Source organism: Fundulus heteroclitus, unplaced genomic scaffold, assembly GCF_011125445.2.
Source record: "Fundulus heteroclitus isolate FHET01 unplaced genomic scaffold, MU-UCD_Fhet_4.1 scaffold_295, whole genome shotgun sequence".
NCBI lineage: Eukaryota > Metazoa > Chordata > Actinopteri > Cyprinodontiformes > Fundulidae > Fundulus > Fundulus heteroclitus.
In genome coordinates, this window is record NW_023396705.1 from 1 (window position 1) to 71,498 (window position 71,498).

Consider the following 71,498-nt stretch of genomic DNA (forward strand, 5'->3'; position numbering starts at 1 on the left):
CATGTTGCCATATTAATTTCAAGCTAAGTTAACCATGAACAATGATAGGAAAAAGATGCAGAGGGAACGTTTTAATCAAGATCACTGGGAGAATAGAAGGGGTTGGAGGTAACATTTATAAACGCCTACATACCCACCGGGAAGTGAATGGTTTTGTATAGACAATCTTTGATCTAATGGTTAAACTCACAGGGAGTTGTGTTGGTGGAGGTGATTATTAATATTAGACTTACCTAATTAGATCTGTCAAGGGGTGTTATCAGGGAAAACTCAATTAAAATATAAATTCATTGATGAAAGAATTGGATATCATTGATGTTTGGAGGGGCTTACACCGTATAATGAAGATATACCATACTTATTCCTCCGCACACAATGTCTATTCCAGAATAGATGTGTTTTTTTCATGTTTAGTAGGGATTATTTCAGAGTGGAAGGGTGCAAAATAAAAACTATTGATATTTCAGACCACAGTCCCCTGTCACTATCAGTGTCTTTAGATAAAAAGGCCAGGAAATGGCTGTGGAAATTAAACTCTAACTTACTACAAACGATACCAAACTAAAACAAAAACTAACAAGAAATTAAACAATTTATTCAGGAAAATTATACTGATGGAGGTCTCACAAATTATGATATGGGACGCTCTAAAAGCTGTAATGCATGGGAAGATAATTTCAATGAAGAAATTAAAAAGGGCAAAAACTAGCAGAATTACAAGGAAATTTAAAGAAATTACAACGATTGGATATTAGTAACTCAACTGTAAAAGAAGAACTTATAAAAAAATAAAAGCGAAAATTTATGAATTTATACACAACAACCCAGAAAAAGAAGGATTTTCTTGCGACAGAAATATCATGAAATTGGTAGCAAGCCAACTAAACTCTTAGCATACAAACTACATAAACAAAGAAAGGAAAACACAATTAATAAAATGAAACTGGGAATTGAGGCGGGAGTTGCTATTTCTAATGAGAACTAGGAGACAATTTGTAGTTTTCAGTGACTTCCACTAGTTCATTAACTTGGAGAGGGCATTGTTGAAAAACAAATAAAATTTTTTAGAACACCCCTTCAGAGTAAATATAATAATTTGACAACTGAAGGTTGGAGAAAATGGAGATTTCTGGAAGGCACTTTCGGCTCAGCTCTTCTATTACGTTGGGACAGCGGCAGGACTGGGTAATACTTCTCATTGTGGTAAACGCTTTTACTCCATCATGATACACTGAAATCAGGGACATTTCCGAGAACTACTTTTGCCAGGGGCAGGTCATCAGAACAGGGACGGTCCTGGTAATCGGGGACAACTGGTCACCCTATTTTAAGTGGTACAGGAGCAGGATGGTTTTCACAAGCCTAGAGTCCTCTTGTGGCTCTAGACGACAATGTTTACTCCTTGGTTCATGCTGGTCAAGATGAATCACCATTTAAATTTGATATACAAGTCGCAGGACCGGCCAAACTAATTATATGGTAAATCAGACAACGACATCTGTTGTGGCCAACGCTTGCTGAACTCTGAGGTGGAGGTGTACCTTCAGTCGAATGTAGAGGCCAGACAACCCAAGAGCCTTGTAGATGTGATCTGGGGTGTAGGACTCCAGATTGAGAGGAAAAAGTTTTTTAGAGAGGTTGCTCATTAAAAACTCAAACGGCCTGTCGCCAGCCAGCACAGGGAAGGTGGACCTCAGCAGCTTCATGAAGTCTGCTTCCTCCATGTCACAAGGACACTTCAGCGTTTTAAGCCTGTACCTCTTCAGCACTGAAACAGAGAAGACCTCAACGTTAGTAAGACCATTGGTGAAAAATAAAATACTTTTCTGAATTCTTTTTTGGGTACTGAATGACAAAAAACTGAGGTTTTTACCGTGGTGTTCAATTTGTCTATATCACGACTTATTGCTTCTTTGGCTGCAATTCTTTCAAAAGTAATCAGAGCATCCACAGACCCAAGAACATCCAACTAAGGCTTTGTCTTGCGTATGCTAACCTAACCTAACCACGACAGCTGACTTTGAAGTTGTGTTTCAGACACGATTCAATTTAAAGTGGGTTGTTATGGAAATATAATCACTTATATAGAATATAATATAATATAACTGTAGTTTAAAGTAATACAGATGTTAACTTTAACCCAATAACCTAAATAGATGAGGATGTATGCAGAACAAAGGATGAATTCAGACTTCAGTAGGCATGTACCAGGAACGGATGCAGAGAGGAGATATGACAGTCTTGTGAGCAGATAACGCTTTTAAAAGTGCTTGTCCCAAGGTTTTAATGTTGTTTCAGTTAACTCCCAGGAACCAAGCTAGGAAAATAGATTACATTTAACGGTCAAAGGTTAGGAAACAGATGTTCTCAGCAGACTCAATGTCTCAAGGAAACTTAGAAAAAAGGTTGGTCCGGCCCCCGCTTGGACTCTGTAGGTTTAAAAGGAAGGTACGAACGTGTAAGCTTTGAGACACACTTAGGACACAGGCAGAGAACTTGAGGTATCCGATGCTGTGATAAAACTTGTAAGTGTCTCCCACTTTGGAATTCCAAATTGTAATAAATACATGTTTAATTGTTCTTTTGCCTCTGAATTCACTGCCTCTTCTCTTTGTGCCAAATCCTCGACCGGGTGAAACGAGACGGGCCGTTAGGTGAACGGGCCCCACATGAGTCTCGTTAGGGTTTAAGACTAACATTTCGCTCCTCTAAAGTCGTCGGTCCATCAAATGCCTTTTTTCTCCCTTCTTTATCAGGTTTCTTGTTGTCAACCTACTTTTCTTTCCTATTTTACTGCTTCGGCAGCATTACCACCCTACTCGTGTTTGTCTCCATGTGGATGTAGCTTTAAAAGTTATATAGCCACGCTACATGCCTAAACCATTAAGACCAAAATCCAGTTGATCATGATAAAATAAGGTTATATACACCAAGCGTTCATCCAGATAATGTTTTGATAGTCCTTTTTGAGTCTAAATAGAACCAAAAAACACAAAATAATATATAAATCCAAGAGGAAAAAGACTGGAATAGCGCTGTAAATGCAGTATGAACGTAGGTGTCCACGTCTGTTTGTATAGATGCTCATCGCGCCCGGTGCTGGGTTCTACTAAGGCTCAAAAGGGACCGTCTTTTTTTTTTTTATAAGCATATAACCTGGCTATATAGCTTTAAAGATAAAGGTATAGCGATATAAAATGATCCAAAATGACAGACAGTAGCTAAACTACATAGTTGTATATCAGTGTCTCAGATCTGTGTTTCAATGGGGTACCGCGCACGTGACGTCACCGTCTCAAGAGCAACGCCCCTTTTGCCGCTTAGGTAGGGCATACAGGAGAGAACGCACGGATAACCCAGCTATTACAAGCGCAACAGAACCAGCGATATGACCGACTTTACAGCCGTTAAACTTTCCCAAGACGATGTCCCAGGCACACGGTTTACTGGTCGCACTGTCGAAGAACACACCAACCTTCAGCTCAAACGATGGCTTGAGGTTCGAGGGCTTAAAAAGACTGGAAAACTGGCCGAGTTGATGAACGGTAAGCTTTGTTTTTTTTTCCTGCGCGGCGATCATGGCAGCGTCGGCCGTTTTTTGTTGTTGTTTGCAAACACCGTCCAGGAATGGGTATATGTTTAATGTTTGTCTCATTTGAAATGTTTTTGAGTAAGCTATCCTGGTAGCAGGCTATCATGTTAGCGCCTGCTACCATGATAGCCTATATGCTGTCATGGTAGCAGGCGCTACTTTATTAACATGTCGGCCACCAAAATACTCTTACCTTGACTTGATGTCGCTGGAATTGGGTCAGGATGTTCTTCGGTTGTGCCCTTTCCTCTGACAAAATGCTTGCTACATATGTAAGTGAATTTGGTAACTTTTTCTGGGTTGAACTGTTGTGTAGGCCGACCGCACCGGTCCCAGCGCACACATTTCTCCTTGGCAGTCTTGAAGAAAACATCCTTCATATGCGGCCGATCAGCGTAACTCGAGTCGCTGTTGCACGTTCCATAGCAACAATGTTTAAAAACCATGGTCTTAGATTTGGAAAAAGCAGTCGTTTACCGAGTAAAACCTAGGCTAACGCACGTCTCTTTTACAGCAAAACAACGGCGGCTTTCCGGAGTTTGCCCCACTGCGTACCACGTGATGTGACGTCATCGTGACGTTGTGTTTCTAAAAATAGCTCGCTCGCGGTACCCCATTGTGTAGCCTGCAACGGCGTTTAAGATCCAGCAGGTGTAGAGCAACACAATGACGCAGTACCAACACAGTTTGGGAAATGTGCCACAAATCTGCCTTACTTAAGTGTATTCTGACTGCTACGGAAATCACACAGCCCCATTTCCTTTGGGATCGGATGCCAAATCAGTGTATCCATCTCTAGGAGGTGTGAGTAAATGGGGCTGGTGGGATACATGGAATAATCATCCTTAGAAACAAAAGAAAGAATCACCACAACAGACGCTGGGGATAGACGGGACGAATCATAGCTGTGGGTGAAGTCAGAAAATGTTTGAATTTACCTGGTTTTGACAGGCAAGTGATCCGAGGATCACCCAGAACCCGGATCCTCAATGGGATTTCTTCATTCCTGGTCTTATTCTCATCAGGAGGCTCATTTCTGGAGCTGAGGAACAGAAATTATGAGAATTTAAGAAGATTTGAAAGGTTTAACAAGCACAACCAGCAGCCTACAAAGGGTTTGTGTTCACTCACTTGGCGTCGGGTGGGGTTTGAAGTTGGATGAATGGAGGGCGTTCATCACAGTTGTCGTCTTCGTTAAAGTTGTCATCGCTAAGCTCATTAAGCTGCTGCTCACTTCCTGCTCCGTGCTCGCTTGGACACTAATAGAAAAGAAATCTTGCTTGAGTAATTTAACATATTGAAATCTGTACTTTAGCCATCATTGACCAATAAGGTTGAAAAAAAGAAAAATCTGGATATGATTACATTCAAAATGAGTCAGAGGGATTCCCCAGAGCTGAGTTTCAAGGATTTTTACTGTTAAGACAAGGTGCGGTACCTTCAGTCGGAGGTAAAGGGCGGAGTTCCCAGCTGCCACACAGATCTGCTCGGGTGTGAGGGACTCCACCTTCAAAGGCTGCAGCCTCCTGCTGTTGTCGGTTATAAAAGACTCAAACGGTGTGTTAGGAGCCAGCTGAGGGAAGGTGGACCTCAGCAGGTCCAGGAAGTCTGCTTCCTGCTGGCCTGAACGGCATGGCAGCTCATGAACCGGGTACTCCTCCTCGACTGAAGCAGAGATGGCAGTCCCGTGCCGGTGAGATTTGGAAGATTAACAGTGAAGAAAGAAACTGGAGAAAAACTCCCTCCCTACCTTGGTCAGTAACCACCTCAATAGTCCAGTCCTTCAGGATGCAGATGTTAAGGTCCACATAGTTTTCTAGACTCCCGATGTGGGAGAATTCCACATTTATATGGTCAGTCAGATCCGGTAAGGGAACCAACCTGAACAAAGAAAATCAGCAGGCAACTATGAAAACTTTCTGCTTGTCAACACGAATAACCGTCAGAGCCGAGAAGATCCGGACCCACGCTATTTTTTTTTAAAGGCAAAGATCAGTTTGACTAGGCTGAGCTGCTGACATGTTGATGCTGATCCACACTGTTCTGTTATTGTTTAACCATTTGGTTTAGCTGGATTCCTCATCGTGGTTTGTAAATGTAATTGTTTTTAACTAGAAACATCTGACTCAATGACTACACACAAACTGGTATTAACTATGTGTACTTTCTCAACAAAGACATGTGGATTGTATCTTTATCATAAAGGAAGAGAACACTACTCAGTAAAATAGAGAAAGATGCATCTTTGTCTTGGCAAATTTATTCAAAGGCATAGAGCGTTTGAATGTCTCTGAACGCTGTCAGAAAGGCAGAGCAAGAACAAAACGGCACAATACACTTTTATACATGCTGGCTATCATAGGGAATACATTTCATCTGAGCAACATTCTTCCAACAGGACATAGGAGTTGAATATAGCTGGTACAATCTAGTTCTTATCTAAATTCTTCTGCATGTTCTTGGGTGAACAGAACACAATATTAAATCACTAACCATGTGAGCTCTTTCATTAGGGAAAAATGCTACTGCTCCTTTACGAGATGCATTTTCCTACCATAAAAGGTTGATCTTGCTCAGGGTTTCCTGGTTTAGCTGAGTCCTTTTCCAGGACGGAGCTACTTGTTAGGGTTAGGCCCTTGCTGGCTGCCAATACTTTTATGTACCTTCTCTATTATTATTTTTCTATTGCACCCATCAATATATATTAACTGGACTGAATTGGACATCACCAAATGACATGCAGGGACCATTGCTATGCACTGAGTGAGGGCTGCTGTGAAAGCCTCAGCAACAGATAGGACGGAGTTTCTGTCTTCAGTCTGGGAGCTTCAGTGAGGCAGAAACCCAAACTGGGCAGACAGAAAATCAAGAGTCTGCCTGCCCAAAACAAATGCTGCTATCCAAACTGGCTCCCCTGCAATCTTAATTGCTCCTGGATGTTACGTTAACAAGACACTCTGTGACATCTGTGACCTTGAACTGAGCGCTCTGGACCACCTGATAACGTTTCATTAGTATCAAAGACTATGACTGCAAGTGCTATCTGGGACATTTCACAGACAAACTCGCACATGGGACATGATTACACTAAAACACACATACGGCCTCTACTGTGCTTTCTTACGCTACTATGATGATCAGAGACCTCATGCTTTATGAATATAAATAATTGAGCTTTGAAATTTTTAGTGATGAAGCTCCTTCTAGTGAAACAATGAAACAAAATAAGTTATTTTATTTATAGTTTTGGAAAGGTTGGACAAAATTACTTTACATCAGAAATCCCCAAGATTATACTTAGATTATTTCTTATTATTATTTGAAAAAATTAAGTCTTTTTGTATGTTTATTAATGTATGAAAGAAGTCTAGTCAAGATTTTTACTTGGCTTATTACTTATTATTGTTTTTCCTATGTCTGTAAAGCATTTTCCTTTGTGTAATGTTTTTCTGTTCATGTAAATTTAAATGGTAAATGGGCTAAACTTATATAGCGCTTTTCCAGTCATGCCGACCACCCAAAGCGCTGTGTACATGTACAGCACTTTGAATCGTCTTGTTACTGAAAATTGCTATATAAATAAACTTACCTCACTAAATAGAAGTGGATTAAAAATCACACCTTGTGGAACCCCACTGGATTCTTATTCAGTGAGACATATACTGTAATTGCCTAATGATTGTACTCCTGTTCTACCAAGAAAGATTTAAACAAACATCTCTTCTAACCTTGAGGTAATTTCAGGACCTTCTTTGTCAACTTCTTGATCCTTATTTAGTCCCCGAGTGAAGGAGAGGCCCTCCTGGCTCTGGTTCTCTGGATAAAGACCAACGACAACAATCAAATAATTAAAACCAATTACTCAGTTCTGCAACAAAACAATGAACAGAAAGATAACATGTAGTATTCACCTTATTCAGCCCCGCCTATGTTTTCAACAGTGCCACTTCCGCTTTGTCTTTGCACCTCTGGTGAGCCATGAATTCGCATTGTCAGTATCAGAAAATTACGTAGAAACTAATACGCCGTTAAAAAGCTCCAAGGAAACATGTCTGCCTCTTAAAAGGGTTCTCAACTGTCTTTACGACCACGAGACCCGCATTTCCCTGACTTCATACAAATTGCATTCCTCATACAGAAAAATAAAGCCCATAATTAATGGATCAGTTCACAGCACTGTCCGTTCAGTAACATCAGAATAATAATACTTTAATAATCCCAGAGGAAATTTACTGTTTCAGTACAACATTCCTCTCAATTAGCAGTAGCATGAGCTCTAATCCTTGTGTTGTGGTTTGCGATGGTTAGCAGTGAAAGTTAGAGCACTTTGAAGCCCAGGTTGTTTCAGCACACTACTGTAAAAAATTGTCATGTTATGCTGCTTTCTAAAAGCTTAAATCCTACATTCCAGGCACTTAATTGACATTGAAAGTTAATACTTTACTTCACAGCAAGAGAGAGATGCAACCAAAGCTAGAACTATTAAAACAGGAAAACTGCGCCGCCTATCCTAACCTACTGATTAAGGTGAATAATTTGCCTAATTTTAACGCAGTTTATAAATTAAAGTGAATCACAGGGCGCTTTTTGTCCTGTTATTGTTCATTAGATAATTTTATTCCCCACGTTTTCTTGAAGAAAGAAACTCAGAAGTTCCCACCAAGAAAAAGATTACAAGCAGCAACTGCTTTCATCTTTGACATAATTCAACATACTGCATATACATATATTTAGTTCACAAGCATCGTTGCCAAATTGTTTGCAGCACCAACTACATTTGTGTTTGTTGAAGCCGTACTTGTTTCTTGTGTCTGCTGGACCTGTTGCTGGAATCTTTGACCTCCACGGACTTCACAGCGAGAAATGAGCAGCTCATCGTCTGGATCACAAGGAAATAATCAATGTCATTATTTACATCGGATCCACGTATTGATTTGCTGATAAATAGAATAAAAGAAGCCCCTTTTTTTACCCCACAGTGGGTAAATTCACATGTATCAGCAGCAAAATAACAGGCAAACTGAACCATACACAAACATTAACAATAAGCACCATTAATAAAAACATCTAACAGAAACAGATTAATTTCACAGCTCAGGCTGTGAGGTGTTCGTCTCGATCATCACAGAGAGACAGTCTGAGGAGAGAGACTGTCTCTGTGGCGCCACCTGGAGGTAAAGGTCTAAACAGACTGTGCGTGGGATCTGCAGAGATGCTAGCTGACCTGTTCCTAGATGGAGGAACAGTCAGCCATGAGGATACGATCTGCAGACAACTGTTAATTTTATCTAAAAAAAAGTGCAATATTTTTGCCAGAACTTGAAACTCAAATATGATATAGAATCATTACACAGTGATCTAGTCCAAGCCGTTTTTTGTCATTTTAAAAAAAATCTGAGATTTTATTATAAAAAATCTGATTAATCAATTTTACTTTTTTCATTTCACAAAAAAAATATTAAAGAAATTATTTTAAAAACTTGATTTTATGTCACATTTCGTCTGGGAGTTTTCCTGAATTCAATAAACAAGGTTGTAATCAATAAAAATATAACAAAATGAGCGAAGAACAGGCTTCACTTCACTTATGTAATTTCAAACCAACTTAAAAAAGTAAATTAATTAAATTGTCTCATAAAATGGTAAAAAGTTTCTTCTTTACAAACTTTTGACAATTTATTTTTCTAACCTATATTCACCATTGCTGCTACTCTCTTCATGGAAGCCCAATGAGTGCACAGGCAAAATAAAATCCAGATTTTCCAACAAAAAAAATTAAAAATGTGTAAGTTCTGATTAATTGACTAAATTGATTTATCGCAAAGCCCTCTTATGGCTACAGATGATGAAAACGTGACACAGTGTCTCAGAAAATTAGAATATTGTGAAAAGGTTAATTATTTTAAACTTCTGGTGTCACATCCTAATCAGCTAATCAACTCAGAACACCTGCAAAAGCTTCCTGAGCCTTGAAAACATGTCAGGAGGCGACACCCTCATGGGGACGACTGCTGACTGGACAGATGTCCCTAAGACGGTCATCGACTCCCTTCACAGGGGAGAGGAAGCAGCTTTTTCACAGAGTTCTGTATCCAAGAACAATTACAGAAAATTGAGTGGAAGGAAGACGTGTGGTAGGATAAAGGTGCCCCAGCAACAGGGAGAACCACTTCAGACGGAGGGGACTGAGGCTGGAGTCGGTGCATCGAGAGCCAACACACACAGATACGAGCTACTAGACATCACCGCTGGCTCAGAGCTCAACTACTGCTGACACTCGGCCTTGAGTATGGCTGGTGGAGACAAAACATGAGCCACAATCATAAGATACGTCCAGCGCAGCCGAGAGATTTTACATAGAAACTAAATCTTCCATCAGAATGCACACATATGTACAAACTGTTGCCTTTTGTCCTTATTTTCTTTCCCTAAACTTTCCGTATATTCATAAGTAGTGTAGACAGCACCAGAAACCAAAGTCACATTCCTTGTTGTACGACCGACCTGACCCTGAAGACAGCAGGCTGGGAGCTCAGCAGCCTGCCTGATAACACCCCCCCTCCCCCACAAATACACACACATCCTTGTTTTAAATACTTACTGAGGACCGTGTCTTGACTTCCGTCCATGTCGAACCCTCTCTAAGGCCTAACCCTGACCAATATATACCTAGACCTTGCTGGCACCTTAGTCCAAAACATCAACCCTAGTCAAGAAAAAAAGTGAGGACCAAAAAAAAGGTCCCCGTGTTACATCAAGGTCCTCATGAATAAAATGTGCAAAAATGCTCTCACTAAGCTGCAAATACAAGTACACACACACACACACACACACACAGCAGCAGCAATATCAGTTTCACCAGACCCCTGCATACCATTTTCTTTCTACGATTATTAATGACTGTAATGTTAGCTCTGATAACAGGACACTAGAGGAGAGTCCTAGAAAGGTCCAGGCTGAGGCTAGAACGGTGCAGGAAAATGGAAGAGGTTTACGAAGGAAAGGAACGGGATTAACGGATCAGTTTTATTCAAATGTCTTGAAAGTCCATCCGTCCGTCTTCTTCCACTTATCCGGGGTCGGGTCGCGGGGGTAGCAGCTTCAGTAGGGAGGCCCAGACGTCCCTCTCCCCGGCCACTTGGGCCAGCTCCTCAGGAGGAATCCCAAGGCGTTCCCAGGCCAGCCGGGAGACATAGTCCCTCCAGCGTGTCCTGGGTCTTCCCCTGGGTCTCCTCCCGGTGGGACGTGCCCGGAACACCTCACCAGGGAGGCGTCCAGGAGGCATCCTGACCAGATGCCCGAGCCACCTCAACTGGCTCCTCTCGACGTGGAGGAGCAGCGGCTCTACTCTGAGTCCTCCCCGGATGACTGAGCTCCTCACCCTATCTCTAAGGGAGAGCCCAGACACACTACGGAGAAAACTCATTTCAGCCGCTTGTATCCGGGATCTCGTTCTTTTGGTCACTCTCCCTGGGCTGCCACCTTACCGTGGTACAGGGGTTTGAGTGTCCCAATGATCCTAGGAGCTATGCTGTCAGAGGCTTTAAGCCCCTAGTAGGGTCACCCAAGGCAGACAGGTCCTAGGTCAGGTACCAGACAAAGAGCAGCCCAAACCCCTCTTATGACGAGTAACATTAATGGATCTTGTGTTCCCTCGTCCGGACGCGGGTCACCGGGGCCCCACTCTGGAGCCAGGCATGGAGGTGGGGCACGTTGGCAAGCGTCTGGTGGCCGGGCTTTTGCCCATGGAGCCCGGCCGGCTCAGCCCGAAGAGGCGACATGGGTCCCCCTTCCGATGGGCTCACCACCTGTCGGAGGGGCCAAAGGGGTCGGGTGCATTGTGCAATGGGTGGCAGTAGAGGGCGGGGACCTCCTGCTGGTGAAGCAGAGCTACGAGCCGATTTCACCCAACCTGGCACACTGCGCATGCTTAAAAAAGGGAATTCTTCTTCTTCTCAGACAAAAGCATAGGAGTGGAGGGAAGCATGGCGGCGGTACGTGTGACATGGAGTCAAACTACGGAGGAGCAACTCGTAGAATTACCAAGGCAGCGCGTTTGGTTCTAGTGAGCCTCATATTTAACAGAGAGCATTGACACTTCCATCTTTTTCTTCTTCTACTGTTTTCAACAGCAACAATCCATGAGACATGTGGAGAGGCATCAGAACTAGGGCTGGACGATAATTCAATAACAACACATAAATCAATCGATTGACATATCGATGTTACAAAAAAGGTAAAAAAAAGTTAAATAGAAGAACAGTTTTCCTTCCTTATGCATTTTAGCCATGTGGGTTAATATTACAGTCATTACACCAACCAATCACAAACGCAGACCCAGGAAAGCTCCGCCCCCTTCAAAGAGTTCAGAGAGCACACTTTATTTTACTTTTTTAAAACTTGTAGTTCTGGTAAAAAGTTGATTGAATAAAGGGTTGAGTTTGAATTCCGTGTTTGTGTGTCTGTATCTAAAAAATAGGTCGCTAAGCAACAGCGTAAAGGGTCCAGGGCCGCACTTGGGATCTATGTTTTGAATTTGTTGATAATTACCGATATTGATTAATATGATTTCTATTTTATCGATATGATTTTTTTTCTACCTCGTCCAGCCCTACTCAGAACCATCTCACACTGCAAAAACTGATCTAAAAATAAGTAAAATGTTCTTAAAATTAGTGTTTTTGTCCTTGATTTGAGCAGGTAAATAAGATTATCTGCCAATGGAATTAGTATTTTGACCCCTAAAATAAGATAATTAGATATACTGCACTTAAAATAAGATGATGGAGATGAATTGTTTTCTATTTTAAGTGCAAAAACCTTATTCTATTGGCAGATCATCTTATTTACCTGCTCAAATCAAGGAAAAATACACAAATTTTAAGAACATTTTACTTATATTTAGTTCCGTTTTTGCAGTGCAGACTACAGGCACTCTTGTCTTTCTTCACCAGAACGTCTCAGTCTGGTCAGACGATGAGGACTATTCTCAGGAGGCCATAAACATTAAACCTCACGACTTCGTCATTATTTCATCTTGATGGGAATCCCAAACTTTCTCTCCATCCTTCACTTTAAGTACAAATAGAAAAAAATTAAACCAAGTAAAATTACTGTAAACAGTATTTGTTTCACTCACAGGTGTTGACATCCAACCAGAAACTGGTTCAAGTCCCTTTAAATTATTTAGAAGCTGGGTCAGATTAAAGCCGCCTGGTTCTGGGTCAGGGGCCCCAGGTTTCAGGGCCCTTTAGCCTCCCCTGGGTCCTGGGACTGTTTTGGGGGGGGTAGGACCGGAGAGGGGGCTGACTGATTAAAAACATGTGGACATTTATCAGGCCCTTCTCCTGCCCCACGGTCTAAAGCACCTTTCTACCGGACCGGGTTACAGACTGTCCCGCTCATCGGGTGTTGTAGGGTGGGGGGACCGACCTGTTGGCTCCTCCTTAACCCGAGGCTGGAACTGCTCCGGCCGCCTTATCTGCTCCAGCTCCAGCCGCAGCACGGTGGCCTCCGCTTCGTACTCGGTCAGCGTCCTTTCCACGGCGGCCAGGATCTCCGAGGCGACCGTGCTCAGCTTCTCCGTGATTATTTCACGCAGAGGACGCCTCCTGGACACGCTGGGCTTCATCTTGGAATCGGGAGAGCGGCTTCCGCGCTGGGAATCCTCCAAACCGGAAGTAGCACGGGCCATTATAAAGAGCGCACACCGCTTCCATCGATGCCGCCTGTGGGCGCCGACGGGATCTGGGGCCGCCATCTTGGAGAGGGCGCCAGCTTTGCTCAGTGTGATGTGATTAGCAGGAGCCGAGAAGTGTCAGCGCTGTTATTCAAGAGAAACTCACCAAATACTTCATAGGGTTTTCACATGTTTTTTCTTGTTGTAAACCTTAAACATACTGATAACATATACATATAAATGTATAAGAGACATTGTTTCAAGAGAAGTTAATCTTAGTAAATCTTATGTAAAATCTTTAGAATTTGTAAGAACAAAAAGGGCTGGTAATGTTCTTTGTTTTGTGAAATTTAATCTGCTGTTAATGCCCTGTTCTTGAATCTATGCATAATCTAATCTTGCCTCTTTATTATTATTTTATTATTATTATTATTATTGTTCCTTCTTCTTTTATGTTTGGTTTTATTCTATATTAAGATCTTTTTTATACACTTTTTATGAATTCTGGCTATGCAGTTCTGTACTGGTACTTGATGTAATGTACAATGGTTAAATAAAGTTATTTTTTGGGGGGGACTCTATGAAGCGAGGGACTTAGTTGACCCGGAAGTAGAAAAGCCAGAGCAGAATGCAGAGGAAGTGGGCTCGGTGTGGGAGTAAGTAAACATGCCTCCAGCTGTAGACCTCGGAGGAATCATCACTGAGAAGCTGAGCGCCGCCACCAGGGAGGTCCTGGCGGCGGTGGAGAGGACCGTGGCCGGCTACGAGGAGGAGGCTGCGGGCTTCAGGCGGGAGATCGAGCGGCAGAGGAGGCAGCTGGAGGTGCTGCAGGTCAAAGAGCCCAGAGGAGGTCAGTGGTAGCCTGAGAGCTAAAACTTCAGATAAATTATACATAATTTGCCATCTTGTTAAGCTTCAGTTATTTATGTTAAACCAGGTGCGTCGTTAAGACTTGTAAACATGGGGGCTCAGCCCTAGGGGCCCCATGGGGCCCTTTATACATCTGTTGGAGGGCTGTTAGCCACATTCTCTGTTTCGTCATGTTTATTTTCTCCTCATTTTGATATCATTCAGATTTTATTATTATTATTATTGTTTTTAAGTCGTTTTGTGTTCAGGTCTAATATGATCCCAGATATTTCTCCTCTGTTACCTGTTTAGTGAAGAAACCACCAGTTTTCTGAGTGTTTAGCCTCAAAGTGTCGAGCCGCGCTGAAACTTTCTCTGAAGAAGAAGAGAAACACGCATCTCTAGTTTTCCCGGAACCAGACGTTCATGTCGTTAAGTGTAGGTCTGCAGGCCAACATCTGGACATGCGTCTAGAGCAGGGGTGTCAAACATACGGCCCGCGGGCCGGTTCCGGACCGCCGAACAATTTAGTCTGGCCCGGTGGCTAAATGCATTATCATTATTCAAAAAAATTTATAGTGTCCTGTCTGGCAATGTGACAATAAGAATTGTTGTCTTAATGCCAAAAAGAGCTCATCAGATTTGACTTTCACAAGTGGAGCAGTACGGTTTGTGCCATAGTGCTCCGCTTGATTTATGAATGTGAATAGTTTTATTATGATTCATGCGGGGATTATCTCAAATGATATGGACACTACAATGGGAAAGTAGGAGAGGAAAGGAAGAACAAGAAGAAAAAAGAAAACGTGAAAGAAAGAGGAGATAAAAGGAAGAGAATGATAAAACAATTATTGAAAAAAACATGAACTTTGTTTAATTGAAAATCTACAGTTCCTATATTGTCCACAAGGGGCGCTGTGTTTTAATCAGCAGATGGTAGCACTGAGCTTCAGATGTGGAAAATTGATTTTAAATCATAAGAACCACTGAGCTATATAATACACTGGAGTGCTGATTTAGCCTAAAAACTGAAGTCACTGGCCGCCATCTTGCTCCTCCCTACTCTCACAGAATCCCACAGGATTTGGTTGCAACAACAAGCAGTTTTCTGGCTGAGTGAAAACGTTTCATAGGTAATTCTACAGTCAGTGGATGTACTAACACTATCAACTACTAGGAAATTAGGTGCTGAAATATTTTACATGTTATTCATATTAACTATATATATATATATATGTATATATAAGTATGTGTATATGTATATATGTATATATATGTATACACATATGTAAATATATGTTTTTGTATATTGTTATTTATATATTTATAAATGTTAAACATATATATTTAAATGAATAAAATGCAAAATATTTCAGCACATGACTTTCTCAGTACTTGATAGTTTTAGAACATAACATAAAACTATATGGCATTTGACATTTTAAAAGTCTTAAGCCCCCCCTGAACTTGAGAAAATCCTCGTTATTCGATGCTGTAGCGCACATATTCCCTAGTTACTAAGGGGGGAAATAGGGAGTACCAATATGGCGGCTGGTGGCTTCAAAGCGACTCGTTCAAACAGACGGTGATTAGCACTCCAGTGTATAATATAGCTCAGTGATAAGAACAGGTGCTCTCTGAACTCTTTGAAGGGGCGGAGCCTGGTACCTGGGTCTGCATTTTGATTGGTTGGGAGGATGTAATATTAACCTACATGATGGGCTCAAATGCAAAAGAAAGTAAAACTTTTATTCTATTGAACTTTTGATTGACCCTTTATTTTTATCGATCAATATACATCTATAGATCGATATATATTGTTATTGAATTATCGTCCAGCCGTAATATATTTTATGCTATGGATCAACACAAGCTGACGTATTTTAGATGAATTGACGTAAAACGCGCTGCAGGTATTTATGTTTAGCCCGTTTACGCTGACACTTTACATACTATCCCATTTTCAGATGAAGTTGGACTTTAAACAGACGTTCCTCTGCGATTCTTCTGACCTCATTCTGTTTAAGATGAAATCACCCAGAATATGATATAAATCTGTGGCCGATGCCTCACTTTGGCCCGTTTGTTCTGTTTAATGCTGGAAATGCACCGATCCAATACCTGTATCGGAAATCGGCTCCGATATTGACTGGTTAACAGGATCGGATATCGGATGAATGACGCCAATCCAGCATTCCGATCCCGTCATTTGATTTATTTTTATTTTTTTTATATCATACACAGTGATACAGTAGTGCCGATTTAGTCACTTCTGTTCTACATTTGTAACACCTTGGGATTGGGAACACATCATCACTCAGAGCGACTCAGAGCGATGAGCAAACACAGAGCAACGTGTAGCAAACTTGATAGTCTGACTGCAACATCGGCAACGTAAAACGGCGAGGGGTGGTGATAAAGTTGGTAAATTCAACACCACAAACTTACCCACAAACAACCTGCTAAAGAGACGCATTGTTTTTTTTTTTTTTAAAAAGCCTGATGCCTTCAGTCACATGGCAAGGTATACGGTTCGTTCGTTCGTTCAGCAGTAGTATCGGATCGGGTATCGGCGATATGCTCAGGCCAGGTATCGATATCGATATCGTATTGAAAAAACTGGATCGTTGCATCTCTACCTAATGTACCTGTAGCTCTCTTCTCCTTGTGTTTAGTTTGTTGGTTCCATGAACCGATATTTTAGCCGTTTACGGCAGTGTTTTTTTTTTGGTAAAGTCACAGCAGAGATGTTGATCAGATGTTGTTTTGATGTGACTGAACTAGAGCTGCTCCCAGATCTGCAGAGCCACGAGGAGGTGGTGGTTGGTGAGGAGCAAGAGGAGCAGCAGCTCACACAGAGCACAGGTAGGACTCACCTGGAGACACAACCAGAACCCAGACAGGAGATGCTGGTTCTGACCAGAGATCAGAAACAGACTCTGTGGGATGTGTTCAGGTGTGGAGGCAGCTGAGAGTCACAGTCTACCCTGGAATCTCTCTAATAAAGGGGCGGAGCCAACAACCACCTCCAAGCTAAACCAAGAAGACCCGAAGGATCCACATCATGAAGTTTCACCAGGGTAAGACAGTCTGATGGATAAATAAAGACTAGAGGAGTCTCTGCACAGGCTACTGGTTCTGAGGTGTGATGACGGGTTCTAATAAAGCGACGTCTTCACGTTTAAACAGATTTTTACCAGAAATAACAACTCCGTCTTTTAAAGCTTTTATGCCCGTCTTTTTTTTTTTTTTTTTAAATAGTGTCCTGTCTGGCAATGTGGCAATAAGAATTGTTGCCTTAATGCCAAAAAGAACAGATTTTACCTTCACAAGCGAAGCCTTACAGCATTTGCCATATTGTTCCGCTTGATTTATACGTGCAAGAAGCTTTATTAATGCAGGGAATATCAAACACATTTTTTCAAAAGAACAAGTAAAAAGAGATTGATGCGCTCATCAGTAGCTCTGTGGTATGGAGCAGAAGCTGTATGTGTGTTTCCACTGGAGGAAACTCTTCCAGGAACTAGCCAGGACCGTTTTCTGGCAGCTAATTATAAAGTTAAACTAACAAGGAAATGAAAATCTCTTCATTATTTTTATTTGCACAGGAGACAGGACATTACTACATACTATATCATAAAATATGTTGCATCTCGCCTCTCAGTCAAAATAGACAGAATTATTATTGTTGCACCTTTTATTCCATTTTCTATTTTTGCCTCCTAGAGTTTATTTAATAGATTTCTGAGGTTTTTGTGTCTAAACCAGCAGCTCATCGCCTGGCTGTTTTCAGCCGGGAGCCGTTTGATTAATGTCGTCATTTGAGGCCTTTTTGTCATATATTTGAGGTTCAGCCAAACTGCTGCGTCAGTAAACCTTTCAATCTATAGAAAGTACTCCTGGTTCAGTGCTTCGCCTTGTGTAAGAAGTAGGGCTGGGTGTCAATTCGATTCTGATTCTCAGGATTTAGAATCCATTCTTTTTGATATGATTTAAGATTGAATTGCTGGTGTTATTTTATCTGTTACCTGAATTTCATGACATATTCCTACTTGTATCATATTAACATTTAACAGCTAATTAATAAAGTAATGGTGGCTGAAAGGACCAAACCCACTTCCTGCATGTTGAGACCATCGTTTTCACCGACATGCTGTGGGGCAGAAAACCCAAACAGATCCAGGTTAAAAAACAGAGACACCAGAGAGATCTACAGCTGCTATTTCTATTTAATTAAAAAATACTTTATTAACCAAACTGGACTCTAAATTTGGACACTGACCTGGTTCATTATTAAAAATATGACATTAAATATTTACATCTCGGAGTGAAGCATGAGCCGGAAATGCCGGATCACACATTTAAGTTCATAGTGAAAAACCAAATTTTTAAACAAAATTGATATTTAGGAATTAATATGAGAATGAAAATATTTTTTTTAACAAGGCCCCAGTAAGAAGTCATTAATTGGAACTGCTTCCATTAAAAGCTTTGTTTTTGTTGTAGAAAGTACTCCTGACCCAGTGTGCGCTTAGCATTTGTTTTCTGGAACCTCCAGACTCTGTTTTTTCTTTCTGAAGAAAGTACTTGTGGCTCCAGTTGAATTTGTGTTATAATCAAAGTTCTTTCTTCTTCTTTTTTTCTTCTTGTGACGTTTGAGTAATTTGCTGTGAAATGGCACCAAATAACCCAAACTGAATCCACTGCAGGGCTGCTAAAGTCGTAGCTCAACCTTTTCCTTGAACTCTTGTTACAGCAAGAGACTCGACGTGTCCAAAAGCGGCATCCTGAGAGGAATCATCACCGAGAAGCTGAGCGCCGCCACCACAGAGGTCCTGGAGGTGGTGGAGAGGACCGTAGCCGACTACGAGGAGGAGGCTTCAGGCTTCAGACGGGAGATCGAGCAGCAGAGGAGGCAGCTGGAGGTGCTGCAGCCTCGGGTCCAGGACCATAAAACGGGTCAGTGTTAGCCTGGAGATACTCGTTAAATGCAAAGCTTTTACAAATTTAAGGTCCAAACAACAGATAAGGACATTCACATTGGTGTTTATAACATCTTTAGGGCAGATCGACCCAGGCAGGATGGAGGTGTTGCAATTTTTATCAAAAATAGATTCCCTGTGAATGTACTGGTCTCAGAATATGTAATAAAACAGCATGAATTTTTAGCTCTGGACACTGAGGTCTCTAAAAACATGCATCCAGCTGTTCTTGGTGCTATGATGCATTAAATCAGTCCCACAAGACGAAACCCCAAAAACCCATAAAAATCAACCTTAATTGACTTAGTTCTGATCATGGTTCCATACAAATATACGCCTGCTTCAATATCTGCAAATTACGTGAGCGTTCACTGTGTCGTTGCAACTGCAAGAGATATAAAAATACCCAAAACAAAGCCTCGTGTTATCTCAAAGCATGACAGGAAACATTTTTCAGAGTTTTTACCACATGTACAGTTTTGACTGGGATAGGATTTATTTGATCGCTAACGTTGAAAATGCCTGGACGTATTGTTAAGATGGTTTTAACAGTATTGTCAATAAGCATGCTCCTTTTAGAAGATTTAGAGCGAAAGAACAAAACGATCCTTGATTCACATCCAATTATTCCACTTTGTTAGACGATTGTAGCCAAAAGCCAGAAAAACAAACACTGAGAAGGACCGGCTCAAGTTTATACTACTTACAAATTTACATACAGTTACGATTAGAGATGCTAAAGCGGATCACTTCCTCATTCAAACCACACAAAATCTTAATAACCCAATGAAGTTTTGGAAGACACTTAAATCCATAAATCACACTAACAACAGCCCTATTTCCTTAAGACTCTATAGCCTCACCTTTGACTCACCCTTTTCAACCTTATTCTGGCCACAAATGAAATTCCACCAATTTGGAAATCGGCTTTTGTTCTACCACTGTTAAAAGGTGGCGACCCAACACTCTTGAACAATTATAGACCAATATCTAAATTATCCGCCCTGGCCAAACTTCTGGAATCAGCATTCAACTTAAGGAATTTCTTTCTGAGGATAAGATCTGATTTTCAGTCTGGTTTTAGGAAGTAACAGAACAACCACTGCAGTAATAAAAGTACTCAATGACATCTTTACCACCCTAGACAAGTAAAAACACTGTGAAGTCCTGTTCATGGACCTCACACAAGCGTTTGATACAGTCGTCCGTACACTACTGGAACATAGACTCACTGCAAATCAAACAGTAAAATGTTTTCATAATTTTCTCTCAGACCGGCCTCAATGTGTGAAGGCAGACGGACTCTCCTCACAAACACTCACCATCACTAGAGGAGTACCACAAGGCTCATTACTAGGGCCTCTACTATTCATTCTTTACATTAACATTAATCAATAAATGCACATACTCATTTCTATGCTGATGACACAACTATCTACAGCTCAGCACCCCTCACCATCAAGCCATCACTCAGTTACAGTCAGCTTTAGACATTTTTACACCATTTAAAATAATCTCTTTAATCTAAAACTAATCCTAAAATCAGACAACTCTCAACTCTCAAATCACCACCTGTCAGGGAACTAAAATAAAATCTATTAACCAATACAAATATCTCAGAATCTGGATTAATAGCACACTTTTATTTTTACACCGTATTAAACTGCTTGTTAATCGACTTAAGAGTCAGGCTGGGTTTCTTTTTTCAAATTCGGGCATATCGGTCCTTTGAGACCTGGAGGAAGCTTGTTGCTGCCACATTTATACCAATGTTGGACTATGGAGACGTTTTGTACTCAGTACTTATTTATAAATGTTTACTTGGTCAGCCTCTTTGTTACTTACAAATGTGTATTTCTCAGAAATCTACTGGTTCCTATTGTCTTTGTTCCACCGTCCTAATTTATTGTGAGAATGTCAGATATATCAAACGTCAGATATATCACTATAATTAACTACATGTTAATGTGACGACATCTCTGTCATCTAAAAGTCTTTTTAACAGATTCTAAGGAGACCAGCTCCCTCAGTTTTAAGTTGTTTTGTAGAAGTTCCCATGCAGGAGAAGCAGCAAACTGAAAACCCTTCTTTATCAGCTCAGATCGGACCATTGCACTGCAAAAACGGAACTAGAAATAAGTAAAATCTTCTTAAAATGAGTGTATTTGCCATTGATTTGAGCAGGTAAATAAGATGATTTGCCAATAGAATAAGATTTTTGCACTTAAAATAGGAACAGTTCATCTCCATCATCTTATTTCAAGTGCAGCATGTCTAATTATCTTATTTCAGGGGTCAAAATACTTATTCCACTATATTCCACTTCTACAAAACAACTTAAAACTGAGGGAGCTGGTCTCCTTAGAATCTGTTAAAAAGACTTTTAAATGACAGAGATGCCGTCACATTAACATGTAGTTAATTATATTGATATATCTGACGTTTGATACTTTGGTTTGTAATTGTTTTGTAGGTGTGACATGTAACCCTGCTGCCTCTCTTGGCATGGACGCTCTTATAAAAGAGACTTTTTTTCCTGGTTAAATAAAGGTTAAAATAAATGCAGCATTAATCAGATGTTGTTTGGATGTGACTGAACTAGAGCTGCTCCCAGATCTGCAGAGCCACGAGGAGGTGGTGGTTGGTGAGGAGCAAGAGGAGCAGCAGCTCACACAGAGCACAGGTAGGACTCACCTGGAGACACAACCAGAACCCAGACTGGACCCAGAACATCAGATCCCAGACGTGGGGGTAACCGTTGTTGTGTTCAGGGGTGGATGGAATTGACGCGCACTGTCTGCCGCTGACCGACGACGAAGGCGCCGCTGACGATGATGAGGAGCAGCCGACTAAAGAGTCTAGACTGAAGCAGGAAGACCCGACGGACCCAGACTATGAAATACCGTCAAGGTAACGGACCTTAGGATCTAAAAAGAGCAGACGGTGTCTCAGTTCACGTCACTGGTTCTGAGGTTGTCTGGTGCTTCTTTCTTCTCTCCTCCGTTCTTTAGTGGCTTCAATGTCAAATTTATTTATATAGCACTTTAAAACAGGCATAGAACTGCACCAAAGTGCTGTACAAGAGTGACAACAACACAAGTGAATAAAAACAAAGTATCAAACACTAGTTTAATTAAATGCCAAAGAATAAAAATAAGTTTTAAGAAGCAATTTAAAATGATCCAGGCTGTGGGCAGATCTAATTTGGAAAGGTAGATTGTTCCATAGAGAAGGAGCAACGGCAGAAAAAGCCCGATCTCCTTTCCTCTTAAGTCTGGTCCGAGGAACTGTTAGTAAAAGCTGATTATTAGAACGTAGGGTTCTGGACACGGGCTGAGATTTTAAAAGTTCCAGAAGATAAGGGGGAGCTAATCCATTTAAAGCTTTATAAGTTAATAAGAGAATCTTAAAATCTATTCGATAAAAAACAGGCAGCCAATGTAAAGAGGCCAGTATGGGCCTTATATGGTCACGCTTCCTGGTTCCTGTAAGAAGCCGAGCCGCAGCATTCTGGATCATTTGAAGTCGCTGCATCTGTGATTTGTCCAGAGATCAGTTTCTGTAGATATCTTGGCTTTGTCTTGATGAAGACTGTCCTTATTTTATATGATTGAAGCGTCATCTCTGTAGTAATGTTCTGTGACGCGGCGCTGAACGCTGAGTGGGACTCCAGCCCGTCTTCCGACAGCAGGACGGTCTCAGTTTGCAGCTTTTTTTTCCCACGTTCTGCAACAATAAAAGGGATTTTTATCCACTTCAGTTCCAAATAAAGCTGCAGTTTCTGCTGCTAATGTCCAAACTGAGGCATAAATGTGCAAAAAGCCCGATGTGAGACAAATATCAATCCCTTTGATCGATTTGCTGAACAGTGACGAGTCACTAAAAGCCCGCGTTGGTCCGACATCACGGCTTAGATGAGCGGTTCTGATGGACGTCTACAGAACCCAGACGGATCAGGTAACGGCTCGTTAGACGCTTAACGACAGGAAGACGTCAGAACGTCCATTAAATCCTGACAGCAACAGAAGAAAAGTTTCCTGCCTTGTGTGATTCTGCCTTGTTTTCATGTCTGGTTCAGTTTTGTTATCCAGAGGTCCGTTTGGATCCACACGGTCTCACTTGGTTCTGGTCCCTAAAGCGTTTTCTGCCATTTTTGTAGTTTTTGCCGTCTGTGAAACATCCGACCAATCAGAGCTCACCTGTTGTCCTCCTGCTGCAGGTCGCTGCCCTCTAGAGCTCGGTCTGGTGGGAGAAGGTCCGGCAGAACCCGGACCGGCGAGCCGCCGAACCATCTGACCCTCAGGATCCGAATCCTGGAGGACTCTGAGACCAGGGTGCTCTCCAGGGCGGGTAAGATCCAAACAGTAGCTCTGCTGCCGATCCTGGGTTCAAATCCCAGCCTGGGGTCTTTCTGCGTGTTCTCCCTGTGTAAATTCTAGTAGCATCAGTTTAGCATTTCATCCCATTATGCACAGCACTGCAAAAAGGAAACTAGAATTAAGTGACATTTTCTTGAAATATGTGTATTTTTCCTTGATTAGAGCAGGTAAATAAGTCTAGTTGCCAGTGGAATAAGATTTTTACACTTAAAATAGGAGCAACTCATCTCCATCATCTTATTTCAAGTGCAGGGTATCTAATTATCTTATTTTAGGGGTAAAAACACTCATTCCATTGGCAAATATTCTTATTTAGCTGCTCAAATCAAAGAAAAATATACTAATTTCAAGAAATTTTTACTTACTTTTAGTTCCCTTTTTTGCAGTGAGCCAGCAAGGCAGCCGCTCTTCTTGACCTGCTATCACGCTTTTATTTGTATCTATTGGATTTTCAATTGAATTTTATTTATATAGCGCCAATTCATGAAACATGTCATCTCAAGGCACTTTACAAAGTCAAGTTCATATTATACAGATTGGTAAAAAATGTCCTATATAAGGGAACCAGTTGATTGCATCAAAGTCCCGACAAGCAGCATTCACTCCTATCTGCCAGTATCTACCTTCCCCTACTAATTGTTTTTTTTTCAGTAAGTGAATAAATCTACACCTTATTGCTAATATAATTACACAATAAAAAGGAATTCTTGTTCAACTCAAAATGTTAAACGTACCGTTATTGGTCTATGTACATTTGATCATTAGTAACATTAAAAATCAAACAACAAACCAAGCTTTCTTGGGATTTTTCTTAGCTATATCTTTCTAAAAATAACCAGTGTTAGCTGACCTGCAAAGAAACCAACAATCTCTAATTTAAATGGTAGTTTTACATTAAGATGGAAAGATTATATCACCCAGACCAGAAAACAAGCTTACACTATGTGTTTATTTAAGTCTTTTTGATAGTTTTCCACAGGCAGCTTTACTATAACCTGACAACAGCCAGCTGCATGTATCGCTCCGCCTAGCTCCACTCGCATACATCTGGGACATCGCCCATTGAAAGTGATTTCCCCAACCAAATTTATGGTCTGGCCAATCAGGACGCAGGGCGGGTGTTTCCTGGATGTGACGTAGCGGAGAAGCGACCGTGAGATTCCAACAACAATAGCGGCTCGCATCGAGGAAGCAAGCGTTAACATTGATGCTGCTATTTCTTCCATGTTGTCCAATCTACCTAATATTGTTTCATTAAAAGAACATCAGAGAACGCCTCTGAAGGCTTTTGTTGGTGGAAACGATGTTTTCGCCCTTCTCCCGACTGAATTTGGCAAGCGGTTAGCCGCTAACGAGCGGTTAGCGGCTAACCGTTAGCGCAAACCATATTAGGAGGCCTTTAGTCCTCAACGCGGTCGGCCCGGGATCGACTCCGACCCGCGGCGCTTTGCCGCCTGTCTTCCACCCTCTTCCTGTCAGCTCACTGTCAATAAAACGCCACTAGAGCCGCAAACACATAAAAAAAAAAAGTTTTGTTTTTTCCTGCGTCGCTCTCATCAGCGTCACGGGTTAGCTTCGGTGTGAGTGGTTGAAATAGCACGTCGATAAAGATGACAGACAAGTGGCTTATCCAATCATATGCAAGAATTTTTGATAAGCCCCAGCCTTCAATAAAGGCAATTCCTATGGAGAGGTCCCAGATGTATGTGAGTGGAGCTAGGCGGAGCGACATGCGTCTGGCTATTGTCAGGTTAGCTTTACTACAACAGTAGAATAAAATCCTGAAATTATGGCTTTTAGTTTCAGTGCCACCCCAAGAGTTTAAATGGCTCCATCTGGCCCCTATGAAACATTTCTGGAGGCGCCACTGAGAAGCGTGGCTGTCGGGTTAATTGGGTTAGGTGTTAGGTGCAGACAGGAGCGGGTTAGAGGCGACGGACAGACGGAGGGTCCATTATTCCATCCAAAGACTCTGAATCACCCAGAAACAACAAAGACTGGCCGTCTAACCGTCTGATCTCCTCCTCAGTGTTTCAGAAAAGCTCGGTGTCGGACCTGGAGTGTCCTCGCGGCCTGCAGGAGCTGGACTTCATGGACCTGCTGAGGTCCACCTTCCCGCAGCTGGCTGCCGGTCAGCCGTTCGACATCTTCGTCGCCTCTAGGAACCGGCAGCTGCTGCCGCTGGCGGTGAAGACGCTGACCCCGGAGGAGATCTGCTCCGGCCACAGGTCCGGCGGGAACCCGACGCTCTACATCCGCCTGAAGGTCCGACTCCGACTCAGAACCTTTTGCTATTTAATGCACCGAGGGTCAGAGAACCTGGAGCTCCCATTAACACCAACATGTTTCATGATCTTTTACGATTTCAGCGTGGTCCAAACTGCATCTGTTCATATTAAATCATTTTTTATTATTTTATCTCTTTTTTTTAAAACCTATTGTTGGATTGAGCTGCTTTTTCAGCCTTTTCTGTGACCATTATGTGGATTTTCTGCAGGAATCTGTCAGTTTTATTATTCTTGGTGTCGACAATAATTTTTTTGTTAATTCTTTTAAGCTTTTTAACAGAAAAATATATATTTCAGAGGAAACTTCTACAACTCGTAGCTGATTTAAAGGTAGTTAATTTATTCTAGTGAAACGATCTCAGTCCTGATTAGTTAGATTTGGTTTATTTTCTGCACCGTCAATTAAAATGTCTCCAACTCTGCTCCATGTTTTAGTTTCCTTTTAAGTAACAAAGTGTTACCTGAAGCTAAATCTTGGGCTGCGTTAACATCAGCCTCTGTAGATTTTGCTAAATTTTAACATGTCAGTATCGGCCTGATAACTAAATCTGGGCCGATGATAATAATCAATGTTTATTTCTATCTTGCTGTCGTTTTTGTTCCTGCGGGGTGCTTATGTGTTTGTTTGGTCATGTGACGCTGATGCAGTGCAGGATTGGTGGGCGTTTAACCAAAGCAGAGAAGTTACATCAGCGGGACGGTCAATTTTCCACGATGTTGAAAGAGTTGGGGAATATATTCGTATCAGTAGCAGTGCCTCCCTAATTCTCATTTTGCATCAGATTTGTTGGTGTTGAATTCATCCGAAGTGCCAGATAGAGAAAATTGTGCCTGTTTACATCAGTTCTAGACTTAAATTGTCTCGTTTTAGAAGAACCCTGAATTTTCAAAGTTTATTTTCTGCTCTAACACGACAACGCATGACGTGAAGCTTTGTTTATTTTGTGAATATATTTTCTTTTAGAAAACAGACGACCCTCCTCCAGCCGACCCTGTCGTCACGAAGCGCGATCAGACCGGGCGTCATGCGAGGTAAACTACAAGCAGGACGATGATATAGCAGATATATCTGCTCACTTTCTTTTTCCGTTGTTTTAACAGAAAACAAGCTCAGACTTCAGCAATCTACACATAAAAATAGTCAGAAGATGCTGGTTTTGATGAACATTTACATGCTTGTCTGTCTCGACCTCTAATAAATGTCTAACAGTTGATTTAAACTTTTATTTGAAGAAACAAATAGCTTTTAGCAAGGATGCACAAAACATTACAATTTGTTTTATCGTCACTGTTGGCTCAATTAAATTTTTATTTATATAGAACCAATTCACAACACATGTCATCTCAAGGCTCTTTCCAAAGTCAGACTCCATCAAATCCTCCAGGTTGGTGAGAAAGTTTCCTCTCTAAGGAAACCCAGCAGGTTGCATCAAGTCTCTCCAAGCAGCATTCACTCCTCCTGAAAGAGCGTAGAGCCACAGTGGACAGTCGTCTGCATTGTTGATGGCTTTGCAGCAATCCCTCATACTGAGCATGCATGAAGCGACAGTGGAGAGGAAAACTCCCCTTTAACAGGGAGGAGAACCTCCAGCAGAACCAGGCTCAGTGTGAACACTCCTCCAGTAGCCTAAGCCTATAGCAGCATAACTATAGAGGTAGCTCAGGGTAACATGAGCCACTCTAGCTATAAGCTTTGTCAAAAAGGAAAGTTTTAAGATTAGTCTTAAAAGTAGACGGGGTGTCTGCCTCACGGACCAAAACTGGGATTTGGTTCCACAGGAGAGGAGCCTGATAGCTAAAGGATCTGCCTCCCATTCTACTTTTAGAGACTCTAGGAACCACCAGCAGACCTGCAGTCTGAGAGCGAAGTGCTCTGTTAGGAACATACGGGGTAATCAGAGGTCTGATATATGATGGAGCTTGATAGCCTCAATATTCCACACAACTCCTTGGACTGCAATGAATATTGACAATTTAAACCACACAGTCCTGCTCTCTGTTGGTTATATATCTAGTTATGCCTGTTGGTTCCCCAACCCAGAACCTTGGGGTCTAGGGTGTTCTGGCAGGTCAGGGCGTTGTCGTCTCCTGTTTTCTTCATGTGGTGCAGCGATCTGTAGCCATCAGTGTTTGAAACGTGTTTTTATGTCGACGCATCGGTAGGTTAATATTTCCTCTCCCTCTGCAGCCCTGACCAAAGTATGGAGGAACCAGAGACGGGCGAAAATGACGCAGACCCAGGCGACGATGCCGAAGACGGCAACTGGAACCCCGATCCTGAACCCCGGGCCGCCAAAAGAACGAGGAAAAGGAGAGAGAAAGGCGCCGCGAGGAGGACAGTGGAAAGTAAAATGTCCTGCAAAGTGTGTGGAGCCTGGTACAGACAGCTGGGGAGTCTGATCAGCCACGTCTGGAATCACGTGGGCGATGCCCAGGCGGTCTGCGGCGCCTGCGGACAGAAGTTTGAGTCCGTGGACGAGTTAAAGGAGCATCTTCGAAACCACCAGAAGGTGCACGGCTGTCAGCACTGCGGGAAGACGTTCGTCTCCGCCCAGAGTCTCAGCCTCCACGTGGCCAAGCACACGGGCGAGAGCCAGTTCAAATGCAGGGTCTGCAGTAAGAGCTTCACCAACATGGCCTCCCTGAATTATCACAGCTGGCTCCACGTGGAGGACAAGCCACACAAGTGTGACGTGTGCCTCAAATCCTTCGGCCTGGAGTCCCATCTGCTGTCCCACAAGAAGCTGCACACCAACGAGGAGAAGCACGTCTGCGACGTCTGCAACCGGTCCTTCCGCCTCCGCCGGGCCATGACCCAGCACCGGCTCACCCACTCCGAAGACAAGCAGTACGCCTGTGAGGTTTGCGGGAAGCGCTTCAAGCTGGAGGGCTCGCTGAAGGTGCACAGCAAGACCCACGCGGAGAGGGACCGCACGTTCCTCTGCCACATCTGCTGCCGGACGTTCCTGTGGAAAGGAACGCTGATGGTCCACCTCAAGACGCACAGCAACGTGAAGCCGTTCGTCTGCGCCGTCTGCAGCAAGGGCTTCTGGGTCAAGTGTGACCTGAAGAAACACATGAGGATTCACTCCGACGACGCGCCCTACGAGTGCTCGGAGTGTGGCCGCCGCTTCAAGCAGAAGGCCAACCTGGACAGCCACGTCAGGCTGCACCTGGGCATCAAACAGTTCGTCTGCGAAGTCTGCGGCAAGGAGTGCTCCCGGCGGGAACACCTAAAGGTCCACATGAGGACCCACAACGGAGACAAGCCCTACAAGTGCGCCGTCTGTGACAGAGCCTTCACCCAGAGCCACTGTCTGAAAACGCACATGAAGAGTCACCAGATGGAGGAAATCTCCGTCCTGGAGCCTCCTCAGACTCAAACAGAGGAAAACCCTGTCCTGGATCCGTCAGAGTCCCAACAAATGGAGGAGAGCCCCGCCCCGGATCTGCCTCAGACTCAGAACATGGAGGAGAGCCCAGTCCTGGAGCCGCCCCAGTCTCACCAAACACAGGAGAACTCTGTCCTGGATCCATCCGAAGCCTGAACGACAGTTTTCTCAGACAAGATGAACAGGAACTTACTTTGCTATCATTTTTATCTGAAACTGACAAGCTTGCTTCGATAAAATTCACATAAAAACACTTTTTACATGTGATGCTTAACATGTAATGTCAGTTTAGAAAGAGGAAATAAAACCGTTAAACATTACCACAATCATTTAAGTAATTAATGGTATGCTAATTTTCCCATTTCTTCCTGTTGAATCCTGGAGATGAAGACCTGGGGTAAGTGGCTGTTTTTCCTGTGGACAATATTCAGTTATTTTACCAATAGGGCTTAAATGAACTTAATTAAAGGTAGAGTTGCCGACGGACCACTTGGTTGTGATACGTAAGCTAGGAAACTACATGCATTGCCCATTTTCTTTCAAACTGCAATCAAAAGCATTTAAAAGTGTGATTTATGTATTATTGGCCTAATCCTGCTTCGCTACTAAAGGCCCATTTTTACCCCGGTTTAAGATTTGACAATAAAATAAGGAATCATTGATCAGAGGTAGAACGGTTTAAATACATATTTAATTCATAGAAATTAAATATGGAGACAGACTTACATTACCAATCGAGATCTTTCACCGCGCGGTCGAGAAGTCTGTCTGTCTGAAGTAAGTTTTACCAAGACATTCCTTTTATCAACTTTAAACTCCTCCTGCATGGCTCAGAGGGAGGATGACTGATCTCCTCTCCTTCTGACCACCCCCCTCAGGGCAATAAAACTCCATGTTTATCTTACGCTGGAGCAGGAAGGGCAGACCCCCCTCTGCTTTCCTCAGTAACCCCAACTAAGATATATTTTTAATTCTCAACAACCCCTTCTGTTTTGATCTCTCATAGATCAAACCAATAACTAGGTTAAACTAAGTCTATGTCTTGAAACCCTTAAACAAAATGTAAATAGTAAGATGTAATATGGTAACCCACTGTCCCCTCTGTTGGCGACTTATGAAATCAAATGAAGTTCAAATGTTCCTCTTAAATGTAAAATAACCCAAGTATAAGCTAAAAAGCTACTAAACCTATCTGAATCTCTAACCTACTAGAATTAAGAAAAGTAAGCACCTTTATCCGAGAGGTGCAAGGCTAAGGTAAATGTGCAACTACCAGAGACTATTATATGATCTAAATATGACTTTAAGAGTCCTAACCTAGATTAACAAAATGTCTTCTTAGAAATAAAGATAACCCATGAAAGCACTACACTTAGATCAAACCACAGAATAAAAAGATTATCATGCAATGCAGAACCAAGAGACTAACAATACTAATATTGAACACCTTATGAATATAGAACTTATAAGACATATGCAGTGATTACAAACTCCTTTTATTCTTTTTCTTTTTTTTACAAAATGCATTCAATTGTGGTCATGATGTCTTGCGTCTCGGAGATGTCTTCTTCTCGCCTTTAAGGAAGATGGTTTAAAGAGTCAGTGTTCCAACCGCGGTCTCCACACATCTGTATGTTAATCTTTATTAAAAATAAAAAACGAAAACAAAATAAACTTCCAGCTGCCCCTCCGTGGGTGGCTATCGGCGCATCGAGCTGCCCCGTTGCCGGATGGCACGGGTGGGTGGCAGTTGAAAACCCTTCCAGTCAGCCAGTCTGACCCGAAGGTTGGCCTGGTATTGTTCCCTTAAACCCTCTGTTTGGCTGGTACACACGGCTCTGGTATCAGATGGGCCCCTGACCCTTTGGCCCACCACATCTGTCTGTCATGACCTCAGCGCGCATCCTTCGAGGTCGGAGGTCGGTGGACTCCCTTCACATTTCTCCTACTTTTATGTCTCCTGAAACTTACATGACAACCGTTTAGATATCAAATGTTGTGTGCTACCTGTAATTCCGGAGGTTGACTTCGGTCCCGAAAAGCTCCTTTCAGTCATATGGAATCATATCCTGTAATGAAATTAACTGAACACTCCCACAAGAAACACACTTCACATCTTTTTCACCCTAATTTCAATGTAGTCTGTGCACAGAATTATAGTCAATTGTGTTTAGAATTCTCCCCATTAATCTGAACCAACCTTCTTGTTGTTTCCCCTCCAGCCTATGAGAAACCTATTTTAGAAATGTAATAGTTAATGAGACATTTTATTGCAATTCCTCTTTCCTGACGCTGGGCCTCTGATTGTCCTGCAAAAGAATGCCTGCACAAAAACTTTATACCTCCGGTGGGAATCGCCATGTCTGTGGAATCCAAAATTAGTTAATTTAATTAGAAATCAAAGTACATTTTCCTGTAAGAATGTCAGAATGCCCTCTGGATTAAAGATTAAAGATTACCATTCAGCACACCACTCCACACAAAACCTTTCAGCAGTCACCACACCTAACTTCTGTACCCTTTACTCCATACTCAGATGTCTATGCTGCGAAAAAGTTCCTATTTTTAATCTGAGAGGAAAAGCAAACCCTAATCTTGTTCATCTATCGTTTTATCCAGTTGTTACAAATCCTGATCCAGTTTACTGCAACAGATATACGTGGCTTTGAATCCTTAACTAACCTACCTGACACACCAATGATTTTAAAGTAAACTAAATATGCAATAAGTTACCCTCTGTTTATCTCAGTTTTATCCATTTTTTTGTAGTTTATGTAGTTTTTCTGTTTAATTTAACATTCACTTTATTGTCCTGCTTAAACTGTTTAAGCCTTTATCCAAGAACCCCCTCATATAATCTATCTGTAGCAGATACGTGGTGTCTGACCCTCTGCCCATTAAATCTAATTTATAGTTCTGTTTTGGGAGTCACTTAACAAACCTTCCAGAGAGCCATGGGTAAGGTCTTTTGTGGGGGTTTCTTTTTGTTTAAACAACCGTTATCTGATTTACAATGCAGTTACATACCTCCGTGGTGTCCTGCACAAGAATCCTTCCTCCGAATTACTTGTGCCTAAGGTTGATATAAAGTTTAAGATCTATATAACTTTAAGATACAGTGTTATCATATAAATGTTTATGTCATATCCCTCTGCTTGGAACAAAATTAATTTTGTTACAAAACATTAACAAAGAATAGTATTAGTCATCACAGGGAATCAATTAACTGCAAATAATTATCTGAATTGAAGTATGAAAAACACTGCCCCTACATCCTGGATTCAGATCAAAACTTAATGCAATTTCATAATCCCACAGATCTACAAGAAGTCCTCCAAAAGTTGTGTAAGATCAGTGTACCCATTGAAATAATGATTGTAAACTAATGTGCTCACAGCAAGTTGATGGTATGAAAATGCTGAACGTTCCAATGTACTTACATACTGATAAAATATTGGATTTTGCCTGAATAAAACACCTGGTAACGGCAAATTCTGGTGGAAATCTGATAAGTTTTAGCATGCAACAGTTATATTGTACAATAGAAAAATCTCAATACTTATGAGTTATCAAGAGATAGCCTAACAGATCCGTTTAACCTAAAAAGTGTATCTCTGTAATGAATAGGAAACAAGACGTCTCACCCAGATCACCGCTGTGCCTGCTAGTGAGAGGCCCCCTGCATCATAGAAGCTGATAAGAACTTCCAGTCTGTAAATTTATGGCATGCAGCTGTGAGCATGCAGCATCACAGAACCCTAAATGTGAAAAATATCCCCACCCCAGTGGATTTTCTGCTAATAATTGTGATGGTAAAATACACCTTCTGCTGTCAATTATGAGCAATACGGTCCTGGACATAATAGAATTAAAACTCATGTTTAAAAGGAACATATCAGTTATATAGTAAAAAATTTAAGAATTTTTCAAAACCGCAAACCTGTACTGCTGGTATCTGCCCAATCGGCTGCCTTAAGAAGTTATTACCTGCACCAATCCATTTGCCTAGAAGCTCAAGAGTTGGAGACACAGAATAAATATTAGAAATCACATTCCATTAAATTTGGTCAGAAGAATATTGGTAGAAATAACAGTCTGAATTACCTTAACAAAAAGTCTGTTATCAGTCTGTGGTCCTTGAGATGGACTGGACTGACATGTACAGCAGATCAGGCAGAAAAGAGATTGGAGTTTAGACGTCGCACTCACAGCTTCCATGTGTGGAACTCCACACTTCGTCCCCCACGTGTTGCAGTGATTCGCTGTCGTGCACCTCAGTGACAAAGTTCTGGTCCACGACTCAGAAACTGGATGAGACATTCAACTCCAGTGTATGCAGACAGTCATTTTCCCTTGACAGCTTAGGATCTGTGCTGTTCATAGGCGTTGGCCATTGTTCCAGGGTGAGGAAACCTTGTTCATGGGAGCGTTATCCCCTAGATGGGGCACTGACCTTCTTAAAGGTGAGGTGGTATTGGGACTTCTTGCCAGGATTTAGTGATGTGAAACAGTCCCTGGTCCAGTGTCCAGCGTAAGCAACTGTCCCAGATGTGATGGGTGCCCCACGACACACATATCGGCTGTGAAAGCTCAGTTTTATTCTTCCAACCCCAAATCGGCACCGATCTGCGTCTCATGTCAGACGTGTCCATACTCCAGAATGAACAGACCTGTAACTAAATTAAGATAGAAAAAGAAAAACAGGGGGGAACGGAACTCCCCCACCTTAAATTAAAATAGAGACAGTTCTCAATGGAATTAGCTGCTTACTGTCACTCCTTCCTATGTTGTTTTCCAATAACTGTAATTTTACCAACTTTTAGTAATTAACAAACTCAAGCATTGTGTATCACCCTTCCTCTGAGTCACAGGCAAATGGTGTATCAAATATTGTCTGAGCGAGCGTATCAAGATTGAAAATCATCAGCTGAGATATTGAAGAGGGCACGTTGTTTTTGTTGTTGTAACACTATTACTCTAAATAATTCCCCTAAATTGGACTGATTTATTTAGGATCCACACCTGTGTGTTAGATCCAGCCTACTGATTTTTTTTCAGAAGATATCAAAAGTCCCAGTCAAACTCAGGAACCTTCTGCTAAAGTGTATAAAGAAAATGCTGTGTAACTCCATCTATCAAGGAAAAAAATATAAAAAACACCAAAGGTACATTTTAAAACAGCTCTAAAATCAGTTATGCGTCTGTGTTTAGTAAATTTTGAAGTCAAATTCTGCCGGCCACAAACAATCACCAGCAACTGATGTTGAGAAGTTTATTCACCAGAATTTGCACATTACCAAATGAACAAAGAAAAAAGATTCCTCGGGTTCTAAATTACTGTGTAACAAGGGCATCTGCAGTTTTGTGGGACTATGAAAATGTGATTACATATAATGAATAATTTGGGGACCTGTCCTGTGATGATCCCGTAATATCTTCTATTTCCTACTAGGTTTCTGGCCGTTCTGCAATATCAGTATCTATAATAAAAATGATACACGTCCATTAACATTGGTCACTAGATTCCTCAATTTTAGCTGCTTCATTTGAGGATAACTTCAAAACTGACTCATGACTAAATGCAGGGTTAACAAAATCTGTCAAATCAGCCGCAATATCCGTTTGCCCACACTATTAAGGTACAGTGTAACCTCAACTTTTAACTCTGTTTAGTTCTGCATACTGTGTTTTTCCCAGGCCTGCAAATGAGCAAAAGCTGATAGGGTTTTACTACTCTCTATTAATCAGCTAGATTGAAGTCTGACAGATTATATTATTTATTTATTTATTATAACTAGGGACTATCAAACAATGAAAACCTTTTAATCACTATTTTAATCGCAAATTATATTTAATGTCTGAAAGTATATACATTCATTAGGCATTTTGAAATGCTATTTTGCAATAGATAACACTAGTTAAAATTACACTCTAACAGAAGGTGTTAGAAAAATATAAATGTCATCATTTTATTTTATCAAGCTACAGGCATTTGGTTTGTTTTAAGAGTTTGCTTTCAGGAAGGTACCATTGTTTTTAACCTTAGATAAAATGATTTCCCCAGATAAGGAATGTCTCCTTTATCTAACTGCACATGAAGCTGGTGATTTGATCATCACCCACAATGAAACTTGCTCCCTTCTGTGTTTACCCCCATGTTGTAAACTCAAGACCGTGATTAAATCCTCCTGACCTCATGTGATGTGTGACAAGAAAGACAAGGGGACAGAGGCAGCCCCGTGTCCGTGTTGGTTTTCCCTCCAGGACAAAGAGGCCATTCATCACAACCCTAACATAAGGCATCTTCCCTTTTTTGTTTTTTCCCAATTTATAATGCCTCAAACAGATGTTTAATGTTCTCCAAAATGTTCAACAACTTTACCAAACGTCTAACCTCTTTCTAACTTTTAGGCTACAGTTCAAAATAAAAAGTTTTCTCCAAAACTCACCAAAATGCAGGCCGTGGTCTCTCTCCAATGCAACTCACCCAATCAGCTTGCAGCCAATACCTCAAATGCTTTACTGCATTGAAAGTTCTCCTGCACTTCAACAGACATCATTAATGCATCAACCTTTTTTCTAATGATTTCCAAATTCCCCTTTAGTTTTTATTTACACCCATATTGTTACTTATTACTTTTTCTTAACAAAATTAAACTGCCCCCCAGTCACTGCTCTAATCTTGGGGTCCATGCACGTGGAGAAATTCACACCATCCTGAAGACACGCACACACCGCAGCAGAAATACACACACACAGACAGACTCACATCGGAGCCGCGGACTCCGCTTTCAGTTTGCTCACACAATGGATCCAGTTTTCACCGAGACAAAACATTGGACAGGACGTAACAAAACAACATTTAAGACAGACAGCCTGGCGCATCACAGAGAGACCCTCGTCCCTTCCGTAGTCGACGAAACGTTTCCTTATTTTAAAATCTCCTCGTCTGATCGTCGTGCTCAGAGCCCAGTTCTGTCGCTAGAGAACAATTTAAATGTTCTCCTGGGGCCCCTTTTGTTAATCTCTTACCTTCTATAACAGCTCACTCTTAAGGTCTTGCTGCTCTTAGCCTCAACTTAAAGATGTTACGTATTCTTGGCCGTCCTATCGCTGTGCTGCATTAGGGTGTCCCCTTCCCCAAAGAAAGCACTCTATCTTAGTCCTAAATTCACCAGTTTGTCAGTCTGGTGCAGAGGTGACCAAATCTCGGGACTCTTTTTATTCTTTGTATTTTATCTTTTTTATTTGATTTTAAATAAGTTTTTTGCAATCTCAACATTTAAGTTTCTCAATTGTTATTCTTATGTTATTTTATTTATTTTTGTAAAGTCTCAACAGTTAAGTTTCTTGGCTGTTATTTCTATTTTCCTTCCCATACAGCCTCACCATCTAAGATTACTTGCCATTTAATTTTCTATCTAATTTTACGTTTTTCTGACGCAAACAAACACATAAATTCAATCATTTCTCGGTTTCAACATAAATTCCATTCAAACCTCTCACACTAGTTGCTCTGTTCAACCTCTGATATTTTGAGAAGAAAGCGTCTCACTTACAGCAACACTTGATTTAGCCTACATCTAATCTTTAGCCAATAGGAGAATCAAAATCTACTTACTTTTTTTCGGGTCGACCCTGTTTTGCTGTAAGTGATTACTTCTTCGTGCCCAAATTCAAAAGGTTCCTCCACTTTAATGTGAAATCCGGGTCACGGCTAACCAAATTGTGATTTATGTATTATTGGCCTAATCCTGCTTCGCTACTAAAGGCCCATTTTTACCCCGGTTTAAGATTTGACAATAAAATAAGGAATCATTGATCAGAGGTAGAACGGTTTAAATACATATTTAATTCATAGAAATTAAATATGGAGACAGAGTTACATTACCAATCGAGATCTTTCACTGCGCGGTCGAGAAGTCTGTCTGTCTGAAGTAAGTTTTACCAAGACATTCCTTTTATCAACTTTAAACTCCTCCTGCATGGCTCAGAGGGAGGATGACTGATCTCCTCTCCTTCTGACCACCCCCCTCAGGGCAATAAAACTCCATGTTTATCTTACGCTGGAGCAGGAAGGGCAGACCCCCCTCTGCTGTCCTCAGTAACCCCAACTAAGATATATTTTTAATTCTCAACAAAAGTTAGAGTTGGTGATTTTTCCAGAAGTTTCCCAAGTCCCTTTTCGAATAACTGCGGATGTAGAAGACCGTCTTACCTGCTCTATCTCTCAAGGGGATCCTGTGAAAAAAAATCTCCCAATTTTTTTTATTTTGTTTTATTTATTTCTACTGAGGCCTTCCTCTTCTTCTCATAAACATGAATGAGGTTCGCTTCTCGTGACTCTCCATCATGTTCAAAGCGTTCAGTGAGAGCAGCGGAGCTACAATGAACGGCTAACACCAAAGCTAACCGCTAAGCTAACTGCTAAGCTAGCTAAACAGCTAGCTTAGCGGCTAGCAAGTGGAAAATAACAAGGAAAGAGCACGGACACTTGCGTACGTAAGCGCAGGGGGGTGAGAGCAGGAACAAAACTGATCAATTAATGTTTTGGTCAGAGTTTTTATTGGCCTGCAGCTCCCACAGAGTGATTTTTTTTTTTACCTCCTTTTTCTGAATATATAATGTATTACTTTCAGGATGGAAGGACCATTTACCAAGTATAACAAAAAGTGTTTCTGAACAGGATTACCATCTATAGCTTTAAGCCCTATAAATTCTGGATGACTTAGATTCTAGCTGGTCAATCATCAGGGGAAAGAACATGTTTATTTCCTATTCCTTGTAAAAACATCTTGGTCTGCCTCATTAGGTGAATTAAAACCATCCATAGTTAACCGCTCAGAGGAGTCCTGGCCAAAACTGAAAATAGATTCACACAATTCTGCGTAGAAACCCTAAAATAGTAGCTGTCTGGATAATAAATTGCAAAATTCCAGTGAAGGAGCTGTGGTGGTAGAAAGGAGGATGAAATGGCTGAAGATCAAGTGACCAAATCTGAGCCTTTTACTTATCCTGCAAAACAGGGAGAGGACGTAAACAGCAATGAGCGCATTAGCTCTGATAGATCTATAGTTACAGTCATTAAAAGGACTGAGAGGCTCTCAGACTCCTTAAATCTGCCTTTGTTCAATATTTCTGACTGAATTTCCTCTATGAGGGACAGATACTCATGTTTCTATGCATTTGCCTTGGAAAACCAAACTAGGAGCAGGAAATGGGCTAAACCTGAATTAAAAGCGTTCCAGTTAACGCAGTCGGAGAAGTCGGCATTTGTTCATAGTACCTCTCATAAACATCCTTTAAAACTGTACTTTTTTAATTTGTTTGGTTCAGAGTTGCAGCCGTTACACGTCACGTTGATTTTAGACGCCCTCTTTCAACTGGTTCTTGTAAAATAATAAACGTTTAATCACAGCTTTACTGCTGTTGATGCCAGGAGCTGCCATGTTGGATCCGACAATCGGCCTTCAAAATGTTTCCGACTTTCGGAGGGGAAAGTCCGACCACAGCGGTCGTTACCGTTGATTTGTCCGATCGTAAGCAGAGATTTCAGAGTTCTGATTGCGAATGCAACGCAACATTTCAACATTACTAAATACCTGAGTGAAAACCCCCAACATGCTGCTTAAAGTTACTCCTGAAAGGTTAAAGAAGGTCAAGCTGCTCTGCCACACCAGCCATATAAAGGAGTCTTTAAAAGAAGCTGTTCTCTATCACTTCATATGACCCGACAAAAGTATTCACTCCAAATCAGCAATAAAAGTGCTGATTTGGTTAAAATCACTGATCTTGTTACACTAAGAGTACAAGATTCCCGGTTTCTGCCGTCATCAGTTCTGCTACGTTTGTGCAGCAAACATTTTGCCGTTATTTCAAAGATATTAAAGGTTTCCAGAGGTCATCAAACATGGCCGCGTGTCTGAGAGAGCAGCAGCGTCCAGATGTTTCCTTCCTGAGGAACCACCTTGGTTCCTGCTTCCTACTTCCTAACGCTAGCTGCAGCCTCCTGCTCTGATCATCAGCAGCTTTAATTCAGGTTTCTGCTGCTCAAGGTGGTCACACACTAATAGGATATACCTTCTGTCACTTTTTAATTGACGGATGATTTATGACCCTAATCATTTCCGGTCCCCCTTTGATTTCCGGCCCCTCCCCATTTCCGGTCCCCTCCCCCACTTCCGGTCCCCTCCCCCACTTCCGGAATCCATACCCCTCCCCCATTTCCGGTCCCTTCCCCCACTTCCGGAATCCATACCCCTCCCCCCATTTCCGGTCCCCTCCCCCACTTTAGGAATTCGAAACTGACACAGATTCAACAAATAGGATCTTCTCACCAACATGACAATCAAAAACGGGGCTTACCGGTCGATGGTTTCTTCCGCGCAACTCCGAGACAGGCTCAAGATAAAACAACTCCGGTTATTTTTCTGCTTAACGCATGGTGTGACAAGATGATAGCAGACCGGATGTCAACGCTGTTCTGCAACTGTTGCGACTGGAGAGATGTTTTGAGGATCAAGAAAGTGGTAGCTTTTTAGACCCGCCCTCCTCACAACAGCCAATACCTCCCCCCTTCAACGTTAACCACACCCCTTCTCAGTATAAGAAAAAACAACCAGGCAGACCGATCGGGACCTCCATGCAACTTCACTGACCAGACTTCTAACATCTGAAACCATGAGGAACTACGCGGGCAGCGGTTTGACGGTCTATGGGCTGGATAGCGAACCTACTCCACCACCGTCTCCTTCAACCGCTTAGCCGCTAAACCGCAAGACTCTACGTAAGCTTTGCTGAATACGAATCCTACGTGAAAAAACCTCCGTCCCACATCTCTATACGGTGAAATAGAGGATCCTTAATCTTTAATCCTGATATAAAGATTAATTCAGTTTGGCGGGACAACATAAAGCGTCTTAATAGTGCAGCCGCTCACTCTCTTACTGATCACGACCCCAAGTTTCACGAGATCTGTTAAGGAGGGGAGGAGTTGTGTCAAACACATGTGTAGCACTGCAGGAAGGGGGACAATATCGATCTTTGCTGACTTGCAGTCAGCAAATTCGTGCAGGGCGTTATCTTATCATTTCATACATCTAACAGCAAAACCGTCGCTTTCAACAAGCATGACATCCTTTCATTGTTAGTTAATAAACAAAAACACTGAGCCTCTCTGTTATCTTAATCAACAGACTGACTGGTCAGCGTAGACATCATACTTCCTGGTCAGCTAGGGAGTCGAACAGGAAACCTCCCCCTTATCTCAATAAACCACTGACCACCGCAGCTCAGTAAAAATCAAAACGGTCAGTAAAAGTCATTACGCTGGTGGAAGTCACGCCTTTCTTATCCTACAACTCTCTTAGTTAAAATATAGTTGTTGTTTTTGTTTTTTACCAACTCTGAAGGCAGCCATCTCTCTACAGATTGTACTAATATTTGTCTTGTCACCTGTACATGTCCTAACTATGGCTCTTATAAACTAATGATTGTTCAGACAATTAATCGTGTAATCGTTAAAAATGTACAAATTCTGCTGATTCTTAACATAATTACTTAAGCTAATTCTATGAGTAATAGAAATGAAAAAAAAAGCTAAATCTGTGAATATTTCACTCTGAATAACAAGGCTAAATCTTCAACTAAAAAAGTTCTAGCATCAAAATGTTAAAAGTTCAGCCCTTTCTGGTGGACTTGCAAATGCAGTGCAAATGCACCTGTAGTGAAAATAGTCACAAAAAAGTATCAAGTTACACCTGTACATTACATTCTGGAGTTTTTCTTTTTTAGAATAGAATAGATTTTATTCTATTTATATAAAACAGATCCTTCTAGTGTACTGCAGGGACAATGTTAAACTAGGTTTTTTTTAGTCGACAAATGATAATATAATGATAATGACACATTTATCAAATAAGGTACACATCTAGTTTAAATTAAGGTATGATAAATACTACCTTTTTCATATCATTCTGACACAGTTTTAACACAATAGAAATAGCTGTACCGTCCCAAAGTGGGGAGATTCAGGTGACAGCTGACTTTAGACAATACTGATTAAAATGGAACAAAGCTCAATTTAAAGTTAAGTTAGTACAGCAAAGGAAAAAGAAAACAAACTGCAATTATTAATACATAAGGCCTAGTCAGATAACGATTGAAAAATAAAAACAAGTTCATTTTCAGAATAATGTAATATTTTAAACATATTTTGTTACACAAATTAACAAAAACTGCAAAGACTTTCTCCACAGAACAGAACCAAAACCAAACTTTGCTCTCAATATATTGCTCTGATAAGACTCTGCAGGTTTTTCACTGGAACCTGCTCATACTGCTCCACTTTGTCGTCTCCATCTTTAAACTAAAAAACTAGATGCTTTGATTTCGCCTCTCCCCCCTGGTTCATTTTATAGAACTCAGGGTTTCCCCAGAACTTGGGCTAATCTTTGCAGTAGGTGCTTTGGTGGGTTGAGGGGTGTTTGCGGTTAACTGTGCCGGGGGGGATTTTTACCAAAATATTGATTTTCATCATTAAAAACAGCAAAACAGTATAGCGTTGTACCAGACAAGTAAAAGTTGGGTAACCAAAGTAAGAAGAACATGATTTTTAATTGTGATAGCAGAAATATCCAGTCAGTAGCTTTTGGTTTTACGGTTATAAACATTGATCCATTATTTGGTGGATATAAAGGCTGCTGATCATCAGGCGGCTGCAAGCAGCAACAGAAATCCATGCAGGGTACAGGCCGACCTGCAGCACAGTAAAAATGCAGAGCTTGCTGTCAGCAATACCTGTTGGCGTGTAATCAGTAGAGCCAACATTTGCACTGCCGTTTTTTTTTCACACAAACCACGCAGTCTGTTTGTACTAACAGACCGATCTAGACTTAGGTTAAATCAGTCGGTTTGGAAGTGGCTTTTTTCTTGTTGAATAATGCCAGTAATTGTCTAAACTTTCTCTTTTATTTGACAAAATTGCTGACAAGCACAAAATTGTTGGATTTTGTTTGGAAATCAGTGGCAACCGCAGAACAACAGACTCTCTAACAGCCAAACCCTTGCTACAAATCCTCTAAAGCTACATGAGGTGAACCCTGAACTAAGGGGGGAGTTTTGTGGTGGATAGATGCTAAACTTTCTTCAGTGATATTTTTCATGTAGTTTCCAAACACACCTAGAACCAGCACCATTGGTTAAAAAATGTAGTTGAACATGCGGAGAGGTTTAGCCTGTATAAGTTTTGACCCTGTCTAGAGCGGCAAACCCCCACAATGAATTCACAGCTTTTCACCAAATTGCTTGTCTTAATTTTTTTTCTTCCAAAATTCATCTCCACGATCAGTGTATGTAAACTTCTGACTGGAAAATACCAGGATATGTTGTCCCTGTATAGGTGAAACCAAACCGTAACAACTATTTAAAAATATGTAAAGAGTTTTAATTGACTAATTAACTCTTCTACTCCTATTTTGCAAAATAAACACTTACACCCTTTGGGGTCCTTTTTATTTTTACGTTATTTGATGTTATTTCAACTTTACGTTCTCTCTGTTTTGTTTTTTCTCTTCATAGTAGGTACATCTACCCTGGCATTCTGTTTAGCTGTGACGCCATTACCGTCTTTAACGTAGAAACTATTTGTGGATCAGTGTTTCTGTGATGCTTTTGTATCTCTGCTTATGCCATATTGATAGTGTTAGTAAAATTGTATTGTATATAGTAGTGCTTTCTTATTTTATTTTTTATTTTTTTACTTTCCAGATATTGTATTATCTGTCCACTCTGAAAAATAAGTCCATAATTAGCATTAAGAACCCAAAATATAGTGTATTGCTAGTTTTTGAATCTGTCTTTGGTAAAGAGGATGGATAGTATGAAGTTTATCAGGTGTCTAATTTCAATGGTTAAAAACATGCTGCTTTGTTTACGAGCAACATTTACGACTGTCACTCAAGTTATTTATTTTATAGTGTTAACTGTTTGCATTTGGACGACCTAGTTGCATGAGACTATGTGCTAAAATTCTAAAGGATTGTTCATTTGAAACTGAGATCAGAATTGAGTCACATAATGAATCTGGTATAGTGAGATTTTACAACAGTGACAAAAAACTATTTTACACATCTTTTTTATATAGCTTTTACTTTACGTGAAATTTTACATAAAATATAATCAATACATTATCAAATCTACAATTAAATTACTCAAAGAACTTTTTTGTCACAGAAACATTGCTTACAGTAATCAGTTACATAGAAAAAATCTATGCTACTGGAGCGCAGTGTTTGTTTATCTGTGTGAGCTTTAATTGATGTTTAATTAACTGAGGTGTGTTAGAAAACCAGAGAGCAAAAGTTCTGACATCAAGTCAGAACCTGACGGTGCACTGGAAAGTTTTCACACCCCATCCACACGTTGGTTACTGGTCAGACCTTTTTATCTATCGCTATCACTCAAACACAACGTCTCGTTGTTCCTTATTTGGCACAAAGGCAGTTTTTTCTTGTAAAAAGACAAGAAAAGGTACACATTTTAAATCCCATGAAAAATTTGCTGAGAGCAGAATAAAGGTAGAATGCAATTTAATAAATATACAGAAAAAGATGTGTTCACAAGAAATCTAATGACAGTGGATAACATATTAGGTAATGAGGAAAAAGGGAAAAATATCCTTGTAAGGTTACCAATATTACCCAGACATTCAAGACGGTCTTAACTATGAAATTAAAAGCTCACCTTTATGTGAGAGGATTATTTCCTGTTTCTGCTTTTCTGTTTTGGCTATATTTTTTTTTTTCAAAAACTGAAACAAATGTATAAGATCTGACAAATGAGCTGAATGTATCCAGAAGCTTTTTAAATTATTGTATTTATTAAGGGGTATAAAGCTATCCAAACCAGCCTATTATGAAAAAGTAATTGAATGAATAGATGTTATTATTCACATTTTTTGTAAGCTGAGGCTAATTTTAATACTCACGCCAAGGTCTATTTAATGTCAGACCTGTAGCCCAAAGAATTCAGGTGAATAGATTCAGGCTACAATTTCTCAAGTAGGCTACATATTATGCCTGGATCTAAATAAATTCATAAGCAGAATTTGACATTTATCATCGGCATCTATCTGTCTGATGAGGGTATCGTGCCATTTTATCTTTTCTCTTCAGACCACCAGTGACCAGGACAATATTATTTCCAAGCGTACACAAACAGCTCATCCAGGAGGCCGCAAAATAACACAGAACATCTCAGGCACTGCACCTGGCTTGTTTCAGTTAAGTTCAGTAAAAGTAGATTTATTGTTATTTTTTGGAAGGTGTGCATCCTGGTAGGTTTCATGTAAAACTATCAATTCAGAAAAAGAACTATATACTCAATAAAATCTGGTGGTGGACTGAGGCCAACTTGCCATGGGAGATCCTGCCAGGAGTAAGAATCTCTGGAAAACATAGTTCTCAGAATCATAGCAGATTCAAGAGAGGGGTGATACATGGTGGATATTTGACATACTGACTAATTATTAAATTGACAATAAAAGCTATATTTTGTTTCTTTTATTCTGCAAGTTTGCCCTTACTGCGGAGCCTTAAATTCTTAATTTCTGCTTTGTATGTTGTACCTCTGTGTCGGAATCTTTCCATTTACGTTTGACTTTGCAGTTGTGGCACTTGAATTTCTCAGTGAGGCAGAATAAGGCCTGTTTCAATTCTATTCTATCCTATTTTCCTTGTGTTTCATGTTTCAATCCTCGTAAAAAGTATTTGTAGTTTTTTTATGTTATTAATTACGATATGAAGACGGTTTTGAAATATTCTACTATCCAATACTCTGCTTTTTCATGGTTGTCATGATTGGTAAACTGCCAAAAGTAACATTTAAAATACCAGATTATGATTATCCATCATTTACTAAAGCAGAGATAGAAATCATTACTTTGCACAATTAATGGAGTTGAGGCTTTAATTAGCAACACAGTTCAATAACAGTCAATTTTAACCAGCTTTAGGATAAAAAAGATGTTCGATATAGTGCAGCAGTTACTACAATTTCAAAGATTTGTCTCAGAAACATTGCTTACAGTAATCAATTACATAGAAAAAAAATGTTAAAATGTGGCATTCGTTATTGTAGACCAGAATGTTTTTGGTCATTGGCATTAACAACTTGTTGGTATTTCTGGCTCTGTTCAAATCTGGTTTTGCTTGTCTGTCTCACCCTCTGCTATTCATCCCTCACAATAAACCTTTAAAAGAAACGTAACTCTGTTTCTCGCTAAATATCGGGTTCACCGGCATCAGTCATTACAATTTAAAAATTCCCCTCCATGTATGTGAGGACAAAATACTTTAAACTGAATTCTGAACTTGATAGAAACCAGTTTAATGAATTAAAAAGACACAGTTATATTATCAAGCTTATTTGAACCTATTAATAATGAGTCCACAGCATTCTGTATAACTTTTAAACGTCGTAGAGAGGCTTTGTCTAGTCTCGTTTACAGGCATTACAATTGTCTAATTGAGAAATATATGTGCATGTGCATGTTTTTCAAGTAAAGCTGCCAGCATATTTCCAACGTTCCCTAACAGTAAGATGCAAAAGTGTAGATGAATTTCACATGTGGGTCTAGGGAGAGTTCAGCATTCAAGTTTGTTGCCCAGTTTACAACTATAGACTTACTTGATTAACAACTGGAAACAAATCAGTGACCTATGTCAAAGTGAATATTTGGTGCATCTTCTTTTGTTTGCTTATGGATACACTTCTTTCATTTATTTTTATTGGTTTGAACAAATAAAGGAAAACAAAATATGTGATGGTGCTATAATGTTCATTTCTGTTTTGTTAGGAGATATCAGCCAGGCAGTTGCTTTGGTTTTAGTGAGGAAGTCAATCAGTTCAGTTTTATCAGGAAAGTGGTGAGGTTTAAACAGCATGTATGATTAAAGAAAATAAAATGGTAATGGCCCAAGCATTGACCCTTGGAAAACCCCTTAGGTTAATAAAGCTTTCATGGAGAAGGACTCACTGGATTTGTTTTTAATAGTGAAACATCTATGCGATAGGTAGGAAGAAAACCAGTTTGTTGCAGCTCCAGAAATACCAACAAGTTGTTAATGCCAATGACCAAAAACATTCTGGTCTACAATAACGAATGCCACATTTTAAAAAAATTTCCTATGTAATTGATTACTGTAAGCAATGTTTCTGAGACAAATCTTTGAAATTGTAGTAACTGCTGCACTATATCGAACATCTTTTTTATCCTAAAGCTGGTTAAAATTGACTGTTATTGAACTGTGTTGCTAATTAAAGCCTCAACTCCATTAATTGTGCAAAGTAATGATTTCTATCTCTGCTTTAGTAAATGATGGATAATCATAATCTGGTATTTTAAATGTTACTTTTGGCAGTTTTACCAATCATGACAACCATGAAAAAGCAGAGTATTGGATAGTAGAATATTTCAAAACCGTCTTCATATCGTAATTAATAACATAAAAAAACTACAAATACTTTTTACGAGGATTGAAACATGAAACACAAGGAAAATAGGATAGAATAGAATTGAAACAGGCCTTATTCTGCCTCACTGAGAAATTCAAGTGCCACAACTGCAAAGTCAAACGTAAATGGAAAGATTCCGACACAGAGGTACAACATACAAAGCAGAAATTAAGAATTTAAGGCTCCGCAGTAAGGGCAAACTTGCAGAATAAAAGAAACAAAATATAGCTTTTATTGTCAATTTAATAATTAGTCAGTATGTCAAATATCCACCATGTATCACCCCTCTCTTGAATCTGCTATGATTCTGAGAACTATGTTTTCCAGAGATTCTTACTCCTGGCAGGATCTCCCATGGCAAGTTGGCCTCAGTCCACCACCAGATTTTATTGAGTATATAGTTCTTTTTCTGAATTGATAGTTTTACATGAAACCTACCAGGATGCACACCTTCCAAAAAATAACAATAAATCTACTTTTACTGAACTTAACTGAAACAAGCCAGGTGCAGTGCCTGAGATGTTCTGTGTTATTTTGCGGCCTCCTGGATGAGCTGTTTGTGTACGCTTGGAAATAATATTGTCCTGGTCACTGGTGGTCTGAAGAGAAAAGATAAAATGGCACGATACCCTCATCAGACAGATAGATGCCGATGATAAATGTCAAATTCTGCTTATGAATTTATTTAGATCCAGGCATAATATGTTGCCTTCTTGAGAAATTGTAGCCTGAATCTATTCACCTGAATTCTTTGGGCTACAGGTCTGACATTAAATAGACCTTGGCGTGAGTATTAAAATTAGCCTCAGCTTACAAAAAATGTGAATAATAACATCTATTCATTCAATTACTTTTTCATAATAGGCTGGTTTGGATAGCTTTATACCCCTTAATAAATACAATAATTTAAAAAGCTTCTGGATACATTCAGCTCATTTGTCAGATCTTATACATTTGTTTCAGTTTTTGAAAAAAAAAAATATAGCCAAAACAGAAAAGCAGAAACAGGAAATAATCCTCTCACATAAAGGTGAGCTTTTAATTTCATAGTTAAGACCGTCTTGAATGTCTGGGTAATATTGGTAACCTTACAAGGATATTTTTCCCTTTTTCCTCATTACCTAATATGTTATCCACTGTCATTAGATTTCTTGTGAACACATCTTTTTCTGTATATTTATTAAATTGCATTCTACCTTTATTCTGCTCTCAGCAAATTTTTCATGGGATTTAAAATGTGTACCTTTTCTTGTCTTTTTACAAGAAAAAACTGCCTTTGTGCCAAATAAGGAACAACGAGACGTTGTGTTTGAGTGATAGCGATAGATAAAAAGGTCTGACCAGTAACCAACGTGTGGATGGGGTGTGAAAACTTTCCAGTGCACCGTCAGGTTCTGACTTGATGTCAGAACTTTTGCTCTCTGGTTTTCTAACACACCTCAGTTAATTAAACATCAATTAAAGCTCACACAGATAAACAAACACTGCGCTCCAGTAGCATAGATTTTTTCTATGTAACTGATTACTGTAAGCAATGTTTCTGTGACAAAAAAGTTCTTTGAGTAATTTAATTGTAGATTTGATAATGTATTGATTATATTTTATGTAAAATTTCACGTAAAGTAAAAGCTATATAAAAAAGATGTGTAAAATAGTTTTTTGTCACTGTTGTAAAATCTCACTATACCAGATTCATTATGTGACTCAATTCTGATCTCAGTTTCAAATGAACAATCCTTTAGAATTTTAGCACATAGTCTCATGCAACTAGGTCGTCCAAATGCAAACAGTTAACACTATAAAATAAATAACTTGAGTGACAGTCGTAAATGTTGCTCGTAAACAAAGCAGCATGTTTTTAACCACTGAAATTAGACACCTGATAAACTTCATACTATCCATCCTCTTTACCAAAGACAGATTCAAAAACTAGCAATACACTATATTTTGGGTTCTTAATGCTAATTATGGACTTATTTTTCAGAGTGGACAGATAATACAATATCTGGAAAGTAAAAAAATAAAAAATAAAATAAGAAAGCACTACTATATACAATACAATTTTACTAACACTATCAATATGGCATAAGCAGAGATACAAAAGCATCACAGAAACACTGATCCACAAATAGTTTCTACGTTAAAGACGGTAATGGCGTCACAGCTAAACAGAATGCCAGGGTAGATGTACCTACTATGAAGAGAAAAAACAAAACAGAGAGAACGTAAAGTTGAAATAACAACAAATAACGTAAAAATAAAAAGGACCCAAAAGGGTGTAAGTGTTTATTTTGCAAAATAGGAGTAGAAGAGTTAATTAGTCAATTAAAACTCTTTACATATTTTTAAATAGTTGTTACGGTTTGGTTTCACCTATACAGGGACAACATATCCTGGTATTTTCCAGTCAGAAGTTTACATACACTGATCGTGGAGATGAATTTTGGAAGAAAAAAAATTAAGACAAGCAATTTGGTGAAAAGCTGTGAATTCATTGTGGGGGTTTGCCGCTCTAGACAGGGTCAAAACTTATACAGGCTAAACCTCTCCGCATGTTCAACTACATTTTTTAACCAATGGTGCTGGTTCTAGGTGTGTTTGGAAACTACATGAAAAATATCACTGAAGAAAGTTTAGCATCTATCCACCACAAAACTCCCCCCTTAGTTCAGGGTTCACCTCATGTAGCTTTAGAGGATTTGTAGCAAGGGTTTGGCTGTTAGAGAGTCTGTTGTTCTGCGGTTGCCACTGATTTCCAAACAAAATCCAACAATTTTGTGCTTGTCAGCAATTTTGTCAAATAAAAGAGAAAGTTTAGACAATTACTGGCATTATTCAACAAGAAAAAAGCCACTTCCAAACCGACTGATTTAACCTAAGTCTAGATCGGTCTGTTAGTACAAACAGACTGCGTGGTTTGTGTGAAAAAAAAAACGGCAGTGCAAATGTTGGCTCTACTGATTACACGCCAACAGGTATTGCTGACAGCAAGCTCTGCATTTTTACTGTGCTGCAGGTCGGCCTGTACCCTGCATGGATTTCTGTTGCTGCTTGCAGCCGCCTGATGATCAGCAGCCTTTATATCCACCAAATAATGGATCAATGTTTATAACCGTAAAACCAAAAGCTACTGACTGGATATTTCTGCTATCACAATTAAAAATCATGTTCTTCTTACTTTGGTTACCCAACTTTTACTTGTCTGGTACAACGCTATACTGTTTTGCTGTTTTTAATGATGAAAATCAATATTTTGGTAAAAATCCCCCCCGGCACAGTTAACCGCAAACACCCCTCAACCCACCAAAGCACCTACTGCAAAGATTAGCCCAAGTTCTGGGGAAACCCTGAGTTCTATAAAATGAACCAGGGGGGAGAGGCGAAATCAAAGCATCTAGTTTTTTAGTTTAAAGATGGAGACGACAAAGTGGAGCAGTATGAGCAGGTTCCAGTGAAAAACCTGCAGAGTCTTATCAGAGCAATATATTGAGAGCAAAGTTTGGTTTTGGTTCTGTTCTGTGGAGAAAGTCTTTGCAGTTTTTGTTAATTTGTGTAACAAAATATGTTTAAAATATTACATTATTCTGAAAATGAACTTGTTTTTATTTTTCAATCGTTATCTGACTAGGCCTTATGTATTAATAATTGCAGTTTGTTTTCTTTTTCCTTTGCTGTACTAACTTAACTTTAAATTGAGCTTTGTTCCATTTTAATCAGTATTGTCTAAAGTCAGCTGTCACCTGAATCTCCCCACTTTGGGACGGTACAGCTATTTCTATTGTGTTAAAACTGTGTCAGAATGATATGAAAAAGGTAGTATTTATCATACCTTAATTTAAACTAGATGTGTACCTTATTTGATAAATGTGTCATTATCATTATATTATCATTTGTCGATTAAAAAAAACCCTAGTTTAACATTGTCCCTGCAGTACACTAGAAGGATCTGTTTTATATAAATAGAATAAAATCTATTCTATTCTAAAAAAGAAAAACTCCAGAATGTAATGTACAGGTGTAACTTGATACTTTTTTGTGACTATTTTCACTACAGATGCATTTGCACTGCATTTGCAAGTCCACCAGAAAGGGCTGAACTTTTAACACTTTGATCCTAGAACTTTTTTAGTTGAAGATTTAGCCTTGTTATTCAGAGTGAAATATTCACAGATTTAGCTTTTTTTTTTCATTTCTATTACTCATAGAATTAGCTTAAGTAATTATGTTAAGAATCAGCAGAATTTGTACATTTTTAACGATTACACGATTAATTGTCTGAACAATCATTAGTTTATAAGAGCCATAGTTAGGACATGTACAGGTGACAAGACAAATATTAGTACAATCTGTAGAGAGATGGCTGCCTTCAGAGTTGGTAAAAAACAAAAACAGCAACTATATTTTAACTAAGAGAGTTGTAGGATAAGAAAGGCGTGACTTCCACCAGCGTAATGACTTTTACTGACCGTTTTGATTTTTACTGAGCTGCGGTGGTCAGTGGTTTATTGAGATAAGGGGGAGGTTTCCTGTTCGACTCCCTAGCTGACCAGGAAGTATGATGTCTACGCTGACCAGTCAGTCTGTTGATTAAGATAACAGAGAGGCTCAGTGTTTTTGTTTATTAACTAACAATGAAAGGATGTCATGCTTGTTGAAAGCGACGGTTTTGCTGTTAGATGTATGAAATGATAAGATAATGCCCTGCACGAATTTGCTGACTGCAAGTCAGCAAAGATCGATATTGTCCCCCTTCCTGCAGTGCTACACATGTGTTTGACACAACTCCTCCCCTCCTTAACAGATCTCGTGAAACTTGGGGTCGTGATCAGTAAGAGAGTGAGCGGCTGCACTATTAAGACGCTTTATGTTGTCCCGCCAAACTGAATTAATCTTTATATCAGGATTAAAGATTAAGGATCCTCTATTTCACCGTATAGAGATGTGGGACGGAGGTTTTTTCACGTAGGATTCGTATTCAGCAAAGCTTACGTAGAGTCTTGCGGTTTAGCGGCTAAGCGGTTGAAGGAGACGGTGGTGGAGTAGGTTCGCTATCCAGCCCATAGACCGTCAAACCGCTGCCCGCGTAGTTCCTCATGGTTTCAGATGTTAGAAGTCTGGTCAGTGAAGTTGCATGGAGGTCCCGATCGGTCTGCCTGGTTGTTTTTTCTTATACTGAGAAGGGGTGTGGTTAACGTTGAAGGGGGGAGGTATTGGCTGTTGTGAGGAGGGCGGGTCTAAAAAGCTACCACTTTCTTGATCCTCAAAACATCTCTCCAGTCGCAACAGTTGCAGAACAGCGTTGACATCCGGTCTGCTATCATCTTGTCACACCATGCGTTAAGCAGAAAAATAACCGGAGTTGTTTTATCTTGAGCCTGTCTCGGAGTTGCGCGGAAGAAACCATCGACCGGTAAGCCCCGTTTTTGATTGTCATGTTGGTGAGAAGATCCTATTTGTTGAATCTGTGTCAGTTTCGAATTCCTAAAGTGGGGGAGGGGAGCGGAAATGGGGGGAGGGGTATGGATTCCGGAAGTGGGGGAAGGGACCGGAAATGGGGGAGGGGTATGGATTCCGGAAGTGGGGGAGGGGACCGGAAGTGGGGGAGGGGACCGGAAATGGGGAGGGGCCGGAAATCAAAGGGGGACCGGAAATGATTAGGGTCATAAATCATCCGTCAATTAAAAAGTGACAGAAGGTATATCCTATTAGTGTGTGTGGTCTTATTTTAATTTTTTGGTTAATAAAACATAGGTTAGCTCACAGGTGTTTTGACTTTTTCCAAGACTAAAAAATAACTTGGTCAAGTGGATTCTGACTTTCCTCCTGAGTAAAGCCTTGGAGCTAAAAACAACCATTTATTGTTAATTGTGTGTAGGGTTGCTGGGCGAATTACCAGTTTAGCAGATACTTGCTGAAAAGGCTGTGATGTTATATTTAACCAGCATTAAAATGTGTTTGACTTGAAAGAATAGATCTACAAGTATAAGTTGTGAAAATCTCTATGAGCTGTAAAATTAAAAGTCCTGTTGATCACGATTAGTATTGAACATGTATTTTTTTTTTACCATGATGACGCTGAAAAATAAAAACTGTTAAAATAAGTTAAATGATGCATCCTGTTGGAGACAAATTTTTATTTGCTGGTAGAAAATACAAACCTTGAACAAAGTAGAGATGTCTCATAAAAAATATAAACACAGAAAAATATCTTTGAAGAAATACAATCATTGACAAACAAAGACGTCCCTGAACAGGTTGGAGCAGGTCGGTCGGACCCTGACCTGCTCCTTATAACCAAAGTGCTGACCGTTTCTTCTTCTGTGGTCGTTTTTTTTTTTTACCTGGTACCAAACCCGACATCGGTTTGGACCAACCTGAGAGTTTTTATTCCAGCCAAGGGTTTAAGGTCCTGTTTTCTAATCTGGTCTCAGTCTGCTGGGTGGAACGGAGGTCCGGTTCTCCCTGCAGGAGGACGTTTGATCCGAGTGGGTCAGACTCTTTAATGACGCTGGATCAGAACCACAATCAACGGAGACACGGTGAGGCAATATAACATTTTCACAGAACATTCAACTGATTAAAAAGCATTTTCCAAACTAAAGACAACCTAACGAACAACAGGTTGATTAGCTGGTGAGAACTGGAGGTAGTAATAAACAGGCAGGACCTAAACAAAAACCCTGATTTACTAACCTACAGGGTTATCATCGCTCTCTATCCGGACCCAACAGAAATCAGCAAGAACGATGAGTCAAAAGAAACTAGAACCTCCTTAAAGGTCCGGCTCACATCCAACTCAGAGCAGATGCACTGCAAAAATAGAACTCAAAATAAGAAATTATTTCTCGAAATGAGAGAATTTTTCCTTAATTTGAGCAGGTAAATAAGATTATTTGCCAATGGAATATGATTTTTGAACTAAAATAGGAACAACTCATCTCCATTATCTTATTTCAAGTGAAGTATATCTAATGATCTTTATTTTAGGGGTAAAAATACTAATTCCATTGGCAAATAATCTTATTTACCTGCTCAAATCAAGGACAAACATATATACATATCAAGAAAATTTTACTTATTTCTAGTTCTATTTTTGCAATGTGAAGAACCAGAACTGGTTATCATGGTCCGTTTCCTCTGGGAACCAGTTACTGCAGTTAGAAAGTGGATTTTTCCTTCACCGATAACTAATCTGTGGTCGCAGTAACTTTATGGAGCGTCCGCAAAACAAAGACATGAGGAAAAACTCACGTTAAAAATAATAAGATAATCTGACGTTCCTCCCCGGAGAAACTAGACTCACCGAACTCAACAACATTTTACTGGACAGGAGGAAATTAACCTTAGAGGCCGTCTGTAACAACCTGAGTAAGTCGCACAACACGAAACATCTCTAGAAACTATTAAAGTGGAATATCTGAGGGTGTTGGTGGTAATAGCTGCTTTAATCTGACCCATTTCTGATGGGTTCCTGATTTATTTTAAACAAAAGGTTGTTTAAAATTAATCAGACGAAGCAGGAAACACCGGCAGCCGAAAAAGAGAGGTTTTTTTTTACAGCAAACAGGATGTAAACGAAAACTCTACTAAAACCCACACAAAACTTCCATGAAGCTAAAAATATATAAGAAATACCAAATGTTTGACATCTGGATTTATGATCTAGCTCCACCAGGTCCAGGATAGAGGAGGAGATGTTATCCTCCCCCCACCTCACCTTTTAAAACCTGCTGCTTCCTGATTGGTTGTTCAGTCTACTCAGGTGTGGCTCGTTTTCATTAAGGGTGAAGCAGCAATCAGCAGAAACAAGCAAAAATGAAATGATGCCATAAAACAGTAAAAAAAACAAACAAAAAAAACACGTTAAAACATAGAACCTCGGTCTCATTAATCTGGCAGGGAAGTAAAGGTGCGGACCCTCCTCAGATCGTCACAGATGACGATAAATCGTAGATTTAACAGGTTTGGTCAAACGGCAAGAGCAACAGAGAACACACTCTTAGCATACCGCCTATGGCAGGAATATCTCAATATAATCAGGCGCCTTAAAGCTCGTCTGAAGGGGAAGATCCTCCTGCCGTGTCAACGCTTCGTAAAACACCAGGCTTCACTCAGACCAGCTGCAGTGTGGTTCCTCCTGAGGCGCCTCTCCGTCGCGGGTCCTCACCTGGACCTCCTTCCCGTCGCTCACTGAGCCGCACGGCCGGACGGCTGAATGCGTCATCACGTGCCGGTTGAAGTCGACGCCCTGGCTGAAGCAGCTGCCGCACTCGTGGCACTTGAACAGAGCGTCGCCAAAGTGGCCGCTCATGTGGGTCTTCAGCGCCTCGTTGGATTCGAAGCTGACGTTGCACAAGCAGCAGGCCCGCGAGGAGGCGTCGGCGCCGAGGGTCCGCCGCTGGTGGTCGTGGGTCTTCTCGTGCTCCTTCAGCATGGCTTTGGACAGGTACGCCTTCTCGCACAGCCTGCAGCTGTGGCCGCGGCAGCTGGCGTGCAGCTTCCTGTGAGCCAGGAAGTCCGCCTTCAGAGCGAACGACTTCAGGCAGAAGTGGCAGCGGACGGGCGCCCTGTCCTGGTGGACCCAGCTGTGACTGCGTAGCGCTGCCGTGGTGGAGAAGGCTCTGCTGCAGGTGTTGCATTTAAACCGATCCCCCGCCCGCCGCTTGGCGACGCCGGAGAGCGGGTCCTTCCCCAAATGGCCGAGGCTGAAGCCCTTTGTGTGACGCGTGACGTGTTCCTTCAGCGTTTCCGCGGACTCCAGCCGCTCTCCACAGACGCCACAGATGCTCTGAGGCTCGTCGCCGTGATCCCAGACGTGGCTGAGCAAGATGCCCAGCTGCCGGAACAGCTTCCCGCACACCCTGCAGGTCACTTTGCTGCTCCTGGCCTCTGTGTGCCGCCCGGCGTCCTGATGGCCGCCCGCTGCCTCGTCGTCTGACGTGTCGTCCGTGTCGGTGCTGGAGCTGCCCGGTTCAGACGAGGAGCTGATGGGCTGGATGTCTCCAACAGAGCTGCAGAGATGGAAAACATTTTAAATTATATCATAAACGTGTTGAAATGCTGCAAAAGCAAACATCCTTTGTGCCGTTTTCCTGCTAATCGGGGTGAAAACTGCTGCGAAAAATGTTTGATCCATACCAAAAGAATCATAACTACCCTTTTTTTAACCAGTAAACAACTCAATGAGCCAAAAAACAGTTTCAAAATATACTACTTAAAAATATTTAAGAAATCAGAATTCGATATCAAGTCATTCAAACTTGTGTAATACTGATATGACCAGTTCAGTGTTAGCAAGCATGCTTTGTGCCGTTTTCCTACTAATCGGTGTGAAAACTGCTGTGAAAAATGTTTGATCCATAACGAACAATCATTTACTACCTTTTATTTAACCAGGAAACGACTCAATAAGCTAAAAAAAAAGTTTCAAAATATATATTTAAGAAATCAGAATTCGATATCAAGTCAGTTAAACTTGTGTAATACTGATCTGGTCAGTTCAGTGTTAGATGGAGGTTGTCAATCAGCAGCCATGTTTCAATGCGGAAAGACAGAAAGTCATCTGAATGCATCGTTAATATTCATATATAATTTTCTCCCTATTATTATTATTATTATTATTATTATTATTATTATACCTTCACCAGGCTGTGTGCTGAATATGAATGTTCTGACATGAAAAATCCTCAAAAATTCCAATAATAAAAACCACAGAAGAAGAAAAAGAGGTACTTCCGTCTGTGCTGCTAGAAACACAAATATAAAAAGCAGCAGTTTGGACTCTTCTGAGCTCCGGGTATGAACCCGTTCCGGGTTCTAAGGCCGGCTGAGCCCTAGATGCACACGCTACTAAAGCTGCAGGCTCAGCAGCGCCTCCTGATGGAGAGACTTAGGGCACACATGCGTAGTCTGGGTAGTTTCACCCATCCTGAAAGACAAGTTCGGAACCAGATGGACTCTGTTCGGATTAACAATTAGCATAAAAACAACACAGTCTCGGTCAGAATCCGATTACACGGTTCTCACCGGCGTGTTTACGAGACGCGTTGTTTTAGTTCCTGAGAGGATTCAGTCCCGATAAAAAAACAGAAATATTTCATATTTAATTCTAGAATCAAACGAAAGCCTTGTAAAACATTAACGGCCCGGTTTCGACCAGAACCAAACTTCCCTGCTGTTCCAAAGTTACTGTTGGGAATATTTTGTATTTCTTATATTGTGTTAATGATTTATTGGGTTTGTCATCATATATTTACTGGAATATATATGTGAGGTGGTTAGTGTTGTAGCTTTATCGTTTGTTTGTGTCCGTCACTATCTTCTGTCATTCTAGGAGACCTGCAGAAGACAGGAAACATGTTGTGTTGATAATGATACAAGGAATGTGTGTAACTGTGATGCACCCAGTTATCTGTGATACTTGTGACCCATTCTCTGAGTAGTGAATGGTCTGCATTAGGTGCCTGGAAGAGATGTGATTAAATCATGCAGTGTTATCTTGGATGTCATTGTTCCCCTACTTCCTTAGTGCTGCAACTGTGTTTTTTAATTAAGAACCTCCCCTATTTGAAATAAAAATGGAGGTGATGACGGGGTTTACTTCAGAGCGATGGAAGATTTGTAAAAGAGCAGATCTCTTTCGTTTCTCCTCTCGAGAGCAAAATTAACGTCTGTTGTCTTTTTCCCCTTTGTGTTGTTTAATGAATGTTTTAGGTGCTTTAAACCTGAAAGTTACCTTGTTTGGACTCCAGATTCGTGGTTCCCTGTGAGAACGGGGGCCAAAGGGACGTCGATGACAGGACGTTCTTCTTCCTGCCCGTCACTCTTCACCACTTCATCCTAAAAGCAGTTGAGTCCAGAGGAACCAACGAGATTAACCACACAGTCCAGAACCAGAACCTCCCTCGTCTACATCACCCACCATGTGGATCTGGGGTTCCACGGAGTCCACATGGCTCTCGGCTGCTTCCTGCTCCTGTGGCTGAGGTGTGGATGTGACGGGCCGGGTGTTCTCTTCGGACCTGTCGGCCCCTCCAGCAACGCTGCAGAACCAGAACACAGAGAAACCTTCTGGACTTATTTATTAAACCTTTATGTAACCGGATGAAAGACGAGGGCGACCCGGATGGACGGGTGGGTTTGGATCCCCAGGTAACGAACGGAGCCGATAAGAACAAACAACGCTGCGGATCAATTAATAAACAGGTTCTGATCCAAAGCGCTCCAGGCTTTCTGAAGCTCTTATAGAGCTTTAATTTGGACTCTATCTGTTTTTTTACGCACATGTTTACCTTGTCTGAGAGCCAGTTTCATCGTTGTTCAGAACCGGCGGGTCGGCAGATGTGGACTCGGTGATCAGAGCTTCACTAACGTCCATCTGTACCGGCGTCCTCTGAAAGAGACGAGATTAAAAACAGGATGAACCCAAGACTGTCTGTGAGACCAGGATGTAACATAGTGACCCGGAAACGACCCGAAAAAGACACGTAGGCAACATTACACTCCACTATGAAGGTGAGAGGTCCGTGGAGAGTCAGCGTGGAGTCCACCAAGCTCACAGTATGCGCACAGTACGCCGGAGTACGTGGGAGCCTTTAGGCAGCCTGTTTCTGGAGCATGCACTAGCAAAAATAAAACGTGTTTATTTTGGCCTTATGTTAGAAACAGGGCAGTGTAGTCCAGCTCCTGCCGACAGAGACAGATAGAGAGCTGTGGACGTGGAGGAGCGATGTTACACACTTATATTGGGACAATAATATTTAATGTACCTTATAATCCGGTGCGTCTTATGGTCCAAAAAATATGGTATATCGATTTGTTTACATGACAATATGATATTTGCATCATATCGTTAGGTGATCGATATGATGCGCTACCATCTGTCAATCTAACACTATTGTTTACATTGATATTACCTCACAAAAAAAAGACCCAAATATGGTTTGATAATTTTATTTCTAAGCAGGCATCTAAATCAAAAACCGTCCATCCATCCATTTTCTAACACACTTATCCCTGGGTGAGACCTGGACAGGTCGCCAGTCCATCACAGGGCAACACAGAGACAGACAGGACAAACAACCATTCACACCTAAGGAGAATTTAGAGAAGCCAATTAACCTAACAGTCATGTTTTTGGACTGTGGGAGGAAGCCGGAGTACCCGGAGAGAACCCACGCATGCACAGGGAGAACATGCAAACTCCATGCAGAAAGAACCACGGTGGGACTCGAACCCAAACCTTCTTGCTCAAAGGCAACAGCACTACCCACTGCTCCTTAGTGCAGCCCATCAAAAACGACATTCTTCTACTTTGAAAATAATAATAATAATAATAATAGTAGATCACCCGTTAACTTTAGCCTAGAGCCTTATAAATTTCAAAATAAAAGTGAATGACAACATGGATTGATTTTTTTCATTTTACATCGATGTGATTGGACTGTATGCTGGTGAAGATTCTCAGTCATCCAGGTCATGGTCATTCCAAAAAAAGTAAAAACAAAGCAACTGGACTTGTTTTCCGTAGTTGAAGACGTTTCGCTTCCTCTCCAGGAAGCTTTCTCAATTCAAAAAGTCTGGAGTAATGTGGAGTAACAAGCTTTATACCATTGCCCAACAAAGGCCTTGTAATGGCTTAGATAACATGCAAATTCAACAGAAACAGGTCCACCCCTTAGTAATGGGCGGTCATTAAAGACATTGAGCCAGCAGATTGAACCGAAACTGAAAAGTTTGTGCTCCAGTGGGTGGTGTGAGTCAAAAAGAAGATATTGGTCGGTGTGGGTGGGTTTCCTATACACTTCCGAAAGTTTGTGCCACTGGAGCACAAACTTTCTGTCATCAGAACCTTACAACACCGCGCCAAGCATATCCCAACTAAAATGGAAGGGAAGCACAAGGAACAGAAACTCATCAGAGATGCCCTCCAAACCCGTGGGTACCCTAACTGGGCTTTTGTCAAATCAGCAAGAAAATCCAAAAGACCCGCTGCAGAACATAATGGTGAGAAGAATAAACGCAAAAACATCGTCATCCCATATGTTGCTGGAGTCTCTGAAAAACTCAAGAGGATTTTCTCCAAACACAAAATCCCAGTACATTTCAGCCCACAGGACCCTCAGACAGAGGCTGGTGCATCCATAGGACAAAACACCCAAACCTAAGATGAGCGGTGTGGTGTCTGCAGTTCAGTCAGTGAGGAATGTTCTGATCTTTATATTGGAGAAACCAAACAACCTCTCCACAGACGCATGGCTCAACACAGGAGAGCTACCTCCTCAGGACAAGACTCTGCTGTCCACCTGCACCTAAAGGAAAAGGACACTCTTTGAGGACCAAAATGTTCACATTTTGGACAAAGAAGACAGGTGGTTTGAAAGGGGTGTGAAGGAAGCCATCTACGTTAAGACAGAAAAACTAACCTTAAACAGAGGAGGAGGCCTTAGGTTCCAACTCTCAAAAACTTACAACACAGCTATAGGATTAATTCCGGCCAACCATCACCTTAACTCTCACCCTCATTCGGGTGATCAAAACATCGTTCCTTTAAGCCAAGCCAATAACGACCCTAACGACTCCTCGTTACAGAGGAGTGGATCAGTTTCGGTTCAATCTGCTGGCTCAGTGTCTTTAATGACCGCCCATTACTAACGGGTGGTCCTGTTTCTGTTGAATCTGCATGTTATCTAAGACATTACAAGCCTTTGTTTGCCAATGGTATAAAGCTTGGTACTCCACATTACTCCAGACTTTTTGAATAGCGTACCGCGCACGTGACGTCACCATCTCAAGAGCAACGCCCCTTTTGCCACCTAAGTAGGGCAAACAGGTAGAGAGCGCCAGTAGCAACCAGCCATTACACATGCAACAGAACCAGCGATATGACCGACTTTGCAGCCGTTAAACTTTCCCAAGACGATGTCCCAGGCGCACGGATTACTGGTCGCACTGTCGAAGAACACACCAACCTTTAGCTCAAACGATGGCTTGAGTGTCGAGGGCTTAAAAAGACCGGAAAACGGGCCGAGTTGATCGAACGGTAAGCTTTGTTGTTTTTTTTTCCTGCGCGGCGGTCATGCTGTCATCGGCCGTTTTTTTTGTTTGTAATCACCGTCCAGGGATCGGTATATGTTTAATGTTTGTCTTATTTGAAATGTTTTTGAGTAAGCTATCCTGGTAGCAGGGTATCATGTTAGCGCCTGCTACCATGATAGCCTATATGCTATCACAGTAGCAGGCGCTTCATTCAGAGTTCATGTCGGCCACCAAAATACTCTTACCTGTTCACTACTTGATGTCGCTGGAATTGGGTCAGGATGTTCTTCGGTTGGGCCCTTTCCTCCAACAAAATGCTTGCTACATATGTACGTGAATTTGGTAACTTTTTCCTGGTTGAACTGTTGTGTAGGCTGACCGCCCCGGTCCCAGCGCACACATTTCTCCTTGGCAGTCTTGAAGAAAACATCCTTCATATGCGGCCAATCTGCGTACCTTGAGTCGCTGTTGCACGTTCCATAGCAACAATGTTTAAAAACCATGGTCTTAGATTTGGAAAAAGCAGTCGTTTAACGAGTAAAACCAAGGGTAACGCACGTCTCTTTTACAGCGAAACAGCGGCGGGCTATGCAAGCTTGCCCTACTGCGTACCACGTGATGTGACGTCATCGTGACGTTACGTTTCTAAAAATAGCTTGCTCGCGGTACGCTATTGAGAAAGCTTCCTGGAGAGGAAGCGGAACGTCTTCACTACGGAAAACAAGTCCAGTTGTTTTGTTTTTGTGATTGGACTGTTAATGATATAACCAATATATTGATGGATCTACGATTTCTCACACCAGTAGGCGACATCTCCACGGAGCAGTCGGACCTCTGTCTTACTGTCCAGACCAACATCACCGGCCTCCTGGTTGGACCTGAACTCCTGATTAACTTATTCCAGGTCAATGTCAACTCGTCATTCTTCCAAACATTCTGGTCGTTTATTCTGTTTAACTGTGAAGCATTTTTATAAACTTTTAATATTAAACTACACAGTGTTTACGGATTATTATGTATTATGAACCTTCTGGACTTCGAAGAAGTGGAATTTACTGTTAAATCGAGTTATGGGATCTCTGCTTGAACAAAACACCCAGAACTCTGCATATGTTCCTTGCATTAATATTTAAAACCTACATTATGATAATCAGTTAAGGCAACTCAGGAAAACCTTGGTAAATCTAGTCAAGTTAGCCTAAAGTCTAGTTTGAGAGGCTCTGGGTTAAATGTTCCAGGTTTTACCCTCAGCCGGAGGTAGAGCTGCGAGATTCTTGCTGCAAACATCTCCTCTGGAGTCAGAGTCTTCAGCTTCAGAGGCCGAAGCCTCATGCGCCGCTTCATTCTCAGAATGTCAAACGGTTCTCCTGCAGCCAGCTGAGGGTAGGAGGATGTCAGCAGGTCCAGGAAGGCCGGCTCCGGTAGATCTAGAGGGCACTTGAGGACCCTTGTGGGTATTTTCCGTAACGCTGGAGGAGATTGAAGCACTTCCTGTGAACATTTGATTTTTAACATTTTCCACTCAACAAGTTTTAACTTCAGCTTCCGGACTTTATTCTGGGTTTGACCACGAACTAAATGGCCAGTAAACGCCAAAACCATAACAAAAACTGGAGCTAAAACACGACTAAGAGACAAAATAAAGCACAACGTACCAACTGAGGACAAAATATGGATCTCAGGGCTCTCCAGTAACCGGACCGTGACGTCTATATGGGTGCGGGGGCAAGCCGGTTTGCCGTACCCTTTCATTCCAGTCTGAACCGTGGAAGAACCTGACCTGCAAGTGGACAACAGATCAGCCCTGATTAGCTGGAGGTTTCACAAACTCAGCGACAGAGCAAAAAAAAAAAAACCCATAAATCTCTTGACACAGACGGATCTAACCATGCAGACCCACACATGAACAGATAGGAACCACAGAAACATCTGAGTTTTAAATGCAAGCGAGCTTACAGTATTTTATTCTGCTTAGTGTCAAGAAGTCGTCCTACTTCCTGGTTCTGTTATTAAAGGAACGGAGGTCATCCGTCACATCACACAGCACCAAACCAAGTTCTGTTTGACACACCTTGTAGACTGTTTAAGTCTACGTTCACACTGCAGGACTTGATGCTCAATTCCATTTTTTTGTGAAATCGGATTTTTTTGCGTGTCCGTTCACATTTCCAAATATATGCGACTTGTATGTGATCTCCTGTGTGAACTGCATTCGTACACTTAAGTGTCACGCATGCGCAGTAGAGGACACGATGACGTCATGCGTAGCAAGCGTGCTCATTGTTTGCAGAAGTAAACAGGGATCGTAATGCTGCAGCGTATCTTGCGTTCTTTACGTTATTCTCCAACCGGAGCCAGCACATTACCAATGCAGTCTTTTGAAGAAGATCGAAAAGGAAGAGAGCCAAATTTTAGCGACGTGAGTGGCTTTACTGATACGGACTTCATTCATAATTTTCGAATGACAAAGGCAACCTTTATGTGCGTCTTAACGGATCTCTTTAGCGCTCTCATGTAAAAACACACATCAACACAGCAGTGAGTAAACGTGTTGCCGTGGGGCTGAATGGACTTGCAACAGGTGTTTGTTACCGCACAATAGCCAACCTCTTTGGCATAGCCAGGTCCACTGTTAGTGACGTTTGTCAAGTATCAGTGACGTGTAGGTCGAATAAATGCGACCTGGCCGTACAGGCGCAGGTCGCATTTGAAAAGATCAGATACGTATCGGATTCAGGACCACATATCCAAGCGGCCTGGGTCGCATTTGAAAAAAATCTGATCTGTGTCGTTCAGACTGTCATGAAAAGATCAGATCTAGGTTTCATTTGGGCAAAAAAAAATCGGAATTGGGTCACTTCAGGCTGCAGTGTGAACGTAGCCATAGACTACCTTGCCAAAAAAAAAAAAAAAAATAATAATAAAGAGCCTCCCGTTTAGGGCTGGACGATAATTCGAGAACAATCAGAATCAGACTTTAATAATCCCAGAGGGAAATCACAGTTCCAGTACAACCGTCCATCATATACATCACAAACATTTCGGGGGAACCATTGACTGAGGCCTTGCTGCCGAGGACCCCGCCTGACGCGGTTTCTATCGGGCGCTGCCTTTAACTCAGTGGAACGATAGGAGCCACATTTGAGGAGGGAGAGGAAAAAAAGGCATATTTCACACTTTATTCTGAACCAGGATACAATTTGAGATATAAAAAAACCTCTGCACGAGAAAAGCACAAATGACGAGACAACATTTACGCAGGTTTACATTGGAGACGTGTCGCATTAAGTTCAAGTAGATTATGGGCGTCAGTTGTGCGTGTAGTGAATGTTTGTTCAGTTTGACCATGAATGCCGTCCAGAGGCCATTGTCCTTGATATGATGGAAAGTTTATCAACCAGCGCCACAGTTCTGAACGTATCCACAGGAGGGAGCAGGGGAGGAGGGAGCGGGGAGCAGTTCTGGGCCCTCTCACCATACCATCCAGGGGAGTTTTAGATAGAGGGGAAGCCTAATCCAAATACACTTTTTATTTTGAAAAACAAGCTGCCCCAACTTTTCCGTCAGCTTTAAAGTCCTTCGGCGCTGGCTCCACATCACAAATCTAATATTCCAATTTTTTGGGCTTTTTTCAGCGTTTCACATCCAGATTTATCCCATCAATTCTCTGAGTTCAACCACTGTAGCCAGTCTGCGTTCCATCACATCTAGCTTGTGGCTTTGCTTGTCCAACTTACGGTTCTGCTCGTTCACAGCCTTAGTGATCGCATCAAATGCGGCCGGCAGCCTGATCAAGGCCATATTTGCTACCGACATCCGCCGACGTTGCTGGTACACCAGAAATCCTCCAAATCCAAATAGAAGAAATCCGAGTAGCATGAATCCAAACATGTATACGTCTTAAACGTCCTCGACTGACAATATCGAAAAACACCATTTTCCACCTGTTCCAAGAATCTAGGGTGTATCCCACAAAGTGTGTCCCATGAGGAAAGGACGGATCCCCTTTTCCCTGCCTTCACGTTGAAAATTTTTTATCAATTGCATTGAGAAAACAGCAGACCAGATCCATAATGTTACAGAGTTCGGATGATATGAAGAGAGAGCTCAGAAAAGACAAGACACAGCAGAAGCAGGGAAAGCAGGGAGGGGGGGACCTTATCCACGAGAGACAGAACATAAAACATAATATATATATATATATATATATATATATATATATATATATATATATATATATATATATATATATATATATATATATATATATATGTCGTATATGGATGATAGAAGAAAAAGGGTCAATAAAAATTTCAATAGAAGAACAGTTTTCCTTCTTTTTGCATTCATCATGTAGGTTGACATTACAGTCATTACATCCTCCCAACCAATCACAACGCAGACCCAGGAGCCAAGCTCTGACCCCTTCAAAGAGTTCAAAGAGCATATGTTCCTTTTTCTTTTCTAAAAACTTACAGTTTTGGTAAAAAGTTGAATAAAGGGTTGAGTTTGGATTCAGTGTTTGTGTTCTGTATCTTAAAATAGGTTGCTAAGCAACAGCATAAATTGGCCAGGTCTGCACTTAAAACATGTTTTGAATTTGTTGATAATTATCGATATCGACCAATATGATTTCTATTTTATCGATACGCTTTTTTCTCATCCAGCGCTTCTCCCATTGGATAATTACTGCACGGGTGGTTATGTTTCAGCTGGCAACAAGTTGCTTAACCCCAACTGATGCAACGAGTTATTTTTCCACTTCTTAAACAACCATGTCAAACAACACATCCCGGGGACATTGAAAAGACGTCTGTCTGTTTCAGAAGGGTCACATCATTGGCACGCATCAAGCAGAGAAAACATCCAAGGAAACTCCGGAAATGACCAAAACTGGGTTAAGAACTGTCCAACGCTTTATTAAAAGCTGTGAAGAAAGTGGGGACCCGTCGTATTTGAGGACAAAATGTGACTGGAAACAAATCCTGAATGATCTTGATCAGTGATCCCTTTAACACTTGGTCAAATAATTTCCACATGCACAATGCGGAGGGAACTCAATGGATTGGGACTGAACAGCTGTGTAGCCTTCAGAAATCCACTAGTCTCTGAGGCTGACCGGGAAAAAGGCTTCAATTTGCCAGGGAGCTTTGGACTCTGGAGCAATGGAAGAAGGTGATGTGGTCTGACGAGTCCAGATTTACCTGTTCCAGAGCGATGGAGGCATCAGGGTAAGGAGAGAGGCAGGTGAAGTGATGCACCCAGCATGGCTGATGTCTACTGAGGAAGCCTGTGGGGGCCGTGCTATGATCTGGCTGGTCAGGTCCAGGTTCAGCAGCAGTACGTGCAGAGAATGAGGTCAGCTGAATGACCAGGTTATTCCACCAATGGATGTTTTCTTTCTGATGGTACAGGCGTATTCCAAGTAGGGGTGGGCGATGTATCGAGTATACTCGTTGAATCTGAAGTTTCCCTCCGCGCGATGGTTAAAATGACTTTATCGCGACCATAGAGTGTAAATTTTCATGGCAACATTGAGACGCTGTATTGAATTCACGGAGTTTATTTTTTTCCCATATGCCGTGAACGCATCACTCGCTCCTCCTCCAAACCAGAAAGAGTTCTGGCGCACACACACAACAACATTTTTATTATACAGATTTATATGTCTTAAGCACCTTTTATTTCAGGTTTATTTTGTGTCAGATTTTTCCTTGGTGTTCCTTTTGGCCGCTGGGATGTTCTGTTTTTTTTAAGGTCCAGTGTTGACCATGAAAGAGCTTTAATGTGACAATATTGTAATTTGTGAAAAGCTTCTATGTGCAGCTGTGGTTAAAATAAAACTAAAAATAAAACATTTTTAATTCATTTTTATTTTGCAATCAATTTTTCAAACAAAAAAATTACACGTTAATATGAGACTTTAGGCACTATGTAGCTAAAAACATTTGTTATTCAAGGTTATTTGAATATATCGTGATATGTATCGTGTATTGTGATATAGCCCAAATATATCGGGATATCAGATTTCCTTCATATCGCCCACCCCTACTTCCAAGATGACAATGCCAGGATTCATTGGGTCCGAATTGTGAAAGAGTGGTTCAGGGAGCAGGAGACGTAATCTGCACACATAGATTGGCCACCAGAGTCCAGACCTGAACCCTATTGAGAGTCTTAACACTGGGTGGAAATAAATCTTGTGACATTGCAGATTCATATCAAAGTAATGCCACAGAGAATGTGTGCCGTAATAAAATCTAAAGGGGGTCCCACGAAATATTAGTGTGTGACCTTTTTTTCTGATGGCAATGTATTTTTTTGGTCAGACGGTGTATAAATGAAGCCTCTTGGTCCAGATGAGGAAAACCACTCAGGAAGGTCATCAGATATCAGGCACTGAAGGAACCCGTGGCTCGGACACATTCCACATCTTTTAGGTCTTATTATATAACCATTGTGAGGTTAAATGACACTAATTTACTGAATGATGAACAATTACCATGCATTCTGGAGTATTTAGGGTTTTTTGAACCAGTTATTCAATAGCATATTCTTCTCGTGTAGTTATAAAGTTTATTTAAATGTTCTGAAGTCGTTACCTTGGCGCTGCGTGCTCTGGGTCCTTCTTGTCGTCTCGGATCCGTTTCGTTCCTGGATCTTTCGGAAGCTTTTCTGGACGTTTCCTCTTGCTTCTACCTGCACAGATGTTGTGTGAACATCTGTCTGTCGTTTCCAGTCAGTTTAAAAGGACTTTGACTCATCGGATAAAAATGGGCTGCAGACTCTTCCATAGACGGTGTAGGTACCAGGTCGACTCGGGCGCTTCCCGATGACGTCATCGTATGGCAACTCCATTAAAACAAACTTCATTACGCCCACGGTCTCCATTTGTTACAAATCAATTTTATTTTGTTAATTTACGGTTATTTTCCAGTAACTTAATCGAGGCATGAAAACTTTTAACATCATTTTAGAATACTTCTGTGGTTGTCTGACAATTTAATCGGTAATTTAGCAGGATCAAAGTTACATCTTAAGAGAAATTTCCTTCCTACAATTTTTTTAAAACATTGTGAGGGGAAAATAAACCATAAACTCTTTTAATTTCTAATAAAAGTCTGCAACCATTTTAATTTTATCACGGCATTCTTCACTTTAAAATCAATAACGTTTATTCCTCCTTTTTCTACTGATATTACTATGTCGTTCTTTCTGATCACATGTTTTTTATTATTCCAGATGAAATTGTGATGAATTTGATTTTTTTTTTTATTGTAGTATTTGGTATATTTAAGATATATGCTGGATAAATTAATCTGGCTATCCCTCCCGTTTTTGTTAACAATATTCTTTTCAGAAATTGAGCCAACTGTCAAATATTTGTTGATTTTTTTGTAAAATGGCTTGAATATTTCTTCTATCATTTCCAGTGTGGTCCTTGTTAATCATTATAGCTAAATATTCTTCTTATTTATGCACAAGCTTTGATATTTTTATGTTATTTTCTTTTCTGCTGAGCTCATTGAGCCACTTGGAGGTCAGATGATCGTACAGTAAATAGTAGATATTGTGATTGGAAGTACTTTGCACTGTTCTAACATACTGTATATACATTAAAATCTAATTATTTAGAAGTGTTTCTTTTGTCTTTTAAAATACCAGAATTTGCACATAACCTTATGTCCAACTACATACCTTTTAAAAATTAAATCAACACTTGTTCTGGTTAGTTACCCAGTACATGAGTGGACTTCTTACTGAACACTTTATTGCTCTTATTGAGTAAATTTATGTTGAAGTAGTGCTACTCTGGCTGCTCCTGCCTCTGGTCTCTGGTTGTTTCCCATGAACTGTTGAGCTGTTTCTAGCCTCTGCTAGGGTGAAACAACATTTATCTGTTCAGGAGGTGGAGGATGGATAATAATAATGTCTGTTCTCCTACAGGCTGGCTGTCAGTATGTCTTTACACCAGGGAGGCGTGGCAGCTCTCAGACTCCTTGTTTGTTCCCCAGAACTTGTCTAATAAAGTTGATCCTGGTGCATGTGGAGACAGCATAAAGGCCCCTCCAGAATCCCCGCTTAATGTGCATCAACCCTGACTCCATGTAATGATTATCCACCACTGACCTGTTCTGGGCAGCTTGACCTGAGGCTGCAGGAGCTCCAGCTGCCTCCTCTGCCGCTCGATCTCCCGCCTGAAGCCCGAAGCCTCCTCCTCGTAGTCGGCTACGGTCCTCTCCACCACCGCTAAGATCTCCCGGGCGGCTGTGCTCAGCTTCTCGGTGATGATTCCTCTCAGGATGCCGCTTTTGGACATGATGGGTTTTTCTTCGTCCATGTAATTCTCCGCCGTAAACATCATGGCACCGCCGTGACGCACTGGCGCCATTGCGTTTTGCGTCTTCTTCTTCTTCTTCTTCTTCTTCTTCTTCTCTTTTTTTTAATGGCGGTTGGCAAACAACTTAAAGGTGCATTACCGCCACCTTCCAGAATGGAGTGTGGGTCAGACAATCTATTATATCCTCTCTAAAATACCCGTTCTTCTTAGAAAATTAAAAATACTCCCAAAAACTACATCCCCAGACGATCTCTGAAACAATTCCCTTATGTCTAATTTATTTTTATTTCTGCCTAACTCTCTACGCAACATCTCTCTTTCTTGAGTATATTTATTACATTCTAAAAAAATATGTTGGACTGTTTCTAATTTGCCACAATCACAACACCCTGTATTATGCTTATTAATTATTTTAAGAGTACTATTTAATCCTGTATGTCCGAATCTTATCCTAGATATATCTTCTTCTTTTTTAATTCTATTACATTTTCTTAATTCTCCAACCTTTTTTTGAATACTATAATAAAACCTAGCATTCCCTCCTTTATCACACTGTACTTGCCATTTCTTCTTGAAATACATTTTAATAATATTCTTTACCTCATTTTTACTTATTTTAATATTTAACTCAACAAGATCCTTTTTTACAGCACTCTTTGCAAAACTATCAGCTAACTCATTACCTATAATACCAATGTGAGCAGGAATCCAAACTAATTTAACATTAGAACCACCATTTCTAATCCTACTTCTTCTTCTTCTTCTTGAGAAGCAAACAGCTATATGGTGCATTACTGCCACCAAACTGTAAGGAGTGTGGATCAGGACAGACATGCTAAAAAAAAATATTCTTTTCACTAAATCTGTTGCCAATAAATAACGAAATATAATCTTAAAACTTGAATCATAAGTACTGTTTCTTTAAATGTTTATAATATTATTGTAGCCTCTGTTGAGGGCTCCCCGAAATCACCACACACAGAGTCGGGTAGTCAGAACATTCACGTTTTAATGGTGGAACACACAGGTCTTATCATTCGAACACATAGCCTTTTCGCTCACGGTTCGCTCCCTCTTCTCTGCCGCTAAGCCTCATGGGAAAACACATAACAACATAACATCACCCTCTAATCGCTACATTGCCCCCCCTCAGACGGTTAGCTGTCCCCAGCAACCAGGAATGCCTAAGTGAAATGAACCACAACATTGTACAACAACAGAACTCTTAACCCATGGACCTTACCAGAGGGGCCGCTTTTCATTGGCTGATGCCCATTCTACGTCATAGAGTGGCTACAACGTTCGAAGAAGTCTCACAAACACAAGCTAATGTAGTGCTATACTACCGCTGTACTAGCATACCGGCATAACGTTTTCGAGTTAATAATCGAAAAATAATAAAAAAATAATGGTTCTCCATTGCCAGTGGGGTATCTGTACTGGTGATGTCAGATATCCTGATCGTATTTGTGGTGGGAAAATTCACAGATTTCCAAAATCAGGTGCAGAATGCCGGGCTTGGATCAAAGCTTGTGCGCGACCACACGAGCAGCTCAACCTTCGTAGGATCAATAAGAACAAGGGAGTGTGTGCTGGTGTAAGTATTATAAATTTGCTTTAATACTTAAAGCAAAGCAATAATACTTATTGCTTATTATTTATTTATTTATTAGCATTTTGTCGGCGGGGATGGGCCAACAGCGTCCCATCCTTATCCGACACCAGCAGACGTTAGCTAAACAGATCAATCTCAATCGTGTACTGTATCTGACATACACTAAATATTTTATTTTAGCAGAAAAGGCTTTGGACGAAACTGTTCCTCGTGTTAGCCACTCTAGCACCAAGTACAGCGTATCAGGCTAGCCACACAAACATTTGCCAACAAACCACAGGAATTATCCGCTGATTTCAAAAGTAACAGACAAAACGATGAATGCACAACTTACCCAGCCTTGTAAGAACAATAGGCATCAGTTATCTTGTCCACATCTATATTAATGCTGAGGGTGTGAGGGTCTGCCGTTTTCCTCATCGACCGATAGCATTTTGCTGTGACCTGCACAACTTTGGAGGCTTCGCGTGGCTCAAATACCCTTAACTCGTCCAAAAATGATGACATGAACTTGTTAATTCCTCTGTCCATTGTTGTCGATGATATTTTTTCAAAATCAGGCAGAAATGACGCACTAATCGAGTCAGGAATACTCCGCAAAGAATCAGTCCAAGTGGAAACCGCCATGTTTACATAGAAACTTCCGTAGAATGAATGCGCCGCGAGGCTTTGTTTGTGAGACTTCAGAATTTTAGGTCAGTTGTGGGCGGAGCTTGGTAAGGTCCATTACGAATTAACTACAAAGTCTCTGAAACGTGCAGGAAGGCGCCGTTGTCTGGGGTTAGCGCGCCGGGACTCACCCATGACAACTTGAGGCGTAGGAGAAACCA

General features: G+C 41.0%; 4 protein-coding genes across 6 annotated transcripts; 1 reads left to right on the plus strand and 3 right to left on the minus strand.

Annotated features, from left to right (window-relative positions):
- Positions 1-1,484: 1,484 nt before the first annotated feature.
- On the minus strand, positions 1,485-13,370 carry LOC118559490. The gene is made up of 8 exons (XM_036130193.1): positions 13,025-13,370; positions 8,391-8,471; positions 7,321-7,408; positions 5,343-5,473; positions 5,031-5,257; positions 4,724-4,851; positions 4,531-4,634; positions 1,485-1,768 (listed from the first exon to the last, which is right to left on the minus strand). The coding sequence occupies exons 1-8, from the start codon at positions 13,350-13,352 to the stop codon at positions 1,485-1,487; spliced, it is 1,371 nt and encodes a 456-aa protein (XP_035986086.1). The 5' UTR covers positions 13,353-13,370.
- Positions 13,371-13,855: 485 nt separating this feature from the next.
- Positions 13,856-29,481, plus strand: LOC105924442 (zinc finger protein 493). 3 transcript variants are annotated; one of them, XM_036130196.1, is made up of 10 exons: positions 13,856-14,121; positions 16,917-16,985; positions 17,077-17,200; positions 18,877-19,079; positions 21,705-21,785; positions 21,874-22,012; positions 23,322-23,452; positions 25,511-25,746; positions 26,734-26,801; positions 27,958-29,481. In XM_036130196.1, the coding sequence occupies exons 1-10, from the start codon at positions 13,938-13,940 to the stop codon at positions 29,315-29,317; spliced, it is 2,595 nt and encodes an 864-aa protein (XP_035986089.1). In that variant the 5' UTR covers positions 13,856-13,937; the 3' UTR covers positions 29,318-29,481. The 3 variants fall into 3 exon arrangements, with proteins under 3 accessions (XP_035986089.1, XP_035986087.1, XP_035986088.1); XM_036130194.1 differs by having other exon boundaries at positions 13,857-14,121; positions 16,905-16,985; XM_036130195.1 differs by having other exon boundaries at positions 13,857-14,121; positions 16,905-16,985; positions 21,717-21,785.
- Positions 29,482-53,742: 24,261 nt separating this feature from the next.
- On the minus strand, positions 53,743-57,738 carry LOC118556293 (zinc finger protein 596-like). The gene is made up of 3 exons (XM_036130199.1): positions 57,597-57,738; positions 57,411-57,514; positions 53,743-55,686 (listed from the first exon to the last, which is right to left on the minus strand). Exons 1-3 carry the CDS (start codon positions 57,597-57,599, stop codon positions 54,783-54,785), a joined length of 1,011 nt encoding a protein of 336 aa, XP_035986092.1. The 5' UTR covers positions 57,600-57,738; the 3' UTR covers positions 53,743-54,782.
- A 145-nt stretch (positions 57,739-57,883) lies between these two features.
- Positions 57,884-69,128, minus strand: LOC118559492. Its single transcript, XM_036130200.1, has 5 exons — positions 68,843-69,128; positions 67,315-67,411; positions 62,368-62,492; positions 61,958-62,181; positions 57,884-58,067 (listed from the first exon to the last, which is right to left on the minus strand). Exons 1-5 carry the CDS (start codon positions 69,102-69,104, stop codon positions 57,963-57,965), a joined length of 813 nt encoding a protein of 270 aa, XP_035986093.1. The 5' UTR covers positions 69,105-69,128; the 3' UTR covers positions 57,884-57,962.
- Between the last annotated feature and the right edge of the window lie 2,370 nt (positions 69,129-71,498).

Coding starts and splice junctions, on each gene's coding strand:
- LOC118559490 (XM_036130193.1), bottom strand. CDS start 13,352: ATGGCGGCCCCAGATCCCGTCGGCGCCCACAGGCGGCATCGATGGAAG. Junction 5,474..7,320: donor GGTCCTGAAATTACCTCAAG/GTTAGAAGAGAT, acceptor TTCTTTGTTCAG/GTTGGTTCCCTTACCGGATC. Junction 4,635..4,723: donor CAAACCCCACCCGACGCCAA/GTGAGTGAACAC, acceptor TCTGTTCCTCAG/CTCCAGAAATGAGCCTCCTG.
- LOC118559492 (XM_036130200.1), bottom strand. CDS start 69,104: ATGGCGCCAGTGCGTCACGGCGGTGCCATGATGTTTACGGCGGAGAAT. Junction 62,182..62,367: donor CCATATTTTGTCCTCAGTTG/GTACGTTGTGCT, acceptor AATCTCCTCCAG/CGTTACGGAAAATACCCACA. Junction 58,068..61,957: donor AGCTCTACCTCCGGCTGAGG/GTAAAACCTGGA, acceptor CGTCTCTTTCAG/AGGACGCCGGTACAGATGGA.
- LOC105924442 (XM_036130194.1), top strand. CDS start 13,938: ATGCCTCCAGCTGTAGACCTCGGAGGAATCATCACTGAGAAGCTGAGC. Junction 14,122..16,904: donor GGTCAAAGAGCCCAGAGGAG/GTCAGTGGTAGC, acceptor TGACTGAACTAG/AGCTGCTCCCAGATCTGCAG. Junction 19,080..21,704: donor GGTCCAGGACCATAAAACGG/GTCAGTGTTAGC, acceptor TGACTGAACTAG/AGCTGCTCCCAGATCTGCAG.
- LOC118556293 (XM_036130199.1), bottom strand. Junction 55,687..57,410: donor GAATCTGGAGTCCAAACAAG/GTAACTTTCAGG, acceptor CCATCTCTGCAG/CTCTGTTGGAGACATCCAGC.